This window comes from Mauremys mutica, chromosome 1 (assembly GCF_020497125.1).
Source record: "Mauremys mutica isolate MM-2020 ecotype Southern chromosome 1, ASM2049712v1, whole genome shotgun sequence".
Taxonomy (NCBI): Eukaryota; Metazoa; Chordata; order Testudines; family Geoemydidae; genus Mauremys; species Mauremys mutica.
Genome location: NC_059072.1, coordinates 28,708,574 through 28,760,290, shown reverse-complemented (window position 1 = coordinate 28,760,290; position 51,717 = coordinate 28,708,574). Strand labels below are relative to the sequence as shown.

At 40.4% G+C, this 51,717-nt stretch overlaps 1 protein-coding gene across 1 annotated transcript; it reads right to left on the bottom strand.

The window, feature by feature from the left end:
* Positions 1 to 3,174: 3,174 nt before the first annotated feature.
* Positions 3,175 to 43,607, bottom strand: PIK3CG (phosphatidylinositol-4,5-bisphosphate 3-kinase catalytic subunit gamma). The gene is made up of 11 exons (XM_044984963.1): positions 43,488 to 43,607; positions 40,270 to 42,279; positions 36,917 to 36,982; positions 36,583 to 36,808; positions 31,107 to 31,210; positions 20,997 to 21,143; positions 20,060 to 20,150; positions 17,234 to 17,364; positions 15,524 to 15,635; positions 13,198 to 13,355; positions 3,175 to 5,880 (listed from the first exon to the last, which is right to left on the bottom strand). Exons 2-11 carry the CDS (start codon positions 42,265 to 42,267, stop codon positions 5,599 to 5,601), a joined length of 3,315 nt encoding a protein of 1,104 aa, XP_044840898.1. The 5' UTR covers positions 42,268 to 42,279; positions 43,488 to 43,607; the 3' UTR covers positions 3,175 to 5,598.
* Between the last annotated feature and the right edge of the window lie 8,110 nt (positions 43,608 to 51,717).

The following is a 51,717-nucleotide window of genomic DNA, read 5'->3' as shown; positions in this document are numbered from 1 at the left end:
CTGACTGGCAGTAGCCATTGGCTGAGGCAAGGTGGGATTAGGGGTTTGGAGTCCCTGGGGAAGAGAGACCCTGAGAGTGAGGGATTACTGCCAGGGGGCAGCACCCCAGATAACAGGGCAACGGAGTCCAGGGAGGGACATAGGGGCCCAGCGGCTGTGGAACACTGGCCTGTAGAGGGTGCTCCAAGGCTGGAAAATGAGCTAATTCCCAGGACATCAGCAGGAGGTGCCACAGGGGTGAATCTCACAGCATTGTAGAGCCCCACAGAGTATTCCCCTCCACCACCATGAACCATTAAGTCTAGATGAAGGGATGGTGGCCTTAAGGATGTGGAAAATAATTGTTTACAAATTCATACTCTACAGAAATTAACTACACTGTATAGGATGTTTGTTATATATTGATACTGTATATTATGCTTATTACAAATAATGGGCTAGCTCTAACAACCCTTAACTCATGCAGGTGGTTCCATTAAAGTCAATATCTTTTCCTTGGTGAAATCATAGGAATGGAAAGGACCTCTTGAGGTCCCTTCGTCCGGTCCCCTGCACTCATGACAGGACTAAGTATTATCTAGACCAGGGGTCGACAACCTTTGGCATGTGGCCCATCAGGGTAATCTGAAGGCAAGCCATGAGACATTTTGTTTACCTTGATCATCCACAGGCATGGCCCTCTGCAGCTCCCAATAGCAGCAGTTTGCTGTTCCCAGCCAACGGGAGCTGCGGGAAGTGGGGGGCTGCAGGGACGTGATGTTCTAGGTGTCTGCAAACTGCTTAATTATTTGCTTCATTAGGTTTTCAGATACTGAAGTTAAGGTGACTGGTCTGTAATTCCCAGGGTTGTCCTTATTTCCCTTTTTATAGATTGGCACTATATTTGCCCTTTTCCAGTCTTCTGGAATTTCTCCGGTCTTCCATGACTTTTTGAAGATAATCGCTAATGGCCCATACCTCCTCAGTCAGCTCCTTGAGCATTCTAGGATGTATTTCATCAGGCCCCGCTGACTTTAAGACCTCTAACTTGTCTAAGTAACTTAACTTGTTCTTCTCCTATTTTAGCCTCTGATCCTATCTCATTTTCACTGGCATTCACTATGTTAGATGTCCAATGGCTACTAACCTTTTGATGAAAACTGAAACAAAAGTCACTTAGCACTTCTGCCACTTCCACCTTTTCTATTTTTGTTTTTTCTCCATCTAAAACAGCCCAGGAGAGGGCTGTGGCTGGAGGCAAGCAGCCCAGGCTGATTGGGGAAGCAGCCTCAGCTGTGGCCATGCCCCAATCAGGGCCCAGCTGGCCCTTATAAGAGGGTGGTGGGCTAGGAGCAGACAGTCTCTCTCCCTCCCCCTCGGGAGAGGGGGGCCTGGCTGCCTGGGACTTGAGAGAAGGTACCTGGAGTGGAGCAGGGCTAGGGGAAGGCCTAGTATAAGGCTGAAGAGGTACTGGGGTTGCAGGGGGCAGCCCAAGGGTAGGTGGAGGCAGCAGGTCCAAACCCCCCTTGCCTGTGATGAGTGGCTTATACACTGCAGTCTGCCTCAGTGAATGGGGGCTAGATGGGGACTGGGCAGTAGCCATATACTGAGGTGAGGTGGGGATTCCCCTTGGAGGGGAGACCCAGAAACTGTGGGGGTACTGCAAGGGGGCAGCCCCCAAGAGAAAGGAGCACCAGGGTCCAGGAGGGACACCAGCCTGCAGAGGGCGCTCCAAGGCTGTAGAGCGAATTCCCATACTGGACCAGGAGGAGGTGCCGCAGGGGTGAGTCACGCATTGTTACAGGGCGTATTCTGTCCTTGGTCTTACATTAGAAGCAAGAGGATTAGAATATATTTCATGATCACTTTCACTTAAGCTGCCTTCCACTTTCAAATTCTCAACCAGTTCTTCCCTATTTGTGAAAATCAAATCTAGAACAGCCTCTCCCCAGTAGCTTTCTCTACCTTCTGAAATAAAAAATTGTCTCCAACACATTCCAATAACTTGTTGGATAATCTGTGCCCTGCTGTATTTCTCCAACAGGTGTCTGTGTAGTTGAAGTCCCCCATCACCATCAAGTCCCATGTTTTGGATGTGTGTGTGGTTTTTTTTGTTTGTTTTTTTTGTTTTTTAAATAAAGAGAGCCTCATCTACTGCTTCTTCCTGGTGAAGTGGTCTGTAGCAAACCCCTACCATGACATGTTTTTAACCCCTTTTATCCTTACCCAGAGACTTTCAACAAGTCTGTCTCCTAGTTCTATCTCAACCTCAGTCCAAGTGTACACATTTTTAATATATAAGCAACACCTTCTCCCTTTCTTCCTTGCCTGTCCTTCCTGAGCAAACTGTACCCTTCTATACCAATATTCCAGTCATGTGTATAGTTGTGTTAACTAGCATTTCAAGTTCTTCCTGCTTATTCCCCATACTTCTCACATCAGTATACAGACATCTCAGATACTGATTTGATTTCCACCCTCTATGTTCTCTCTTGTCTCTCCCTTAATTCCTGCTATAATGGTCCCTCCTCCCCCATATAAGTCTGTGTATAACAAAGATCTGTGTTCCTGTATTATCATAGGCTTTGGCTAGCCTAAACAGATTTTTGTAAGGTTTCAGAATTCTTTTTACTAAATTCTAGCCTCAAATCCTGTTTTCATACTATATATTAATCGTAAGGTTTTTTTGTCAGCTTGTAGCACATAATAAACTGCTGATACATGCTTTAAACTTAGTAGTAGATTGTAAACTTCTCTCTCAGGGATAGATTGCTGTTAGGTCTTTATTTACATGAACAAGTTTGCTTATGAATGGCATTACCTGGCAAAATTGCAACCATTGTTTCAAATATTGCTGACTCCAGCGGTACTAATATTAACAGCAGAGAATTTAATTTAAAATCATAGCATAATTTAAATCAAGTTTGCTTTAAAGAACAGAACCAAGGTTTATAAAATCCCATTAGAAAATGGGGGTTTGCCCTCAGGGTGGATAATCACAAAACTGGAGTCTTCTTTTGTTTCATATCGACCAAGTCCCTAGAATTAGGAGGGTTGGGAGGGCTGTTTGAAGAGTTCTAGACTTAATAAAAATTTCCTCCAAGCTGGGCTTTGAATAGCATTTCTTCCAGAAGTTCCATACAAGTGTTTTGAATTATTGGAGAAACAGACTATTTTTGAAAAAGAAATCCTTTTATTTCATGATTTATCATCAGAGAATTCATTTCAGGACTATAGAGCACAAACCCAAGAATATCACATTAGACACAATACTAATCATTTTACACCTCAGCATGCTTTTAAAACCATTTTGCACAGCGTCATTATGTGACAGAATGGAAAATGATTTCATAACATGTAAGCATTTTGGATCTCCTCATCAAAATTTACCCTACACATCAAAAATACCTTGTGGAGAGCAACCAATTAAGCACCTACATTTAAAAACTAAAAATTCTGTTTCATAATTGAGATACCAACTAGAGTACATCTATTACGAATCCTTTAAGAGAACACTCAGTAGTTCTTGTTAAAATCTAAGCAACAGTGTGAAATGGATACAAACAATAACAAATTAGCAAATCCAGTTGATCATCTGGGTTTAATGAAAGAAGCAATTACATAGGCACAAGTGCAAATAGGCCATTCTGTAAGCTGTCTTCTCTCTTTGGTAAAATCAATTAATCAGCAGGGAGGGTATTAATAATTTAAGTCAGAAGCAAAATTCATGCTATAAACTGTTTTGCTTTTTCTTATATTAACAGGATCAATTAATTATTTTCAGATATCCTATTAGAGAAATAGTTAAATATACACCTAATATTTGCCCCCAGTATTTCCTTGTCTTTAGATTTAGTTTATACTTAAATTAAAAAAACAATTTAATTCCTTTCATAAATAGCTTGTCAATTATTTTTAAAATAACTTCAAAAATAAAACACTATAAATAGCAAAATATACACCATTTCAAAGATTACATTTTAGTTCCTGATTGGTATAACTTGAAAATATGTCTCTGAAGAATAAATAACCTTTGGGCTTCTTAAACATTTGGCAAAATGTCAATTGTTCTTAGAGAAGATTCTTTTGAGGAAAAAGGAAATTACTTGTATAAAGCTTTTAATGTATAGGCAGAATTCTAGTAATTGCACAAGAAAACTATATAAGCATCAAGATTCAATATAATATATTAGATGTTCATTTAAAAAAGGAACTTAAATGAAAATTGAAACACTTAAACTTAAAATTATCAGAGCAAACCCAGGAACTTTAAGGTAAAGGAGATGTTCTGTGGGTACTTCTGTGGAAGGGCCAATTAGGTCTTTGGTTTTATGGTTCAGGAAGCTACACCAATGGTAATGTAAGGTTCTTCCTAGTCCACAGTTTCTCAACCCCTGGGTCAGGACACAAAATTGGGTCACCAGAATGTTTCAAAGGGTTTTGTGGCAGCTTCTGTGGCTCTAGTCCCACAGGGCTGGCTGGGCTCATCTCCCACTTCCTAGCTTTGCAACCTCTGGGGGTCCTAGCACCACTCAGGTTTGGCCTAGCTGTCAACAGGACAGGAGTCCAAGTAGGCCAAATTTGAGTGAGTGACACTGCAACCTCATGAGCCAAATCACAACTCCACTCACACAAATTTAATCCAGTCAGGGAGGCGGGGCCACACCTGAGTGGCGCTGCAACCTTGGAGGTTGCAATGCCGAAAGCCAAGCCCAGCCAGGCCTACAGCACAGGATCTGCAGGAGCCACCACTGTGGGGTGAGTGCCGGGCAGGACCCCCTCCCCTATTCCCCCCCACCCCCAAGAGACAGGATCCGACTGAAACCATCCCAGGACCTCTATCCCCAGACTATTTACTGGGTCACGACAAGCCATAAACATTTACAAATGGGTCCTGAGCCACTTCTTTTTACCTTCAACTGTTTTTTTCCACGAATGTAGTTAATTCATCTTTCAGAGGTGGTAGGTAGGTTAATGGAAAAATTCTTCCGTTGACCTAGCTGTGGTTACACTGGCAGTTAGCATGAAACTATTCACAACACTGAGCAACGTAGCTAGGTCAATCTAATTTTTAAACTTGGACTCTCTTTCAGGCCTGGTCAAGGGGAGTTAAGGAAAGGATGAAGGAGAATGAGGGTGAAGAATGCTTGGTAATAAAGCCCTCCTGAAGAAGTATACATCCTGTAGAGGCACTTACAAATCAGAGTATTTAAAATAAATAAAAATCCTCCATCTCTTGAAGGGCCTGACAAGCATGCATAATTTAGGGGAAAGTCACAGGGCACCCATGTTTCAGTTCCCAGGCTCCACTCCCTGCTTTCCCTTTGTCTTCATTGTAGCTTTAGAAAAATGGGAAAATTGTAGGCCATATCAGCAAAGCTACTAACAAATAAAAAACAGTATTTGCAATGTCAGCAACTCCAGAAAATCTTTTTCTGTAAGAAACAGATTGACATTCTTGAAGTTCAGGGCAAAGCAGTTTGCCATTTTTAGAAGTCCTATTTAACCTGTTAGCAAATTAAAAGGCAACTTTGATAGTTCAATTACTAGTAAGCTATAAGTAAACATCCAGACTTGTTAACTTTCTAGTTATGCATAGTTACTCACTTTACAGACACATTAGGCAGAATGCTTTTCTACTCCTTGTTTGATTCCAAGCACAAGATGTAGAAACCAGTTAAACTGCACAGTCCAGCCTTTATCTCTGCAAACCTCAATCTGATCTAGGAAATGCTTTTTAGCATCTTCCTCATTTTTACCTACAGTTAGAGCATCCCGGATATATTCAATATCTTCTTTGCTGGTTAATTGGGGCATTCCGGTCATTAGCATCATGGAAAACAGAATGATCAGCAGGTTTGTGTGATGTCGAAGAGCAAGATAAGCCTTCACACAAATGTCCTGCACGAGAGAAGAAAGTTTTGTTGTTAACTAACTGAGCAGACTGAAACAAAAGGTTTTAGGAAGCTCATTTAGGAACTTGCTTAAAATTGATTTACACAGTACTAATCAACCATGTTAAATTGCTAACGCTTAATTTCCCTACTATTCATGTTAACAGAAACATTAAGCTAACTTCCCCATGGGTGGTGAGTTTTATGGGCCCATGGTGCCCAGGCACCAGGAATATTCCTGGTGCCCAGGTACTACAGGCCCAGGTCGAGCCCTGTCTGAAGCCGGGTCTCTCCCTTGGCCCCGCCTTCTTCCCTGGGCACTCTCACCCTGTGCATCCCTCGGGCCATTTAAAACAGCCCAGGGCCCCCACTCACCACCGGCAGGGCAGTGGAGCTGAGCAGCTGCCAGCCCACTCACTCCACATGGCTGCCAGCCCCTCCCTGCAGCCCCTGGGCGGGGTGGGTCTGTGTCCCGCCCCAAGTGCCCCTGCAGCCAATGGGAAGCTGCGGGGGCAGTGCTTGGGGGTAGCAGCACATGGAGACTCCCGCCTGCCCTGCCTAGGAGCCCCAGGTAAGTGCTGCACACACCCCACCCCTTCCCAGAGCCTGTACCCCCTTCCCCCACAACCCCTCCTGCCCCCAAATTCCCTCTCAGAGCCTGCACCACAGCCCTCCACACTCCCTTCCAGAGCCTGCACCCTTCCTGCACCCCCACCCCTTGCCCAAGCCCACAGCCTATATCTAAACTCCATCCCAGAGCCTGCACCCCTCCCAAAGCCCAACCTCTCACCCGTCCTGCATCCCAATCCCCTTCCCCAGCCCAGGGTCTGCACCCCAGACCACCTCTCCCAACCCAAACTCCTTCCCAGAGCCTTAGGCAAGTGGGGAGCGGAGTTTGGGGGGGGGGGCGGGTTCTGGGCACCACCAACATTTCTACAAACCTGCCACCCTTGAACTTCCCCATCCATTGCTCTGGATGCACTAGTAGCTATTGAGGCATGGGGCCGTGTTTTGTTGCAAAAACTAAAGGGCTTTTTGTAACAGCATTACATAAATTAATCAAACATAAGCTTTTTAGTGAAAAAGAGGATTTAAGTTTAATTTTCCTAATGTGTGGTGATTGCCAGTAACAATGAAAGAAACCTCATTAATTTACCATCTTTCTCTAAAATCAGTAGCATTTCCATTTATCATGGGAGAATCCAAACAAGCTCACTTTGTAATAAATTCAGCAGAACTTCTGGGGCAATATTTATTCTTTATATCTCTATACACTTTACAGAGATGATTACATGTTTAATGGAGAACACTGTTAAGGTTCATCTTGTTGATAGATAGCTATCATTTTCACCAGCTCTAGTTTTAAGTTACCCCATTTTTGCTGCAGGAGTGTGTGTGTGTGTGTGTGTGTGTGTGTACGTACACACACCTCTACCCCGATATAACGTGACCCAATATAACAGGAATTCAGATATAATGCGGTAAAGCAGCGCTCTAGGGGGGCGGGGCTGTGCACTCCAGTGGATCAAAGCAAGTTTGATATAACACGATTTCACCTATAACGCGGTAAGATTTTTTTTTTTTGGCTCCCGAGGGCAGCGTTATATCGGGGTAGAGGTGTGTATATATGTATATAGCTGACTGCCATACTGAGCTCACTGGAGTAAGAATATATTTTCTACTATCACTATTGCTTTATCACTTACCTATATACCTTATCTAATTACATTGGTACATCATTTAAAAACTTTAGAAAGGCAAACAGTTCTTATAGGTTGGTTAAATATACAATGAATCAGAAGATTATTTAATAGAAAGTGACTAATTAGTAAACACTTTCATTTTATTTAAATCTGTATCACATTTACTTTTAGAAATAGTTTTCTCAAAACCAATTGAGCGAAGTAATGCAATGAAGCTCCATATTCAAGAAAACACTAATGCTAGAGTTAAGACAGAGTATATTTCAATAGCTTAGAGGTAAAATCCTTCCAAGTAATAGTTATTAAAAAAAATCAAAACAAAACCAAGCAATAGAAAATAAAAAAAAAATCGAAGTTAAATTTTATGGTAACGTCTGTGCTTCCAAGTGTATGAATTATCTTTAAGATTAGACTTCCCACAAATTTCAAAATAAGTCAGTTTAAGTTCCTTAAGCAATCAAAGTATTTCCAGGTAACTTTCTCCAAAATCCTATCAATATCTTATTGGAGTGTGTTCATTTTAAATCAGGGTTAGTTTTTTTTGTTTTGCTTTTTGTTTTTGTTTTTTAAAGTCCTTTACTAAGAGACAGCATGATACCTCATCTTAACAAATAAACATTAACTATGGAGCCATGACCATTAAGGAGGAAATCCTGCTTTCATGCCCTGCATCCCTTGGAAAGAGTGATCCCAGCACAGCTGTAGGAGTGACAAGAGCCAAACAAGTTAGGAAGATGTTCCAGAAGAGGGTTTTTAAATAATTTCTCACCTCTCCCAAACCTCTCCATTTGCCTAAAATTTTCCAAATAAATTCTTCAGTCAAATCTAAGATCAGTTGGTTTAGTGCTGACAAAGTTAGGGGTATATTATGTTGATCAGAGTTGAGTTTATAATAGAAAACTCATTTCATCTGTAACTTTATGGGGATTAGTGTCTTTCTGTGACACCAGAAAGGAGGAAATTCTACGTTTGTATATTAATTTCAAACAAGGAAATTTTGGCACAAAAACTAATGTATATTTATTTCTCCTTGAAGGAGATGTGAGCACTTTTTATAGTTGTATCAGCTGATGGAATCAAAGAAATTTGGTTTCCAGGGAGACTATTTTCCCCTGGATGTTATATCTCAATATTGTTGGTGCCAGGGCAGAGGAACCATGGTGTCATAAAGAAACAGTTGCTTCATCAGGTCTCACATTTAGTCTAAGGACACTGAGATTTCTGAGAATCTGCAATGACTTACTAAAGCTAATTGTCTATGTATAATCTGAAGTGAGTTTTGAATTGGCACTCTCAAAGGATGCCGATATCTACTCTCTCAAGAGGCAGAGAGGTGAAAACCACATATGTATGCATCGACGACATGAAGAAGATTGCCTCAGGTACATGGCTATAGACAGACCTGAGGGTATCCTTGCAGGCACAGTAAAGCAAAATGATCTCTGAAGACAGAGACATCGTGCAAGAAAGAAAAAAATCCCCTTAAACACAACGAAAGGGACAAATGAGAGTTCTTAGAGCCAAAAGCTATGCTAGATATTAGCTAGAACAGTGGTCCCAAACTGTGGGGTGCACAGAGGAACATTGGGGGGGGGGTGAGCGTGGCAAAGCCCTGGCCAGCCCCCATGGGAAGCAGGGAGGGAGTGCCACCTAGCTCAGCTCCAGCTTCCAGCCACAGCTCCAGACCTGTCCCCCAGCTGTGGCCCCACCCTCAGCCCCTGGTGCCTGGTCACTGCTCTGGCATCCTTACCCCTGTCCATGCCACACACGCATGGCCACATGCCTGGCCCTGGCTCCTGACTGTGGCTCCAGGGGGTGGAGGGGTGGACAGAGGTAAGGGAGTGCTACATGAAAAGTTTGGGGATCACTGTTCTAGAAGTTTTGGCATCTTTCTAATGTACACTGTCCAAAGTCACCTGTACAAACCCACTCTTCCCAACACACAATTTCTTTTACAAATTAGTACTTTTAAATGAAGATGAGTTGTATTTTTCCCCTATCACTTTTTCCTAACAATCATCTACATGATTTGATAGCCACAGGGTATCTCTTGAGGAAGTTGTTCAGGCAATATTAGAAAAATAACACAGCATTATCAAGTCCGCAGGGCGAAGCAAAATACTAAGAGTGAAATATCTAAGCTAATAATAAAAACAAACACAAAAACAAAAAAAAAAACACCCAGCAGACAGAAGGCTCAAGATGCTAAAAATACAGGGTAAAACCAGAACATTTTTAAAGCTTCTGCAAATTAAAGGAGGACCAAACCTCTGATTCACAGAGAATTTTGTTTTAAGAAGTCCTCATATATGAAAAGGAGTTGCGAGATCCCAGCCAAAAAAGCTGGAAAAGAAAAATTCAGTACCACTGGCACACTCTTGGACATTAAGAACAAAGACAGAATTCTAAAGGCATTGAAGGCAGCCAGAAAATTCACCTACACGGGCACTAAAATATTCTTCTTCTCAGATCTGAGTTCTGCTCTTCTAAATTGAACTTTTGTGGTAAAGACACAGAAGCATCAATATTGCTTTCAGCAAAACAGAGTTTCAAGACACAGTTAATATCCTTTCACATCTTAACTCCACTAAATAACTATCAGAAAATGCAAAACTTAGGTTAAGCTCTGATAGAAATGACCAAGACAATATTTGTACCATGAGTCTTTGCTTGCTTTATACGTTTGCCATGCCATTGGTAACTTTGGAAATGTAATAGCTAGCTGCATGTTATGTTGCATTATTCTTTATCAAAGATACTATTTTTTTAAACTAACAGCTTCTTTAAGATCTGCCAAATGACCTGTGGTTATGGTCTTCAACAACTGTCAGAGGGGCAAAATCAGACGTTTTAAAGAGGAATAAGCACCAGAACAGTACACTACAGAAGATTTCTCTAAGAATAAAACTGCAATATGGCTGAACTTCAAATTAATATAAGGTACTCTTAAAAATTAATGACGGCTCAATAATGAACCTCTTCCATTAATACCTAGTAAGCAAAGTCAACAGTCACAACAAATGAAACACTTACTATGACAAAAGGTCATGATCACTAGCATTATTGAAATTTAAAAGATATTGCACATTTTTAAAAAACCGTATAAGTAAAAATACAGATTTAGTATAGGAAAGTCTCTTATTTGGTGTTCTCACCTTATTTTTAACTTTCTTTTTATTGTTTTGAAGACAACAAGCCATTTAAAACATTGACAGAACACAAATTTTGAGACAGTACTGTAATACTGCAGAACTGCAAATGCAGTTACATTTTTTTTGTTATTATAGAAACCTCTCTCTAAATCCTCCCTCTTGTACATTTTGAAAAGATAAATAATTGACCAGTTTATACTATCAGAATTGTAGTTCAAGAAAATATGAACGGGTTAACTACTTTTTATCTGGTTATTGGCACTAATGGAAATTAGACTGCCTATCTTACATGCAACAATGTCCGTATGATTTAGAGGTCTGCAATTTAGATTTGGGGGGGAAAGATTGTGATTTAAGGCCCACACCAGAATTCAGGTTTGTCTTCATTAGAGATTTTTGCAGTAGTGTAGCTTCCTAGATCCCAGGGAAAGTCACTGTCCCATGTGCCAGTTTACACTGGTTCAGTGCATCAGCACTGGGGAATTGCAGTACAGTGTAGCTACAATGTCTTCTCACAGTTCTCTTGGGGTATATTTTCTTGCTGTCTATCTAATCGCTGCTTCCAGACTGAACATGACCTACCAATTCACACTGGCATTTGAACCCCACATTAATGCATGGTTTACACAGCGTCTGCAATAGCACTTCTGCTCTGGTACACAGCTATGTTCGGTTCAAATCCTCCTTTGAAGGGGGGTTCAACTCTCCTATCTTCCAACAGCCAAGAAATGCCTAGCTTTATAAAGGGCTTTGCAATAGTTTGACTTTTAAACGTTCTATCACCTTACAAATATGGTGGATCTGCAGGTCACTTGAAATACTGCACTGCTAGAGCAATGAAATCCTTTCACACTATGATGATGCTGGAACTGCTTTTGATTCAAAATAAAGGCTCAAAACTAGCAGCGGGTTCTCACTTACTTTTAGAAGCACAGGTTGGAAAATGGCAGCTGCTTTGTGTTTAGAAATGGAAATTTTGTTCCAGAAAAGCTTATTTGAAGACGGAACAACACATATATGTTCAAATAGAGAAGATTTTACCCTGAAAATGCTCATTTTAAACATCTCAGAGCAGCAGCACTGGAAGCCATTATCTTATCTTTCTTAAGCCTACTAAATAGGTTTCTTCTGCAGGCCCTATAAAACACTACGAAGTCATGTGCTTAGCCATTTTGGAAGCCCTCATTGTTAAAGCGATAGCACTCCAGAGAAGGAAACACTATCCTACACTTAGGACATATGAAAAAAATACTAAAAAACCTACCATGGTTCAGGACAACTGGAAATTTCTATTCAGAAACAGAATTCCAGGACTGAAATAGGCATGCAGATCAGGAATGAGCTGCCCTGGCATAGCAGTTAAAAGTATGCACAGCACCTGCTCACACTATGGCTGATGCTAGCAAATTCCATTAGTCTTCTCTAATTTTATATATATTGAAACTTAATAATAAACATAAATAGTCTAGTGAAAATGATTCTATTAACTGGGTCTAACAGAATACACCCCTATATTCACACCCTAAACACTATTGTAATAATTTTTCCAAGACATGTCTTGTAAGGTATCATTTGAAATCTTGTAATGGTCAGTATCGTCCTGATAAAATGTGTGGCAACATTGTATGTAAAGTTATAAGATTGCCCTGTATGATGTTTTTAACATATGTTCCAAACCCCACAGCCCTGCCCAAACAGAAAGTTATTTTTTTGACTTTTATACTTGTACCCACTTAAAATCTCTTTGTAGTTCCTAAACTTGTTTTACTGTATCATCTAATCCAATGTGTTTAAACTTAAGTGCCTGAATAATTATTTGAGATAATAAAATGTCATATCATTCTGTTTAAAGAGTAACGGAGTTAAAATATTTTGTACTGTTCAGGAAAAGGCTGGGCAATACAGGACATACATTTCTGGGGGGAAATCTGGGACTGGGGATGTGTTGTGGTTACCTGGTAGTATAACCAAGGCTGGGGAGAGAGACAGTGTAACCCAGAGCGGTTGGCAGGCTGCAGTTACACACAGACACTCAGGGTGTGGTTTGCATGCACAAAGGCGGTTTGTGAGTGGCCCAGGTGGGAGCTGCTTCAGCAAGGCAGTGTAAGGCACCCAAGGTTGCAGGGCAGGGGTGATACAGCTGCTCATTAGTCTGGACTGTATCCTGGTATGTCATACTGGGTGATCCCATTCAAAACGTGAAATAGAGTAACAGGTCTTCCCATTCATTTCCATTGCAGGGTAATGCTGTGCCAAGCAGTGCCATATGTGCCTTTTGAATTCTAGTTCCCATAATCATATAGGTAATTTGAAAATTTAGTTGGGCCTAAAATAGCCCAGAATTTGATTTTGGTTCAGGACATTCCGTTAACAGGGAAGTCTTAAATTTTGAAGACTAAGGCACCAAATGCTAGTCTCAAAAAATAAAACATTGTTTAACTTATTTACATCAGAAGATTGACTCCTTACCTGAAATTTACTGAAATGCAGACTTGTCTTCTTTCCAGTAGTTCCCATGACAAAAAGAAAATCTGGTGTCAACACAAAAGGGACTCTTTCCTTATTAATTCCGAGGAAGCTTTTGTAATTCCCAAGAATATGGCCAAAGTCAATATGAAAGAGATTACCTTTATAAGAAAGAGAATTCAAGATTAGGCTGATAAGTAGCAGACAAATATTTCCACTGGCATCCATAATACTATGGATAGCAACCTTGTTAAGATTTATCTTATGTTAGTTTACTATAATATAACTCTGGTTTACTAGAACAGACTATTTGTTCTCCTTTTTATACATCATCATAGCCTCGCAGCAAAATATTTATTGTTCAAATTTATTTTTTTGCGTCCCTTAATAAGCAGGCAGAACTTCTATATCTTTATCTATTTCTCTTAGTGGCCTTGTTACTATTGGGACCTTATAACATATACATCACAAGTCACAGAATTAAAAAAAGCTGTACCATGAAAACTTGAAATCCATATCACCATATACCCTTGTGGAAAAGCCCCCATAAAATACAATAGAGATGAAACAAATATGGTTCCACAGAAATTACTCCTTTAGGATTTAATACATAATGCAACCCTTTCTGTAGTTATTTTTTAACCATCATATAGATATCTATAACAAAGATATTCTATAGTCACTAATTCCGCAGGATCTTTTCATAAAGGTATATAAATGCTTGAGTTCACTGGAAACCAAGCCATTTCACTAACAGCCTAATTCTGCTTTCTCTCATGGATTGGTAACTGGTTAAAAGATAGGAAACAGAGGGTAGGAATAAATGGTCAGTTTTCAGAATGGAGAGAGATAAATAGTGGTGTCCCCCAGGGATCTGTACTGGGCCCAGTCCTATTTAACATATTCATAAACAATCTGGAAAAAGGGGTAAACTGTGAGGTGGCAAAATTTGCAGATGATACAAAACTACTCAAGATAGTTAAGTCCCAGGAAGACTGCAAAGAGTTACAAAAGGATCTCACAAAACTGGGTGACTGGGCAACAAAATGGCAGATAAATGCAAAGTAATGCACATTGGAAAACATAATCCTAACTATACATATACAATGATGAGGTCTAAATAAGCTGTTACCACTCAATAAAGAGACGAGTCATTGTGGATAGTTCTTTGAGATCATCCACTCAATGTGCAGCACAGTCAAAAAAGTTAACAATGTTGGGAATCATCAAGAAAGGGATAGATAATAAGACAGAAAATATCATTTTGCCTCTATATAAATCCATGGTACACCCCCACCTTGAATACTATGTGCAGATGTGGTCGCCTAATCTCAAAAAAGATATATTGGAATTGAAAAAGGTTCAGAAAAGGGCAACAAAAATGATTAGGGGTATAGAACAGTTTCTGTATGAGGAGAGATTAATAAGACTGGGACTTTTCTGCTAAGGGGGGATATGATAGAGGTCTATAAAATCACGAGTGGCATAGAGAAAGTAAATAAGGCAGTGTTATTTACTCCTTCTCATAATACAAGAACAAGGGGCCACCAAATGAAATTAATAGCTATCAGGTTTAAAACAAACACAAGAAAGTATTTTTTCATGCAACACACTCTCAGCCTCTGGAACTCCTTGCCAAAGGGTGTTGTGAAGGCCAATACTATAACGGTGTTCAAAAGGGAGCTAGATGGACCTATCTTCCATGAATCTATCAATGGCTATTAGCCAAGATGTGCCGGAATGGTGTCCCTAGCCTCTGTTTGCCAGAAGCTGGGATTGGGTGACAGGGCATGGATCGCTTGATAATAACCTGTCTGTTCATTCCCTTTGGCGCACCTGCCATTGACCAGTCAGAGGAGAGGATACTTTGGTCTGACCCAGTATGGCCGTTCTTATGTTCTTATGCTCATTAAGCTCAACCAGAGTTGCATCCATGTTTCTGATGGTAGAATCAGGGGGCTAAAGTTGTTGATTTTGTTTTACTTTTTTGGAATTTGGGTTTTACATACATTTAAAAAATTATACAGGAAAAACAGATGAAATAAATGTCCATAAAGCTATACCAGTAGCACAGAATCTATGCACGTCAATAAAAATGTTACCAACCCTATTTATGTTACATGATTAAACATTTCCACCCTGACTTCCAGTCAGTGCAGTCTTACATGTCTGTGAGTCAGTTTAAATACTAATGTTAATAAATAAAAGGTACAGGGATATGATGAATAATGAGTAAAATGTAAATATCAATTAAATATCTGTTAAAACACACATCTAATAAAACATACCCAGTCCCTATTTTAAGTATGTAATTCATAAAAAACCTCACCTGATTCTGTAATCATAATGTTGTCATTGTGTCTGTCTCCTATTCCAAGTACAAAGGTTGCCACACAGTAACCAGAACAAGAATAAACAAATCTTTCCACTGCTGCCTGAAACTAATTAATAGCAAGAATAAAAGTAAGAAAATTCTATTGCTTATATCAGTGATTCTCAAACTATTTACCATTGTAGGCCACATATGTGGCCCACAATGTGTTATCTGGGCCGCAGGTCGAGAACCACAGTGCACCCCCTCAATCCTCCACAGAGAGCCCTCCACAGATGGGCCCAGTAGTGGAGTTCTGGGCAGGGACTCTGGACTGTGCCATGCGGGGCTGGGTTGCAGCCCTGATCTTCGACCTGGCTGGGTGGCAGTCCTGGACCACAGACCCCTGTTGTATGGGGCCAGGCGGCAGCCCTGGACTAGACCTCTGTTGTGTAGGGCCGGGGGGGCAGCTCTGACCCTGGATCCCCACTGTGTGGGGCTGGCAACTCCGACCGTGGAGCCTGTAGGGCCGGCTGGCAGGCCTGGACTCCAGACCCCTGCTATGTGGGACTGGGTGGCAGCCCCAGAGCCCGTACCCCGTGGGGCCGGCTGGCAGCCCCAGACCCCAGATCCTCGCTGGGCTGGGCAGCCTGGACCCTGCCATGCCAGAGAGCCGGGAAACCATACTCCAGCGCAGGGCCTGGTGACCTTTAGCACACAGCTGGGCTGCAGCTGTGTGCTAATTGGACCACATGTGGCCTGCAGCCGCAGGTTGAGAACCACTGGCTTATATAGAACACTTCACCTTCAAATCTCAGTATAGGCATTAAGAGCAGGATCCTACACTGCACTCAGCACCTTGAAGGATCAGGCCCTTATTAATTACTTACCATAACACATTTGTGAGCTACATTTATATTGTTATCCCACTTTTACAGAGGAAAAAATCATGCAGAGAGGTTAATGATTTGCCCAAAGCCACACAGCAAATCAGTGTGAAAGCCAGTAGCTCCCAGTCCTGTGCTTAACCTTAAGCCATGCTGCCTTTTACAGCCTTCCTAAGGGCTTGTCTACACTTACCTCTGGAGCAATCGATCCAGCGGGGGTCAATTTATCGTGTCTAGTGAAGACACGATAAGTCGACCGCCGAGCACTCTCCCGTCGACTCCGGTACTCCACCAGAGTGAGAAGCGTAGGCGGAGTTGACGGGGGAGCATCAGCAGTCGACCTACCGAAGTGAAGTAGTAAGTAGTGAAGTAAGTAGCTCTAAGTATGTCAACTTCAGCACCCTATTTTCGTAGCTGAAGTTGCGTAACTTTAGACTGACTTAGCTCCTTCCCCCCAGTGTAGACCAGGCCTAACAGTGCTTGCTTTAATCAGCTCGCCATGCATCACTTCCAAATACCATCAACAAAAGGGATAAAAAAGCACCTTGTTACTCAGGATTATGACTGTTAGCTTTCCTTTTGCCCTGTTACATGACACCTCATCATACACACCATAGTTCTTATTCTGCTACAACACACACTAATATTTATTTTTAAAGGAAAAACAAACTATGTTAATGACACCTGTGAACCAATTTAAAACAACAACAAAACAGAATAATTTACAAAGAGGATGCAAAGTGTGTGTTACAGAACACTTTTGGGACTTTCAATGGGACTTGTGCGCCTAAGTCACTTAGGTGCTTATGATAATCCAATTCAAAAGTGTCTAAGAATTCACCTTTTCTTCAATCACACATCTGTCTTTCAGCCACTGATTTAATATTTCATCCTTAAATGCACCTGTGTTGCCAACTGTACTTTGCTGAATTTTGGCAATTGTTGTAGCATCTTTCACAATTTCAATCATTCCTACAAAAGACAAGGAGGAAATAAGAATTTTATTTTCAAAAACACTTTAGTTTAGAACCAGTGCTGTCTGTGTATTATTTCATAGAACCACGAAGTCACAGAGTGAAGGTCTTATATTCTGTTGAGATATTTACATTAGGAGGTTGCACTGTCACAATTCAAAGTCACTATAGTACAAATATTGCAAATGTAATATCTCCATCCAGGTACTGAAAAACCTGAAAGATGGTTCTTTTTTATATTTGATGTTAATGGAATTTAGATCTGAGTAGTCTCCATATTGCTGGAACGTCAATCTGTGTGTTGGCTCACAAACAGTAGCTTCATATATATGTTGAATAAGATTGGGGAGAAGAATGAGATTTGGGGAAATCCGCAAGTGAATGCTCTGGCAGACCACCTGCCTATCATGACCCTCTGATTTTGGTCCAAGGGAATGTAACCTCTAGGAGACCTTGAAGTGGTGCACCAAAGAGTCACATATTGAAGAACACTAGTTTAACCTGAGAAAACATTCAGTAATGAGCTGAGACTGTCCCTTCATTTGACCAACAATATCCTTTTTTGTGGTACTGAGGGGTGCACAATTCTTAGATCCATCACATGGAAAAGGGAATAGAGGAAGTACAAAAGAATATAATTTTCTTGAAATAAAAAATTGGGAGCCTATTAAGAACCCATAAAAGAAGAAAGAGTAATGGCAGATTTTTCCCCCCTGCAATTCTATTTTTATGTAATTGGGTAGTTTTAAGATAAATTTATATGCAATAAAATTAAGTCTTATAGTTTCTGGAAAATAATACGTTTTCTAAAAAAAGGGTCTAATGGAGAGGCTGCAAAATTTGAAAACATTTTAACATTAACAGTTAATGTTAAAGTACATGTATCAAGTAATATTTTCACATATCATTCATGTTTAATTTCCTTTGATTTTCATTTTATATAATTTGAATAGTAATCTCTCTGATTTTAAAAACATAATATGTATTGAGAAAGAGAAATACCCTTTATATTGCAACATCCTGCATTTTAATAAGCATGAATTTGGGACTGCTGCATTGCTCAGAAATCACAAAGTTATGAATGCGTAATGCAGGTGACCTCAAAGCAATCTTGATTAAATCTCTCCACTGCAACATCACATATTCTCTATGCCACATATTTTTAGCTTTCAGAAAAATTACTTTAGAGATATTTTAGAGAATTCTTAATTTGAGCAGTACTGCCTATAAAGCAGTTTCTGTTGCAGGGGGAAGAGGAAAGTTTAAAAAAAAAAAAAGTGTATTGTGAAGAATGTGGGAAATACCTATATTATTTTTTGTGAATATTATGTGGACCTCTGGCGATTTGATTGCTATCATGCTGTCATCTGCTATGTGGATGCAACAAGTTAACTCAGTCCTGGGAAGTTCTGCATGTCTCCAGGAAACCAAAGTTAATTACTTTAGTCCTTGTCTATACTTAAAAAGGAATGCCAGTATAGCTATACTGACAAACCTGGTGGTGGAGATGCAGCTTGTACCATCAAAAGACTTCGTTTGCCAGCAAAGCTTAAACCTGTTTCCCAAATGGAATAAGCGACACCAGCGCAAAAGGTATAACTTTTTGTCTAAACTGGGATTTTTAGATGTGTCAGTTAGAGATGTGACTTCCCCCTCCCCCACACTCCTAACCAACATAGCTATGTTGGCAAAACTTTGAAGTGAAGATCAAGCTATGGCCATGTCTACACTAGGATCACTTTACCAGTATTGCTATATTGGTATAGCTATATTGGCAAAGCATTCTTTGTGTGGATGTAGGTATACCAGCGAAGCTGCATTTTTTGGTGGAATAGTAAAAAATCATCCTCACAAGTGAAACAAGCTATCCCAGTAAATGTGCAGTTTTTACCAAAAGCTTCACATTTTCCCCAAGGTGTTGGTAGGCTGACGAGTCACACCTCTTACCACTCCTGTGTGACATAGCTGTGCCGGCAGAAGTCACCAGTGTAGACCAAGCCTTAGACAGCTCCAGTCATCATTATTCAACAAATAATACTGGTGTCAAGGCCTTTGAGGTTTTGTCCCTGTCAAAGTTGGACACAACACTCCCTGGGCAATGGGGAGAGGGGGAACAGCGCGTGGACAGAAAGAACAAAGAAGTCTGTTTGGTTTTAAAAAGAGACACTCCCTGAAGCTCAGGGGAGACGGAGAAAAACAGGGTCTGTAGAAAAACAGACTGAAACCTGGCTCCTAGAAGAGTGAGGGTACCAAGGATACATCAGCCTACCAACATCTTGGGGAAAATGTGAAGCTTTTGGTAAAATAATATGTGTATGGGCTTCATATTGTTTTAACCCTTCTTTCTCTGATTGCTGTGTATCTATGGACAAATAAATAACACTTTGCTTTGAAGAAGCTGATTGGTGTCACTGCATTGTCATACTGATCACAGCTCCTGAGGGGAAGTGTATAGCAGGGGCCAAACCCAGTTTGGGTAAACACAGTGGTGATTTCACTCAGAGACATGCAAATGCTGGACCTACCAACTTGAAAGCAATGCTCAGGGAGGGACTGAGAGAGGGGTCAAAAGTAAGGCTCACCCTAGAGCCATGACTTACAGAGACATACAATATGAACTTTATGTACAATTTTTGTGATTTGTTACCACCATGATGTTCTGCAATCCACTGATCTCATCCAGTGTACTGTACCTATTTTATTTCCTGTAGAAATGCAACCATACGGCAACAAACACAGGTCCAAGGATTCTGCTTCCCAAATAGATTCCATAATTCGAAGAATCTAGTCATAAAAACAATATACATTTTTACAGCACTCCATCTTCAAAAGCACTTTATAAAACAATTAATTAACCCTATCCATAATCTTGTGAGACAAGTCAGTAGCATTATCCCATTTTACAGATGGATAGACTGAGACAGAAAGAATAAATGATCCATCTGAGGCCACAGAGTCAGTCAGTGGCAGAACTGGAGTTAGAACGTTATACTTCTTGGCTCTCAGTCCTATCCTCACATCATGTCTCTCTCCCTGATAAAACATACATATTTATTGTATGCCCTATTTTAACAGACAAGAACTGATCACATTATGAAACACCAACTTCTATGTAAATCCTCAAAAAATGCTAATATTGGTAAACTCGTCAATTGGAACACCATCATCAGATCAACCAGCAAGATCATACAGCAGAAGTGCAATCTGTCACTCTCTTTTACCTTTGTAAGTTTCCAAAAAAAATATGTTTTTCCTTTAGTGGGAAATGGATCATAATGGCCAAAATGACAGATTAATTTTGTAGGATAGTGAAAGTGTGAAATTTATTAAAGAAACTCAGAGTCTCAATTCTACCATCTAGCCAAACGCATGCAGGAGCACTAGGACAGGAGGAATGAGGTACAAAGGTGATATAAAGTACCAATAGGACATAAAAAAATGAGGCCCTAGTCCTGGTTGGGGCCTCTGAGCAGTACCATAATATGTTTTAATAAATAATAAGTTCATGTTCCAAGTGTACCATAAATACAATTTACATACATTTTTGACAGGAAAAGTTTTTTCCCCCCCCAAACACTACTTTATTCATGTGGCTCTCATACATATCACATAGCAGTTTAGCAATCATACCTGTAAAATAAGCATATCCTGGCGAAGGTCATCTCCATGTTTGAAGATAATGCCTATAGTTTCATTTGATAGGGCTGTGGGGTCTGCACATTTAAATTCAAGCCAAAGTGGCTTTTTCTTGGATGCCATTACTTTGCATTTTTCAATCTGTAAAAGATGAATTCATTTCTAAGCTTTTTACTCCTGTTGGCACAGCAGAGTCAATGCAGCTAACATAAAATTAGCTGCACATCCTACTGCTTTTCATGCATTATCAACACATTGTTTACAAAATTCCAATCAGTTATGCCCGTGGAAACAAATTTAAAGGTTGGGGGAGAAAGGTGTTATTCAGTTGCCAAAGAAGGCCTAATTTAGCTTACAGAACTTTTAATACTAGTGATGATGCATGAGCTGGAAAGAACCCAGCTTGACTCAGAGCACAGGCTAAATTTATAGAATTGGCCATTAAAAAACAAACAGCATCTTCTAAACTGTGAACCAAGAATATGAGATTCTGAAATCATAGGGAGACAATAAGTATGGAAACCCACAATAGCAGCTTTACTGTTACTTTGCAGAGTAGAAACATACATTTAATTACCCTCCCTCCCCCCAAAAAGACTCCTATTGACTTCATTGTGAGTGAACTGGGTCCTATGTCTCTGGATTCTGTTTGATTCTATTTTAAACATCAGTGAAACATGGTATTTTAAAAAGCATGAACAGACTTTGAGCAAGAAAATTACATCTTTGAGGGCATCTGAAGCTAGATCAATTGTAAGTACACATCTGTATCAAGTCTCTACAATATTAAGAATTATTAGTTGCTTTCTGCATTTTATTTTATTTCCAATTTATGGTAGAGAACACAGAAACATGTATTTGGACAGATCCTCAGCTGAGGTAAGTTAGTTTATAAGTCGTTGACATCAGTGGAGCTACATTGTGGATCTGGACGACAGTATTTACCGTATATAAAACAAAAACAAAAAATCTCCAAACAAACCACAACTCCCACCTCCAAAACCCACCCCTCAAAACATGTGTTGCTTACATTCTTACAGTCTGACAGCAGTAAGTAATTTAATGTAATTATGTATAAAATACGAAAATAAAAAAAAGAATGTTAATGCAATTTCAAGCTTGTGAAATCCAGCACTGAAACTCAGAAAACTTATTTACTGTTTTTCCAACAAAGTTAATTCAGACATATTGCATGTGTGGCATGTAACATATATTATTCCTGATTGCCTTCTTCAATGTAAACTTATATGCATATGTTAATGTTAGTATGTTTACACTGCACAAAGAAAACAGGAACTGCTACATACCGGTACATGCAAGATATGGATGAATTAATGTTGCAAGAGAAGACAATTTTTTGGATTATCCTGATTTTTAAGTGCTTGAATTCCCAAGCATAGCACTGCAGTAACACTTTCCCACCACCTCAGTAATTTCCTTTTTAGAAAATAAAATTTAAAAAATCCAGTTAGTTATTTTTATGGATAAAACATAAGCCTGGGAATTGGAAGTTTGTTCCTAGTTCTGCAACAGACTTTCAGCAAGTCACCCTCCTCATGCTTTAGTTTTCTCTGTAGGCCTGGCTTGACGTAAGTAACTTGCCTCGTTTTTTAGTGGGCATGACTAAGAAGGTGAATGGAAGGTTAAGATGTAAATAGGGGCTTACCAAGCAGTATGCTAGAGTCAGGATGTCTGTGCTAGCTAAGATAAGCAGGAATACAGTAACTCCTTGCTTAATGTTGTAGTTATGTTCCTGAAAAATGCTACTTTAAAGCGCTATGATGTTAAGCGAATCCAATTTCCCCATAAGAATTAATGTAAATTGAAGGGGTTAGGTTCCAGGGAAAAATTTTTTCCCCCAGACAGAAGACTCTCTCTTTCTCTATATATATACACACACACACACACACAGAGTAAGTTTTAAACAAACAATTAATAGTGTACACAGCAATTATGATTGTGAAGCTTGGTTAAGGTGGTGAAGTCAGAGGGTGGGATATTTCCCAGGGAATGCCTTACTGCTAAATGATGAACTAGCACTTGGCTGAGCCCTCGGCTGAGGGTTAACACATTGTTGTTAATGTAGTCTCACACTCTACAAGGCAGCAGGAATGGAGGGAGGAGACACAGCATGGCAAAGAGAGACAGAGACGTGTGAGAGACACACAGTGTGTGTGTGTGTGTGTGTGTGTGTGTGTGTGTGTGTGTGTGTGTGTGTGTGTGTGTGTGTGTGTGTGTGTGTGTGTGTGAGAGAGAGAGAGAGAGAGAGAGAGAGAGAGAGAGAGAGACCTGCATTGCCCCTTTAAGTATGCTCACCCCACTCATTTTTAAGTAGATCAGCAAATTGAGACAGCAGTTGCTGCCAGCAAGTTCCCTCCATCCTGAGCCCTGTTGTGTCCCCCCTGCCCCGGCTCTGTGGAGAGGTATAGGAGCGGTGGGGGGGGGACGACACCCTGACATTAGCACTTCTCTTCCACCCACCCCCCTTTGCACAGCAAGCAGGAGGCTTCGGGGAGAAGCTCCAAGGCAGAAGGTAGGAGCAGCATATGACAGTGGGGGGAGGGACAGCTCAACTGCTTGGCAATGGATAGCCTGCTGGGAGGCTGCGGCACAGGGAACTTAGGGGAGCTGATAGGGGGGCTGCCAGTCCACCCTGGTTCCAAGCCCCCAGCAGCTAGCTCCAATGGGCTGCTCTTTCAGCAAATAGTGGACAAAGCAGGCAATTGCCAAACAACGTTATAAGGGAGTATTGTGCAACTTTAAATGAGCATGTTCTCTAATTGATCAGCAACGTAACAACGAAATAACATTAACCGGGATGATAATAAGTGAGGGGTTACTGTATAAGGTAAAGTTTTGCTGTGTAACTTTGGATGTGTGGTATGCCCCATAATATACCCACCCCCTACTCTTGTCGTCAACATAGCTTTTCTGTATGCCATAGAAAGGAACCTGAGTGACGAGACTGTAGTCAAACTGAGTTCTTGGGGAACTGAGTGGAAAAGGTCTCAGGAGAACACCAATATAGCAGTTCAGTGACTCGGATTCCATTTGTCTGGAGCTGGTAATGTATAGTTTATTACATATGTAGCTTTACTTGCAAGGATCACAACCCAGAAGTTTAGCAATGGCATTGGAAGGGTTTAAATTTCAGGTTTCCAGGGCACTGGAGGAGTGGGTTAGATCTAAAGGTGGTCCCTATTGACTCCCCTAAATAAATGATAGGGGAGACTGGAACCAGGTAGAAAAGGAACTCCAATAAATAGTGTTAGACAAGAAATGCAACAAAAAGAAACAAAAAAACATGTTATTAAATTATTATACAGAAGTCTCTCCTAAAGAGAAATTAAGTAACATACAGGGAATAGAGGGAGCTATTTTGGATTCCTATAGAAAGGAATGCTTGGCAGAGCAGGCAAAGGTATGCTAAATGCTACTGAAACTTTAAAGAATAAGACCAATGGGAGATCATGAAGAGAACAGTAATTGTAGCTAAAGAATGAATGCAAACAATCACAAAGATAAGCTCATATTCAAGGAGAGAAATAGGCTGAGAAATGTCCCTTTGGGAGATAAGTAAGTGATTTAAGGAAAAAGTGAGGGATTAAAGGGAATATTTATGCAGATGTTAAAAATATTAGAGTGCTGAAAGGATTAAGCAGGCTGGTATAATAAAGGTATTGGGCGTAATACTCAGTAAGGGAAGAGAAAATGCTTGGTTTGATAACAAAATCTGGTTACAGCGGTACAACTTGGTCCAGTCTTCCCTGGTGGAACCCTGGTAGTCAAACAAATTACACAAGAGGAGGTCAGGTGGTGACAACTACCACCACTATGCTTTTGTCCCCAGGAATCTTTATAGTCATTATGAAGGAGAATGGCCATTGAATGGTCTGTAAATAATCAATTGTAAAGGACTCCTGTAGGCGAAGAGACACTCTGATTTGAATCATTGGACTATGGACAATTTAGTCAAAATCACTAAAAAGAAAAAAGGGGTTTCCATTTGAACTTAGCTGCCTACAAATGTACACATAGGGAATGTAGTCAGGGTACAGTTTGTAAAATATAATTAGAGCAAAACAAGTTGTGTTGATTAAAATACTTAAAAGAAATGCAAATATATTTGTGTAATTACATAAGGTTTTATGGACCTAAACAAACACTCCTGGTTTGTAAAATCCTACTTTGTACGTAAAAAATTAATTGGCTTTTAAAAGATTCCACTAAAAATCCATTTCAATCTTTCATTCAAAGTTGCAAAAGCGGACAGGCACTTTTGAGCAGCTGCCAAGGTTTGCTGGTAGTCTTTGCTAAATCCTTCCCCCTCAACCCCCCCGCTCAAGCCAAACACACGTAGCTTGTATCATTTGGCTTTGTTACCTCAATGTTTTTATGAAGTTCAACATTTTTTTAAATAAGGGCTAGAGGACATGGTTGCGGCTGTGGCAGGGATGACCAGAACCAAGGAAGTGAGAGACTCTGCATCCTGTTGTAATGAATCAGTAGCCGAAAGAGCTGCAGGGTGAGAATGAAAAATTAAAGAGACAGTACACCTCTGGAGCAACAGCAAAGGTGTGTATGGGATGGCAGGAGGCATTGTTAGAGGAGTAGCAGTGTTTTGAACACTGAGACTTAAGGTGGCTCTAGTAATCAGACAATCGCTTTCATAGGGGTACATGGAGACTTTTTATTTACAAAACAAACTTTGATGTGAAAATTAATATGGCTAACAAGATGTTATGGCAAATAATGGGTGAGAGATGCACTATGGAAGATTCCCATGGTACATGATGTGTGTTTCGTAAGAGAGATAAACAAATGTAAAGTCATGCTATTTAATTAAAACCATATAGAGGCTCCAAATAGGAGCCACAATAGGTTGTGTTTTCTTTTTGAGATGGCTGTGCACTTTGGAAGCAGAAATCAAACCAGCACCAAGAAAGATCGGTGAATGCAAGAAATGAATCTTAACCATTAACGCTTTTATCCAAAAGTTTTATTTAATTGTAGTGTAAAATAAATGTCATTAGGAAGTAAAAACCCATATGGAAGTGTTTTATAATGGAAAACTAAGCAATTATATAAAAGATTGAAATAGCCTAGATCTGAAACAAATCCAACTAATGGCTTAGGGTTAAATTAAGGCCATATTGCATAATAAATTTTAATTTATTAATGTGCCAAGTGTCATTGAATTTCACCAATCTGCAGTCACAGGGGTTTGGTCAAAAATGGTTTAAAACCATTGAAAGGACTTATGGACAAAAAAAGTAAACTTTTAAAATCATAGAACTTAAGATCAGAAGGGACCATTATGATCATCTAGTCTGACCTCCCGCATGATGCAGGCCACAAAAGCTGACCCACCCACTCCTGAAATAATTCTCTCCCTTGACTCAGATGTTGAAGTCCCCAAATCCTGATTTAAAGACTTCAAGTAGCAGATAATCCTCCAGCAAGCGACCCCTGCCCCATGCTGCGGAGGAAGGCGAAAAACCTCCAGGGCCACTGCCAATCTACCCTGGAGGAAAATTCCTTCCCGACCCCAAATATGGCGATCAGCTGAACCCCGAGCATGCGGGCAAGACTCTCCAGCCAGACACTCAGGAAAAAGACTTTCAATATCCCAACATTGACCCTCTGTACTGATTACCAGTGGTGGCACGTTATTGACCTATTGACTAAATCACGTTATCCTATCAAACCATTCCCTCCATAAACTTATCAAGCTTAATCTTAAAGCCAGAGAGGTCCTTCGCCCCCACTGTTTCCCTTGGTAGGCTGTTCCAGAATTTCACTCCCCCAATGGTTAGAAACCTTCGTCTAATTTCAAGCCTAAACTTCCCGACTGCCAATTTATATCCATTTGTTCTCGTGTCCACATTAGTCCACATTCCTCTCCCTCCCTGGTATTTATCCCTCTGACATATTTAAAGAGAGCAATCATATCTCCTCTCAACCTTCTTTTGGTTAAGGAAAACAAACCGAGCATAAGCCTACCAAGGTCAGGAAGCAACGAAACCTGGAGGGAGCCTGACATGGGAACTGAGCTTTTTGGGACTGGTATATCACTTTGAAACCAAGATGACATCATCAGTGACAAGCATTGCAGGCCCAGGCAGGCTGAGCCCCCCCAGCCAGGCATAGCCACACCCATGCTCCATCCCGAGGCCCCCTCCTGCTTCCTGCCGCTTCCCCCATGGCCCCAGCCCAGGCAGGCTGCTCCTCTCCCCCAAAGTGGGCTGGGACTAGGGCGGGCCCGCCTGTGGCCTGGGACTCAGGGCAGCTGGGGCCAGTGCTGAGGCTGGGGGTGGTCGGGGGGGTTGGCCTGAGGCTAGGGGTCGGTGGCCGCGGTGGGGGACTTGGGGCTCCGGTGTAAAAGGGGCGGGTCTCGGACACAAGGAGTGGGGCCAGAGGCTAGCATCCCCAAATGTGTGGCTCATGCATCACCAATGGTTGACATAGAGAGGCTGTGAGAACATGAACAAGCATATGAACAGAAGCTAGCAGCAGAAGTACTGCAACCATTACATGAGCAATGGTTTCAGCCAGAATTAGCATCTAGAGCAGGGGTAGGCAACCTATGGCACGAGTGCCGAAGGTGGCATGCAAGCTGATTTTCAGTGGCACTCATACTGCCCGCGTCCTGGCCACCAGTCCGGGGGGCTCTGCATTTTAATTTAATTTTAAATGAAGCTTCTTAAGCAGTTTAAAAACCTTATATAACTAAACTATTGTTGTATGTAAAGTAAATATTATAGACTTATAGAGACCTTCTAAAAACGTTAAAATGTATTACTGGCACACAAAACCTTAAATTAGAGTGAATAAATGATGATTCGGCACAGCACTTCTGAAAGGTTGCAGACCCCTGATCTAGAGTACTGTATTTTGAAAATCAACAAAGCAAAAAAATTGATAAATATTTTTTTACTATTTTATATGTATGATGTTGTAAAACATTTTTTATGTACAAGATAAAGTTAATTTCCGAACATGAAAGATAAAAGGCAAAAACAATGACATACTATATAAAGTAAAAGAGGCCTTAAGTGACAGAACAAAGAGGGTTGCCCTATTGTATCACCACAGAAATGTTAAAAATTTGGTACAAGGGATGTAATACTAATTGGTACAGGGTAAGAAATTTAACAAAGGTCCAATAACATGAAGTTAAATGTGAAAAGCACTACAACTCGTCTGGCATAGAAGAAGTTTTATTTTCCTTCCTCAAATTCTGTTGCAAGACAATGCAAAGTCCAGAAAGCTCCAGACTTGTACTGCTGCTTGCACCAGGATGGCATTTACATGCGCAGAGTAAGAGTTGCCAGCATGTGAGTTCTATCTGGGGGAATAGTCTTCAAATTGCGCAGTACAGTTGAGATGCTGGGATGTTGGTAAAGTAAAAACTGCCTATGTTGTTGATGACAAGTATTTTTTGGTGGCTTAACAGGACCACATCTGGTACGGACCCAGGGAATGTTATTTTAATTGGCCTATGTTCTGTTTGACACCTAAATTTCTCGTGGTGATAAATGGAAAGATTTTTTACATTTTGTACCAGTTTTTCATAATGTCATTAAAATAAAAGTTAAAATTACTGAAGGATGCTTTAAAGGCAGAGCAATCTTATAATGTGGGATTAGATCCTTCTGGGTTCTACCTGCGGAGGTGAAGTTGTATCCCCTGCTTCGTACTTTGAGCCTAATATTAATGGTGGTTCAAATTATTACAACTACTGTGGTTTTGGCGATGTGTTGCTGCTTGGTAAACTTGAAAAAAAGAGCACAGAAAGATGGAATAGGACACAAATGAAACAAATACTAACATAAAAAACAAGAAAATTAAAGGAGTGGAAATGTAGGCCTGGCTTGCCATAACCTGCCTCATTTCTTAGTGGGCATGATTGGGAAGATGAATGGAAGGTTAAGTTGTAAACATGGGCTTACCAAGCAGTATGCTGGAATCAGGTTGTCTGTGCTAGCTAAAATAAGCTGGAACACTCTGATGCTAGGGAAATGGACAAGATAAACGTGGAATGTAAAGATCAGGTTCTATATGAACAGCACATGGACAGAGCATGCTTATGCAAGGCTGGGATTAATGTGATTCAGTGCACCTTAAATATTCAAAATCAACTGGGCTTTATAGCTATGTGTGAAACTGCCAGTCTTAAATCTTAATTACTTTAAAAATACTGAACCAACTGACCTCAAACATTTGGGCTGAGACTAAATATTGAAAATTTCAGCCCAAAAAGGGTTTAAATATATGAGAAAATAGAAAAATGTGTTTGAATGGAAAGTGGAACTCACACTGGACTAAAGTAACCGCTATAATAAACATTTATTTGTTCACAGATTACTTTGAGTTTAGTGTCCAAGGAATAAAAGGAAGGGATAGTCTGTGAATAATTGTCTGTCTGCCTTTGATGTCACACCATTTGCACCTATAACTCTATTATTTCCCTTATCTAGGGAAGTGCTGGTAGAGTTGTGAGCTTCACAGTCTATAGGGAAAGTATCAAATGCTGTTGTGGCAGCAAAGTGTCTAAAAAAAAATAAATGTCATGTTGTCATCAAGCCAATTGTGACTTCTATCTACAGTATCTGAATAGCCCATCAACTGCTTAATTGATTCTATAGTCATACCACGTCAACCTCTTAATTTGGTAGACACGTCTCTGTGATCATGTTGCAGTGACCAGCATTTTCATTAACGAAGTATGAATGAAGAGACTTTTACACCACTGGCATTTTACACAAAATAGATTATGAGTCTGAATTAGTTATGTTAGAAGGAAGGTCCATACCATGATTGCTTTTATTGCATTTGGATAAATGTAACACTTCTGTGTATACAAAGCCCATCGGTGCCTTTCTTCCTACACTGTGCAATAGAATATTTTCTGTATCACCACCACATAAATTCTATCCTAAAATTCTTTGCAGAATTAAATGATACTTACAAAAATAAGGTAGTAACTCAAGGCAGAGAGAAAGGAAAAGGCAATGAAAAGAACTTTTAAGCTGAGATTTGAAATAAAACAGCAATTTGGTATATTGAAGAGATACAGAAAGGCTATTCTAAATGGCAGAGAATACTTTTGTATCAACAATGGCTCAACGATGTGGTGCAATGACTGCGCCATGGGCAGTCATACCTAGTGGTTGGAACAGAAATCAGGCTTAATGGTCAGAGCAGAGGGTAAAAATGAAAGATAACGTTAGGTATGAAGCTGAAGGTCAGAGCTAGAGACAAAGTCGGGTGCTAGGCCAGGGATCAGAGCTGAGGACAGTGTCAGGGATAAGGCAGAGCAGCAGGGGCCAAAGTAGAGCAGGACAGCAGGAAATGGGAGTAGACGGGGTCTGGGATGGGAGGACAGGAACAGGAAGGAATGCAGGGCTCAGGAGTCAGGTAATCCAGAGGTAGTCACAGCCAGCCAAGGATTCTGCTACTTGCTCGCACAACTTCCTGTTGTTACTTCCTGGTTTATGTTGTGCTCCTTAGCCAGTTGGGGGTCTGGATGTTTCCCCCAGTGTTTTGGGGCAGGGTGCTCTGCAAGCTAGACCTTCCTTGAACCTGTCCCTAGTTACTCAGGTGAGCTGCTGGGTGGAAGTCATGGTCTGAGTGCTGCCTGGGGACCCATGGACCCAGGTTTGAGGTCTGTGATCCGTCATACGTAAGGGGAGTAACTGGAGGACTAGACAGATACAAAGCAAGTGAAGTAGACTGGAATAAGTCTATAGACGTTTTTAGATACAAGAAAGCCAGATTCTAACTAGATCCTGAAATTAATGGGGAGCCAGAATTGCTGTTTGAGGATTAGTGTTTTGTCATCATGTTTCTTCCTGAATATTATGTAAGCAGCAGCCTTTTGCTTATACTTGCTTAAGGTGAGATCTAAGAATCAAAGACCACAGAAAAGATAGGGTTGTCAAAGTGAACTGAGGTAAAACTATAAATGAGGATATCTATGGCAGAAGTGAAGTCAAGACTTTTGGGTACATGATTTGAAGAGGCAGATATGTAAATCACACACATTTGCAGATAAGAGATTTTCAAACCATGAAGAATTTGTAAATAATAAAATATATTTACCACTAGTGCTCCTGCTCTCAGCCCAGGGTCATATGGAACTCTAAAGCTTTCCGGAAGTTTGCTGTTCTGCAGTTTTTCAAGCTTTTGTTTCAGCTGTGTGATAACTGTAATCGCAAAAAAATAAATCACCATTATTGGGTTCAAAAGTTAGAAGCAGAAAGTTACAGTTAATTAGACCTTTTAAGTCTCAGAATTTGGATGCAAGGCTCCTATTTTTAGCTACCTTTTTGAACTGCTTATGTCTAAGACCTTCTAGCAGGTTCTCCTGATTTGGAAATCCAAGGAGATTCTATAGGTAGGGATGCGCTATCTGGTTAAATGTCCTCGGGTGTCTAACTATAGAGAGCCAGTCACAGTGTTACCAACTTTCATTATGTTACCACTAGTCTTGTAGAATTTGGTGTTTTTCTTAAAGCTCCAACTCCTGGACTCAGGTGATTATATGAGAATCTCAGCTTTCATTTAAAAAACATTTCTAGCCCTCATTATTAACAAAAAAAACCCTGAAAACATGACCCCTAAAGGTTCAAAACTAGAAGACAAATACAATAACACAACTTTTTAAACAAATCTCATGATTTTTGGATGCTTAGTGTGAATAATACTGAAGCCATGAAGACTCTAGCCAGAGACATAGCCTCCCTAGAGCATAGTTCCCCCAACCACACCTGGCCACAGATTTGGACCTACAGCTATAGTGATGTTGGGCAGTGCTTTAGCTCCCTCTCTGTGACCACAAGGCTTTCCAGCAGCAGCCAGGCAGTTATAGCTAGAGCTCCAATCCTCACAAGCCAGGGTGCAAGGAATAGTTACAACTAAGGGCTAGCAGCTCAGTCAGAGTATCCCCCAAACTGATGGCAGGCAGCAGCAGATCCCTCACCCAGTACAGGGCAATGGCCAGCACCAGGAGTGAGCAACCGACCACAGCCCTCCATCCAGTCCAGGGCAAGAAGCAACCAGGGGCAGAGCCTCAAGGAGCCACCAGTTACCTAGAGCCAGCCAGGGGCAAAGCAATTACTATATTCTTAAGTATCAGAGGGGTAGCCGTGTTTGTCACTTTTTACAGATCCAGACTAAGAGTCCTGTGGCACCTTATAGACTAACAGAAGCATTGGAGTATGAGCTTTCGTGGGTGAATACCCACTTCGTCAGACGCATGAGAAGTGGGTATTCACCCACGAAAGCTCATGCTCCAATACTTCTGTTAGTCTGTAAGGTGCCACAGGCCTCTTTGTCGCTTCTTACTATATTCTTAAAGAATGTTCCATACTGCAGCTCTGTCAGTTCTAAATTCTAGCAAACAGAACATCTCCTTATTATGTAAATAAGGCACTGAATATTCATATATGTAGGAGATTCATTCATAGCCCCTCCAGATTTCTGATCCTTCAGTTTAAACAGGAATGGTTAATACTAACATTGTTCCACCTTAGATAGTCAGTCACAATCCCTCTCTGCAATATGCTGGGAAGTACTCTTCTTGTATATTAAACAAAGAAGACACCAATTTAAAAGAAAAAGAAAATAAGACAGGGATTTCTATATGCACAACTTCTAGCTATTCAAGTGCCCCCCATATTGATGGCACTATATAAATAATTATACCCTCAAAAAAAAATAGGAAAATTAGAAGGGAAACAAAGGACCACTGGAAAATGAAGAAGCTAGACACAGCATTTATGCACCTAGAATTTTTAAAATACTAACAAAGAAAATCTCAAAATCTTTGCTATAAAGTTCAGTGAATTAAGAGTCACCCAGGAATTAAAAACAAACGAAAAAACGGCATCTATCTTTGAGGCTTTTAGGAAAGAAGGGCCTAGAAAATACCAGATGACTAATGTGATACCTATTCTGGGTAAAATATCTGAGTGCAAGATAAAGGAGTCAATATGTGAACATTATAATTAGACACCTTTCTTTAAAGACAAACTAGGGTTTATTAAAATAGGCCTTCTCAAATAAATCTAATAGCTTTCTACAATGTAATTATTGATTTACTACACAAAGGTGCTCAGGATATAGCATGTCAATTTCGATAAGCTATCTGATCTAAAACCACATAATTAAGAAACTGAATACCAATTACTTAAAGCGATCACAGCAAAGGTTTGGAACTAGTTGCTTTAAAAAAAAGTATCTATAAATAATAAGATTTCCCAGCTGATCTAGTTTAAGAACTCAAAACTGGAACCTAGAGAGAGGAAACAATTGCACAGATGTCTATTTTGAAGATATTTAGGAAGCAATTATGCAGACCCGGGGATGAAAGCAGATAGTAAAACAAGTATAAGATTGAAGTGTGTTGCCCTTATAGAAAAAAAATTTCGATGTAAACATAGGGATTCTGACATGAAAAATAAGGGAAATATTACCCTATATAATCATGGTGATACTGCACCTGGAATACTGTGTACCTAAACTGAGGGGAGATAAAAAAAGGACTAAACAAAAGTACTGAGAAGGGTGAAAACAGAGATACAAGAATTAGGGGATAAGATTGAAAGACTGATAAGACTAGAAAAGTGAAGACCAAAGGGAGATGATGTGATCTAACACATTCAGACTGACAATATAAATAAAGGAAGTCAATGGAGATGGTGGGCAAAAGGCACAACAGACTGAAGTTAAAGGAAGAAAAAGTTTGGGAACAACGTAAGGAAACATTTCTTAACAAGTAAGCATAGCTAGGCAGTGACACATTTCCAAAGGCAACATATCCCATATTTTCAAAAACAAGTTAGATAAGTCATTAGTGGAACAGTCATGTGAGTAGGCCTGAAAAATGCTGAGCGGTCACACTTGGTCACCCAAGTACTCTGTTATATATTACACTATTTTTGTAGAGAGTGAAAGAGAAGAAAAAAAAATGACATAAGACAGACAACTTGTGGACATAAAGCTGATTGCTGTGACTGAAATTTCAGAATCTCTCTGAAATTTATATAGCTGCGGAAGCTTCAAGTTTCCTCTTAAAAAGTAGATATTCTGATCAAAGAAGTTTGGGGAAGCCTCCGTATGTGTTTTGTAAAATAATTAAAAGTAAATTTCTTCTAAAATATAGAAGTTTTTAACGGAGTTTGTCAGCATCACAACCAAATAAACACCATGTTGAACAGTGGGCATGACACAGGAGGGTTTGTCTAGGTTATTAAATACTATGGCCCCAATTTTACAGTCTTTAAAACAACAAAACTCCTCCTGAATTTAGGAATGCAGGATAAAAGTGAAAACATAGCAAGACCTGAAAAAATACCTGGGTCATCCAGGGTGAACACTGCATTTTTTCATGTCTACTCACATAACTGACTGGCTTATCTTGGAAACATCAATTTACACCATGGAATTAGTGGATGGTGAGTTGGACTGGGATTTCAAAGCTGATATTCACAATGGAAGGGAACTTGGAATTTACTTTTTAATTAACAACATCAGGATCTCTGGACTGAAGGAACACTTTCTAAGATTGATATGAGTTGCACTATTCACAATGGGTTTTCCAACTGCTGGAACCAGACATGTTACAAGCTCCTATTGGTGGTTGATACAGCATGGTAAATGCTGAAAAAGAACTGGTAAGATGTCACGGTGCAGGTATAGTAGTGAAAGGAATTCTCTCCTCTAGGAATGAAGAATCTGGAAAGTTGTCCAAAAAGCAGGAGGCAGAGTCAAAAATGAAGTAAACATTTATTTCGTTCTGGGAAAGAATGCTCCAAGACTTTTGAAATGAAGCCTCGCACTTACTACAATCCAAAACTCTGTTTAAGGACTTGTAGCTTGGAGCATAAACTGGTTTATGAGATATATTGAGAAAGTGGCTTAATGAAAAATATGACTTCACATTATGTATGCAAAATATACCATAAATCTGAAGAAAGGTGTCATCTTTTATAAAATCAATGAACTGAATTAAAAATCCATTCACTTTTAATTGAGATAAAAAAGTAAAGTTTCACTCAAATTTGTCCACTGTGCCTATCTCAGGTGCTACGCATGTAATAAAACATATACACAACTTTAATACAAATTGTAATTAAAACAGGGCACCTAACCAGGCTCATACACACTGATCATTTCTCTCTCTCTCAAAAATAAATAAATACATTGTGACAGACCCAGACTAGTGCGGTACAGGAGTCTGGTAGAGGGCAAATATACTGGTCACTGGATGAGTAGTTTTCTGTTCCCTGAGTGACCAGAGCAGGGGCTGCACTATAGTAATCAGGAACCTGCTAGAATCAATTAAGGCAGACAGGCTGATTAGATCACCTGCAGCCAATCAAGGCAGGCTAATCAGGGCACCTGGGTTTAAAAAGGAGCTCACTCCAGTCAGGCGAGGAGGAGCCAGAGGAGAGGAAGTGCGTGTGAGGAGCTGGGAGCAAGAGGCACCAGGAGTTGAGAGTGAGAGTGTGTACTGCTGGAGGACTAAGGAGTACAAGTGTTATCAGACACGAGGAGGAAGGTCCTGTGGTGAGGATAAAGAAGGTGTTTGGAGGAGGCCATGGGGAAGTAGCCCAGGGAGTTGTAGCTGTCATGCAGCTGTTACAGGAGGCACTATAGACAGCTGCAATCCACAGGGCCCTGGGCTGGAACCTGGAGTAGAGGGCGTGCCTGGGTTCCTTCCAACTCCTGATCAGACACAGGAGGAGTTGATCCAGACTATGGGGAAGATCACTGAGGTGAGCAGATCTCCCAATAAGCGCAGGACCCACCAAGGTAGAGGAGGAACTTTGTCACAACATGAAAAGAGAAAGTGAGACCTCCAGTAATTTTCCCAACCCCAAGCAACATCTCCCAAAAGCCTACCAGTCAGCTCCTTAATCAATCCCTACAATTAACCTTCCACTTCTCTAGGAAAAGTCTGCATAAACATCTGCAGCATCACCTGCAGGTCACACCACATCCCTGGCTCAGATGAAACAAGAAGGAAAATTAATTTCAGAGCCCAGGACCCCTCACTGAGAACACACTGCTTCCCGTTTATACCAGGAGAGGTGCATTAACTTGCACCTGCATCTGTGTTGCAGTAATACACAAAGGAGAGAGGAGTTAAGATTGTATAGTGTGGTGTCATCCTACCTCTTCATTTCATGGTAGCATGTGTCTTGTTTTTTCTTGTCACATTACATATGCCTTAGATTAGAAGAATATTAAGAGTACCTGAATTCTGCATTTCCTGGTTTTACAATGTTTGAGTTCTGGAAGGCACCCAGGAACACAGTGCACCATTGAGTGCCTCCAACCTTAACTCCGCATGAATGCAGTTTTCCACAAGTGAATATATTATTGGCTTCTTTGACACCCACAATTTATGTGGCTATTTAGAAGGATTAATTGTAATGCTCAGTGGCCAAGGTAGTAATTTACTCTTATGGACACTACAGAGAAACAGTACTGTTTGCTGCCTTGGTTTTAATACACATGGAGTGAAAAGACACATTACATAACAAATGAAGCAATACTTATGAATACATACCTTGAGAGGTGACATCGTACTTTTCAGCAGAAACTGATTTTATATCCATTGTGAGTTTATGCAGCAACTTAATTATCTGAACCTGTTTCATGAAATCATGTAGCATGGCTTTTCCACAGCCCCTAAGATAGGCTTCTAGGATCACAGCAAACCTCTGCTGGTAGTGCATGGACTGAGCAATCTCACTTCTTAAAAACCAAAACAAAAAGTGACCAATTCTTTTGTTCTAAAGGCAGAGAAAAGGCTAAAATTAATATACATGACATTCTCCTGTGAAACTGTCAATTTTAACAATGCCTGTAACTTTAATGTTACTTAATTTTGAAGTACTTACTCTCAAACCTCGTTTTAGTAGAAATCTGGCTAGTGCGCTGTCATGATAAGGTTCAAATTTCACAGCCTAAACGATGCATATAAAAATCAAAGAAATACATATTTTATTTAAAATATTTATAATACCTTGTTGCATTTTCTTACATGTGCAATTTACAGATGACATCAACAGAATAGAGCTCTGTCAAAGTAAAAATGTTATGGAAAAGCATAGGTCTTTAGAGAAAAAAAAGTTGGAAAAAACACTGATGTTTCTTTGTATGTGATTTGATCACTGCATTCTATGATTCTATGATAGTTTTTTTTTTGAGACATTATTATTGTGACAGATGATTAACAAACAAAAGCCACATGGAGAAGTAGCCATCCAGTCTAACTTCACACTCATGAATGTTGGTGCACTATAATGACAGTACTCAGAGATTCAGATGAGAGGGTGGCAAGAAAACAAAACATTCTAATATTGTTTTACATTAAATTATTGTGTATATTGTAATTTAATAAAAGTTTTAACCCAGAATTTTTCCCTTTGTTTTGAAAAGAAACTAAAAATACCTCAGTAGTGTATTCCTTCTTGAAATCATTGTAATGTTTATTGTCTTGAAACAAATTCTTTTAGAAAATGCACAAAGAATAATCTTAGCATCCTGCATTGTATGCACTTGTGTATCCACCAGCCTGCATATTAACTGAGCCCCTAATTTGGGTGCAAAAATGTGTTTAAAAATAAACAGACAATGACTTGTCCGTAACCTCTGCTGTCTTAAAGGAGAGTGTACAGAGTAGCAGTTATGTGAGAGATCAGACTAGATACCGTATTGTTCCGAGTATAGGCCGCTCCTGATTATAAGCCGCACCCTTAAAGTTTGGTGCTATTTTAAAAAAATTAAATTTTTAACTTTTTTTAACTTAAAGAAAATCTCAGCCGCGGCGGGGAATCAGAGCGCTCTGGGCTGCCCGCCGCGGCGGGGAGCCCAGAGCCCTTTAAATCCCAGCCGCGGCGGGGAAACAGAGCGCTCTGGGCGGCCCGCCGCGGCGGGGAGCCCAGAGCTCTTTCAATCCCAGCCGCGGCGGGGACTCAGAGCGCTCTGGGCTGCCCGCCGCGGCGGGGAGCCCAGAGCCCTTTAAATCCCAGCCGCGGCGGGCAGCCCAGAGCCCTCTGAGTCCCCGCCGCGGCTGGGATTTAAAGGGCTCTGGGCTCCCCGCCGCGGCGGGCAGCCCAGAGCCCTCGGAGTCCCCGCCGCGGCTGGGATTTAAAAGGCTCTGTGCTCCCCGCCGCGGCGGGCAGCCCAGAGCCCTCTGAGTCCCCGCCGCGGCTGGGATTTAAAAGGCTCTGGGCCCCCCGCCGCGGCGGGCAGCCCAGAGCCCTCTGAGTCCCCGCCGCGGCTGGGATTTAAAGGGCTCTGGGCTCCCCGCCGCGGCGGGCAGCCCAGAGCCCTCTGATTCCCCGCCGCGGCTGGGATTTAAAGGGCTCTGGGCTCCCCGCCGCGGCGGGCAGCCCAGAGCGCTCTGAGTCCCGGCCGCGGCTGGGATTTAAAAGGCTCTGGGCTCCCCGCCACGGCGGGCAGCCCAGAGCGCTCTGATTCCCCGCCGCGGCTGGGATTTAAAAGGCTCTGGGCTCCCCGCCGCCACGGGCAGCCCAGAGCGCTCTGATTCCTGGCCGCAGCTGGGATTTTAAGTATTTTTATTGTTTTTTTTTTTAAGTTCCTGATTATAGGCCGCACCCCTAATTTAAAGACTTAAATTAGGGGAAAAAAGTGCGGCCTATACTCGGGACAATACGGTAATCTTAGTGGTAACTTTTGGCCTTAAAATTTACAAACCTTGAATTGCATATGTCCTGTCTGGGGAGCCCAACCTCCAGATGGGTGAGTATATAGAGGCTTTGTCAGAAGCACTGCTCCTGCAAATTTGGAAGAGCCAACTTCACTTTCTTAGGAGTCAGCAACTACCTTTGAACCTGTGCGGCTTACAAGGTCCACAGGCTCCCTTGCCACAGAGGTGCCCAATCTTACTGCAGAATTTGCTCACAGGTTCCTTGATATTTAGTTGTGTCTGCTGCTCTGGAGTTTATAACCTTTACAGAGAAAGCTGCCAGGCATGGAAAGGTGCAGAATAGGACCAGAATAGCTGGATATGCATTTACACTAGAGAACTGCACTATTACAAATTTCATCTACAATCAATAATACCCTCAGTTCTGCAAGTTGCAATGGTGCAGTGTTCCCACCCCAAAGCAAACTATTGTGAAAGTGAAAGAAACTTCTCTTTTCAAACTCAGATCTCTGAAATGCTTTGTCGTGTAACTGATCTCAAGCTTTCAGCAACAACAGCTAGCAAGAGACCATATACTAGATATTTCAAGCAAATAGGATTGTAACTCACTTTCCATTAAAACCCTGATTTTGATCTTTCTAACTTTCTATGAATGAATAAATCTTAAGTATGGAGTCAGAACCATGGTTCCTTGCCATGCTTTTTATTTTGCTGTTTTATACTTTTTAAATTTTATGGAACAGTACAAGTACATGGAAGTACAAGATTGATAGTATTGCCAGATAAGATGTATGCACAGCAGCATGAAAGATTCTTCACACAACTCTGCAAGCAGACCCTAAGCACAACCCAAAACTTTTGTGTCAGGCCTTGTCTAAACCAGCATTTTCTTTAAATTTTTCATTGTTTCATTACCAACAGTGGCAGCAATAGCAGGAGCACTGGTACGGACTGGCCACTGGTGTTTCAATCACTTAGTGAGAAGCTGAATACAGATTATGTTGAAGACGTAACTTTATTAAATCCTGTGCATTACTCTGGCCATGTGGCTGTGTTGCTTCCAACCAAACTCTCCACATTCCCTGGTGTCCTGTCAATAAAAGTCCCTCAGGGTAGGGTGACCAGATAGCAAGTGTGAAAAATCAGGACAGGGGGTGGAGGGTAAGAGGCATCTATGTAAGAAAAAGCCCCAAATATCTGATCACCCTACCTCAGGGAAACATGGGCTCTCTGACTGCAGTTCCGCTGATCATTATACAACTGGTGCTTTAACTATCATGTGATCCAGACCTGATCTGAGCAGGATTAAAAAACCCAGTGTGGGTGGGTTTCCATCATTAGAGCTACACTGGTAGTAGGGTGACTGTGGGGAAATTTGAAGAAGACTGTTAATATAGACACAACGTGTGAATGGTAACAAAGGTAAATGAATTAAGGATATTATTAATTCCTTTTACTAGCAGTGTTTTGATTAACATTGGAGACTTCAAACAGTAGGGCATTCATAACACTGGAACATTTCAATGATCATGCAAATATTCAAGGAAACTAATGTTCAGGAATTCAAATATACCTTACCTGCACTAGTTGCAAAAGGTAATGCAGAACATCATCGTCTTCTAAGCTCTCCAGCTTTTGAACCGCCATTGCTCTTACGTTTTCATCCGAAAAGTTACAGTCCAAAAGTTGCATGGTTAGTCCAACATCCAAACTGCTATGATCCCAAGCTTCTCTTTTAGCCAACAACTGGTATGTTTTAGCCACTATTTCTTGCTGTCCCCACTTCACTGAGCTAAGCAGCTTAGGATATGCCTTGGGGTGCTTTATGCTTTCGTATCTAAAATGCCACAATAATTCTTTGTCCTCAGGAGTAAGTGGATTAAGTGGGTCAGTGTCTATGATTGCTTCAAGTTGTTTTCGAAGCTGGTTGGGCATTTCAGCTCTTGTCCTATCCCCTTGGGGATCAGATGTTATCCTATGTTTGGGCAAAGCTATTGGGTGGCAATATTTATCCAAAACAATAGAGATAGCCATTGAGTTTTCTTTATCAGGATTGGTTGCTGATGTAAGTTTGTCAGCATTGATGCTTCCCTGCTCTTCCCCCTTACCTGAAATCTTCCACATATGAAGCACGTACTCCCCACTACGTAACAGGGAACGGTGATCAATCAACAAAATATTTACATAATAGAGTAGCTGAGTTTTACATTTAGAATCGGAGTTGGGGGAATCATGTGACTGAAGGTTAACCTTTGTGGATAATGCCTGTGCTTTGCCACAATATATCTGTAGATTCAGTAGTGCTCCTTTAGGCAAATCTTTAATTTTAATATCAAATTCAACCCAAGTATTCCATAGAACCTCCTCAGTAAAAGGCTTAGATATGGTCCTTCTCTGTGAAAGAAGTTGTTGCCCATGTTGAATATTAGCCTCAACAAACACAGTAAGTTCAGTATTTCTTGGTAGCACTGGGATATCAATGCCAACTATCTTGACCCTGAATTTTCTATTACAGTCCCACAAAGAGATAGTGAACACCCTCTCATGATCTTTTCCATCTATTGTCAGCTGTTCATGATATCCTGTAACACCTGTGCAGTCATCCACCAAGGGCCATTCTTCTTTCTGAACCTCATCCTCCTTGGGGTCAGGAGGGTCATCTAGTACTAGGTGGATCTCTTCCCCATTTTTCAGGCACTGTCTTATCCAGTGAAAATCTTTGATTGGTGTCTCTCCTGTGATATACTCATCTCTGCCACAAATCCTGAGAACAAAATCCAGTTCACTGTGATCCTCAGGAATATCCATCAAAGATTTCTTCTTTGCCATTTTTGTGAAAAAGCTCTGAAGGATCATGTCTGGTGTGTCATCAATTGATACTTTAATTTTCTGGCTAGTTGTTCCTCTGTGTATGATTATAAAAATATTGTTATTAGTAATCTTTTTAAGCACATATTCTGGGAGTGGCTTAGATGTAATCCATGGATGCATTGAATACAATTTTGGATCTCTGCAGGCTACTTCAATCATTCGTGGTGTGACTAACCTGCGACGAGTAAATTCTAGCTCATCATCATGCACATTACTAACATCAGTGACATCATAGCCAATCAAATCATTAAGTTGCGTCTGAAATTCCTGAACCGCCTGTTCTGGTTTTTGCTTCTGGATCACAGAGATTTTGCCTACCTTTTTCTGTAACACTTTCCAATACAGTATGCAGTCCAACGTCTGTATTACTTGATGTTTGTCATAAATTTCATACCACTGCCCTTTCTTCTGATATTGAAGAATAAATTGATCTGGGGTGAATTTATGGTAAAAGTCTGTGGTTTGGCTCATCTCTATTGCACGCATCCAAATCTGTGCTTTCATTTGCTCAACAGTACAGTTGCCAGCTATTTCGAGTAACATTGTTTCCTGCACTTGTTTATTGCTTGTAGGCAGAATGAACTCAATGGATATCAGTTCCATTGAAGATAAATTACTTGCTGGACTGTGTGGCTTCATTCTTCTTCTCCTTCGTTTGGCTTCCTCTCTCATTACAACAGGCTGTTCATAATTCCCCAACTCCATGCCAGAAGAAATCTAGCAAAACATACAAATGTTTGATCACTTTCTCATTTAATTTCTGTTTGTGTACTTCTACAGACACATTAGCTCTTTTTGTTAAGTTTAACTACAGGCTTTAATCATAACCTTTACATATACAATATACATTCCAAAAGTTTCTGAATATAAAACTATTTTTGTTCAGGATGGCTTATTTGAATCAATCTATTAATTTTAAAACCATATATTAGGTACAGCAATAACTAATTAAAATTGTGCATTTATAGAACACTATCTACCCAAACACATTTTATGAATTGTGAACCTGATCGTGTGAGGGTCTCGGGGGCCTAAACTGCCAGACTTCAGTAGAAACTGTGATCTCTAGAAGCTTGACAATGTTTTTTTGCTCCGACTGATTTTCTCTTTTGTATTTGGCAAACATTGATTTTTTCCCCCTCCTGTATTTTGGATGATGCTGAAATTAACACAAATGGATTTTAATAATTAAAAGACATTTTGCTGTTAGTGAGCCAGTATCACAGAATGATGTCATAGTAAGCGCCGGAGAAAAATATGTTAATAGTAGCAGAGGAAATAAATATTGTTTCTATGTGGACCCCACCGAAAGCGAAACTGTTGATTATTTCCCCCCTCCATGATGAAACGTTAGGATATTTTTATTTTTAAAATCCCTTATATAATGTACATCTAAATTTTAGCCTAATATGATGAAAATGTTTGTAAGCCAATGACACTATAGTACATTTTATAGCAAGTGAAAATATCTAAAACAGACAAAATTAGAAAGAAATTTTAAGACAATCTTACTGATTTTAGGAAAGGAAAAATGTTATCGCTCACAATTAGTCTCTGTTCTACCATATCAAAGTAGAAGTTATTTAGAGAGTATTCAGCTGAGGAAAGCAAAGTTGACTGGATGTACTTACATTTGTTCCCCTTCAATCTCTCCTTCATAATTTATGTTAGATTGCTTAATTATTTCAACCTTTTTTTTTAGAAAAAAAAACCTTTTATACATAAAGCCTCCCTCTATTTGCTTACAAAAAGCCCCAGCAATCTCATCGTGTCCTTGTTAATAATAGAACAAAAGGTAAGAACATACAACAAAACTAATCTGAAACAACAGAACACACGGTGACTACAATTCGTTCTTAAAGTTTCGGAAAGCAAATAACTGTGGGCACCATATTTATAATTACCAAATCAAACTGAAACATTACCTGATTACAAAGCACAGGATGAGTCGCTGAATAAGACTCATTTGTTTAATTTTAAAGTATTTTTTTTTTAAATGAGGATCATTCACAAGAAAGTTGTTTGTTTAAGTTGTTCTGCTTTTCTTGCTCGCCTTCATATCCAGATGCAAAGGAAGTGCTGCACTTACCAGGAAGGAAGTTTTAACCAAGTTAATTATACATATGATTGCTCATTTTAAAAAAGTCAGAATGCTTTTCCTGTCAGAACAGAAAAAATATATTTACAGTACTGGCAACCACAAAAACCTGAACTTAATTTTAAAACTCATGGGTGAAAGAGATGTGCTAAAAATTACCCACTTAGATAAAAACATTAATAAAAATTAAAACCATGACATATGCATAAAACTAGCTGACTAGAAGAAATGTTCTGTATAAAGATGAACTATATTGGAAAGAGCCAAATTATAGATGCTTAGTACAAAAAAGAAAGTAAAAAAGGACAAATTAAACAAGACACAAGGCTCTAATGCTGCCCATATAGTAGGCCTTAGGACCTTTGACTAGACTGACTACCAGGGATTTCCCTACCCCCACCCCCTGAATTTCCCCAACATCCCGACAGTGGTCAGCTAGTTACACAGTGTTGCCAATTTAGTCACTGGTTGGAAATTTGAATTGAAATTGAAACATTAACAGCATATACAGTATATGATAAAATACTTGTACCTGAAAAAGTATAATAGGTTTGAAAAGTATGAACGAAGAGTAGCTCCTTCCCACAGCTGTTGTTTTCTTGACAATGTTGGCACATTCGTTTTGGCAATATTGGCCAACCTTATAATTTCAAATTATGATTTGTAAGCAAGGTCTGAATGAGATCTACCCTGACAGCCAGGGCAAGGGGAAGGCTTCAGGACCAGGCTGTATTTACATGAACTCAACTACTCTACCTAGGTATCCAGCCCACAGAGCTGTGTTGTCCAAGTGATCAATTTTGGCTGGTGTTGGGTTACAAATCACTTTAGTATTGAATGTGGGGATCATGAAATGTTGTTAACCTTATTGTATGAATAAAGGGCAGCAGAACTGTACTTAGCTTGCCCTGATTGAGGGGGTCACCCGCAGTGCTTAATTTTTGCCAGGGCTGAGCCCCGGCACCTCTAGGCTTGGCAGTTTAGGGCCCCGGTACCTCTAGACTTGCCACGTCGGTTATGAAAGTCAAAAACACCTCTTTCCTTACAGATCCCAGTGGAGGGGAGGGAGAGACAGGGGTTTTACTTGGTGGTGTGGGCTGTGCCTAAGGCTTTGGCTACACTTGCATTTCAAAGCGCTGCCGCGGCAGCGCTGCCGCGGCAGCGCTTTGAAGCGCTAAGTGTAATCAAAGCGCCAGCGCTGGGAGAAAACTCTCCCAGCGCTGTCCGTACTCCACTTCCCTGTGGGGAATAACGGACAGCGCTGGGAGCGCGGCTCCCAGCGCTGGGGCTTTGACTACACTGGCGCTTTGTAGCGCCGCAATTTGCAGCGCTGCAGAGGGTGTGTTTTCACACCCTGCTGCAGCGCTGCAAATTTGTAAGTGTAGCCAAGCCCTAAGACTCGCAGGCACTATTTGACCTGCCCCTCTCCCCTATTTAAAGATAGAGCTTATTAGGCTCCATAGAGAGTCTTTTGTTTTGTTAAGTGACCACTAGAGCTGAAATCACTGATAATCAGGTCTAAGTGCTTAGACCTGCTGCAGGACAGCATTTCTGTGGAAAAGACAGCCCAGCCTGCACTTGTTGTGAGGTTCTCCCACTGAGAGCTGAAATCACCGAGTGCTGGGTGGAACCTCAAGAGACCAACTCACAGAGGTCACAGTGGCAGGTGGCAGCCGAAGGTGATGTCACAGGGCCATCAGCGATGGAGTGGTGGAGTGAATGGTGGCACGACAAACAACAGCGGCCAGAGTGAGTGGCTAGAGGGAGTGATGAGCAGCTGGAGGAATGAGCAAGGTGCCTTCTCCCCTGCACCACCCTTCCACCCCCAAGGTGGGAGGTGAACTCATGCGAAAGCACCTCTGAACTCTTGGTCTTCACTGACCAAAGACAACAACTAGGAGTGGGGTGCGGTACAAAGAGAAGGGAGGGGCACGTTAACAGAACATTTCTTTGTTGGACTACGTTTTAGTGATTTTGCTCCAAAATGCTAGATTTGTGACTGAGAAATTTATATAAATATACATTTCCTAGTAGGCCAAGATTTTTGAAATGCATTGTTTGCCAAGGTCATTATCTCATATTCTTGCTATCTCGAGGGATCGTTATCTTGGGGAGTTTCTGTACTAAAGATTATTATAATTTTTACATAAGTACTAGGGCTGTTGATTAATCACAGTTAACTCACGTGATTAACTCAAAAAAATTAATCGTGATTAATCTCAGTTTTAATCATGCTGTTACACAATAGAATACCAATTAAAATTTATTAACTATTTTGGATGTTTTTCTACATTTTCATATATATTGTATTCTGTGTTGTAATTGCAATCAGAGTGTATATTATTTTTATTACAAATATTTGCACTGTAAAAATGACAAAGAAATAGTATTTTTCAATTCACCTCATATAAGTACTGTAATGCACTCTCCTTATCGTGAAAGTGCAACATAACTGCACTCAAAAACAAAACAACGTAAAACTTTAGAGGCTACAAGTCCACTCAGTCCTACTTCTTGTTCAGCCAATCGCTAGGACAAACAAGTTTGTTTACATTTACAGGAGATAATGCTGGCCTCTTCTTATTTACAATGTCACCTGAAAGTGAGAACAGGTGTTCGCATGGCACTTTTGTAGCCGTGGTATATAGACTGCATGACAAGTATTTACGTGCCAGATATGCTAAACATTCGTATGCCCCTTCATGCTTTGTCCACCATTCCAGAGGACATGCTTCCATAACTGATGACGCTCATTAAAAAAATAATGTGTTAATTAAATTTGTGACTGAACTTCTTGGAGGATAATTGTATGTCCCCTGCAATCTTTTACCCGCATTCTGCCATATATTTCATGTTATAGCAGTCTCAGACGATGACTCAGCACATGTTCATTTTAAGAACACTTTCACTGCAGATTTCACAAAACACAAAGAAGGTACCAGTGTGAGATTTCTAAAGATAGCTACAGCACTCAACCAAGGTTTAAGAATCTGAAGTGCCTTCCAAAATCTTAGAGAAACAACACATGGAGCATGCTTTCAGAAGTCTTAAAAGACCAACACTCCAATGGGGAAACTAGAGAACCTAAATCACCAAAAAAGAAAATCAGTCTTCTGCTGGAGGCAACTGACTCAGATAATTAAAATGAACATGCATCAGTCCACACTGCTTTGGATTGTTATTGAGCAGAACCATGTCCTCTGGAATGGTGGTTGAAGCATGAAGAGACATGTGAATCTTTAGTGCCTCTGGCACGTAAATATCTTGCGACACCGGCTACAACAATGCCATGAGAACGCCTGTTCTCACTTCCAGGTGACATTGTAAACAAGAAGTGGGCAGCATTATCTCCTGCAAATGTAAAGAAACTTGTTTGTCTGAGAGATTGGCTGAACAAGAAGTAGGACTGAGTGGACTTGAAGGCTCTAAAATTTTACATTGTTTTATTTTTGAATGCAGGTTTTTTTGTACATAATTCTAAATTTGTAAGTTCAACTTTCAGGGTAAAGAGATTGCACGACAGTACTTGTATTAAGTGAATTGAAAAATACTATTTCTTTTGTATTTTTACAGTGCAAATACTTGTAATCAAAAATAAATATAAAGTGAGCATGGTACACTTTGTATTCTGCATTGTAATTTAAATCAATATATTTGAAAATGTAGAAAACATCCAAAATATTTAAATAAATGGTATTCTATTATTAACAGTGTGATTAATCACGCGATTAATCACAATTAATTTTTTTTAATCGCGTGACAGCCCTAATAAGAATGGCTGTCTTGGGTCAGACCAATGGTCCATCTAACTCAGTATCCTGTCTTCCGATAGTGGCCAGTGCTAAGTGCTTCAAAGGAAATTAACAGAACAGGTCAATTATCAAGTGATCCATCCCCTGTCATCCACTCCTGATTTCTGGCAAGCAGAGGCTCTCAGAGCATGGTGTTGCATCCCTGTCCATCCTGGCTAATAGCCATTGATGGACATTTCCTCCATGAACTTATCTACTTCTTTTTTGAACCCTAGTGTAGTTTCGGCCTTCACAACATCTGGCAAAAAGTTCCACAGGTTGACTGTGTGTTGTGTGAAGAAGTACTTCCTTTTGTTTTAAACCTGCTGCCTATTAATTTCATTGGGTGACTCCTAGTTCTTGTGTTATATGAAGGAGCTTATTCACTTTCTCAACACCAGTCAAGATTTTATAGATCTCTATCATATCCCCTCTTAGTCCTCTTTTTTCCAAACTGAAACATCCCAGTCTTCTTAATCTCTCCTCATACGGAAACTGTTCCATACCCCTAATCATTTTAGTTGCCCTTCTCTATACCTTTTCCAACTCCAATATATTTTTTTTGAGATTGGGTGACCAGAATTGCATGCAGTATTCAAGATGTGAGCATATCATGGATTTATATAATAAAAATGGAGGAGCTTGGTTTGCCACAGTAATCAGCAAAGCCAATGCTGATAAACTATGTGAAAAGGCTGCAAAACACCAATCCTCTGGACTGCATTGACATGCAGGAAGCCAGCCATTGTCAAAGCCAATTTCAGAAATACTTAATGAGGCTGTTAAAAATGTTGGCAACACAACACAGTTTATTCAAACAAACATGGCTATCACACATACTTTCTCTTTAAGCAAGAGATAACATTGGCCTCAAGTTTGTAGTGTGTGGTAAGTGCATTGTCATTTGTTAATCCTGAAGTTGGACACTGGTTCTGACCAAGACCAGCAAATGCTCACTATCTTTCTGCAAAAAACTCAACTGACAGGTTAGAAGCATGCAGTGCAACTGTGAAAAACTCAGCAGTTGAAAAAGTGAAGAACTCTCACTGCATTCAGAAAATATGCATATATGGCTCATGAATGAACTGATGCAAATGGGTGTCAAGTATTAAGTCACTGCATACATTATCTTGAGGTCAGTGGTAGGCCAACAGATGAATTGCTAGATGTTCAGGTTATAGAAGACACATCTGCTGCATCTCTGACAACCCACATCTTAGGAAAGTTAAAAGCTTGTAAATTGAACCCCAAAGAGATGGCTGCTTACGCATTTGATGGAGCTGCAAACTTCTCTGGAAGACATAGTGAAGTACAAGCTTTGCTCAGAGAAAAGTGTAACTCTAAACTCTCCTATACACACCGCGGAGGCCATCTACTCCAACTAGCACTAATACGAGCTGCAGAATCTTCAAAAGGCATTTAAAAAGCTATAAATTTAATGTCTTCATTATACTCTTATTTCAGCAAAAGTCCAAAAGGACTGAGTGTCTTGGAAAATATAGAAGATACACAGGGACTGAAGTTCAAATTGGTCCAACCTGCGAAAACCCGCTGGCTTTCTCATGAGCGATCCTTGGCTGTTGTCTTAAATTACTGCAACCATTATTATTGGCTTTGGAATGTATCTACCGAGATGGGACGGATTTAAGTAGAGAGTAGTGAGATTGGTGGACTACTTTTGCTACTAAGTTCAGAGAAGACAATCGCCATTCTCTCTTGTAAGTCTACTGTTGAAATCACTTGGGTCATTAAACAATGCCATCCAGGCATCTGCTACAACAGTAGTAGATCTCAGTCCAGCAATGGAACCTACACTAGGATCCATCAGAGAGATACCCATTGAAAACGTACTGGAAGATGCACAGACTTCAGTTCAGAAGTTGACTAATTAGGGCACTTATATTGATTCTTTAAACGAAGAGGACAAGAAGTGTTTGTTAAGCCAGCTGAAAAAATAAAGTACACAGACTTGATTCTTACACATCTCTACAACAGCAACTTCTGGATTCTATCAACCTCTACGTTTTTACAGATGCCTGTCTATAAAACACCAACAGTTGAATGAAGTGAGGCACTACCTGCAATGGGGCTGCTATTTGATTAGGACAGATTTAGACAGAATAGAGAATATGAACACAGAGTGGAATATCATATGATGAATTAATATCATATGATGACTTCAACTTCTTCTTTATCATCACTAGTGGTTTGACCCAATCTCTGTGCTATGTTTCCTGGGATGAAAGAAGTAGGAATTCATCTCTTTCTACTCCCAGTCACAACCGAGGGCTCTTTTTCCTCATTGAATAGAATTTTGTGTTCTGAAAGAAGTTGCCTTCTGAGTGATCATGAGCATATCATGAAGGACTGGAAGTACAGGACACACAGGAAGCCACCAAAAAAGAATGCACTGCATTCAAGAAGTTCATTAACAGAGTTGTGCAAAATTACAACAAGAAACCAAGATGGATGTAGATGTAGTGCTTCATAGTAGGCTTCTGTAGCCAACTTTAATCTGTGTGATGATTTAAAAACATAAGTTAAATCTAATAAAATGGTTGTGAAACATTATTCAGTTTTTACTGTGGTGCCATACAGCCCACCTTAGCCCCAATGGTCTCACCCCTCATCGATCCTCTCTCTCGCTCTCTCACACACACACACACACACACACACACTCAGTATTTTTGAACACCCCCATTAATTTCAATTGCTGGGGAAAACACTGATGACTACAGTTTTTTAATGTGATCTCAATACAGATGCCATATGGAGCTGGCTTTCTTGAAAGACTAGATTGAGGTATCCATCTTATTTCCTGCTAATATATGTACTACAAATGATGACCAAGTGTATGGTTTTGGGATATCAATATTTCTGAGAGACTGTTGTAATACATGAACTTCTGATAATGTACTGTATTTACCATCTGCTACCTAACAGCTATACTTTTAATTATATATAATATGTATGAATGGTTAGAATATAAATCAATTATTTGTATTACATATATTTTTCATTTTCTGAATTTCAGCTTGAATGGTTAAAATTTGTCACAATTATAATTGGACAAATGAGTCAAAATGGGAAGCGTTAGGGAACCTTAACTGTAGGTATTGCTACTGCTCCATTTTATATATTATATATGATATATAATGTATAAACAAACACTTCCACACACATTGAAATCTACTGTGAATGATGGCCTGAGATTCAGGAAGAATTTGAAGGATGCACTTTCAACCCTAGATTTGTGCAGCCACTTATACCACAAGTTAAAGGAGCTATGAGATATGCACATCCTTCAGGTTGGAGTTAATGGAAAATGCCATAGGGGAAGGGGAATGTAAGAAAACAAAAATTAAAAATCAAAATGAAGGGACAGGAGAAATTTTAATCTTTTTCAGCATAGGACTTTATTAGTAACATGCTGGCTATTTTGGAGAACAGCAGGTAGAACTCATTCTGGAAAAATGGTGGCTGTGAGGAGGAGAGAAAAGTATACAACAGACAAATATAAAGGTGATCAAACTCCAGCAGTGTTTTCTTAGGGTATGTATACACTCAGAACACTACGGTGACACCGCTGTAGCGGTTTAGTGTGGACATTACCTATGCCAACAAGAGGGGTTCTCCCATTGGCATAAGTAATCCACCTCCCAAAGAAGCTGTAGCTAGGATGACAGAAGAATTCTTCTATTACCCTAGTGCTGTCTACACCAGGGGTTAGGTCGGTATAGCTATGTCTCTCACAGGTGAGAGATTTTTTACACTCCTGAGAGATATAACTATACCGATGTAAGTTCCTAGTGTAGACCAGCCCTTAGATATCCATGCCTATGCTAGGTCTAGAATATGGGGAGGGGGACTATAGCCGCATAGCTATGGTGCTATAGCTATGCTGGCATAACCTGTAGTGGTGACAGAGTTTACAGCAATGAAAGGGCTTTTTCTGTTGCTGTAGGAACACCACCTCCCCGAGCAATGGTAGCTACATCGACAGAAGCATTCTTCCATTGACCTAGTTGTGTCTACACCAAGAGTTAGTTCAGCATAACTACAGCATTCAGGGATGTGGATTTTTTACACCCTTGAGGGCTGTAGCTATGTCAGTCTGGGGCTTATCTACCCTTAAATACAGCAGAACAGCTGCAGTGCTGTCATGCTTCAGTGTGGACACTACCTACACCAGTGGTGGCCAACCTGGGGGCCCGCAGGGAGGTGTGGGCTGCTGCTTCCCGCAGCTTCCATTGGCTGGGAACGGCA

What these genes read in the sequence shown, in the direction of transcription:
- PIK3CG (XM_044984963.1), bottom strand. Translation starts at nt 42,267, where the DNA reads ATGGAGTTGGGGAATTATGAACAGCCTGTTGTAATGAGAGAGGAAGCC. An exon ending in TACTAAAACGAGGTTTGAGA is followed by an intron (nt 36,809 to 36,916) that starts GTAAGTACTTCA and finishes CTCTGCCTTTAG; the next exon opens with AACAAAAGAATTGGTCACTT. An exon ending in TGCATTTCAGTAAATTTCAG is followed by an intron (nt 5,881 to 13,197) that starts GTAAGGAGTCAA and finishes TCTCTCGTGCAG; the next exon opens with GACATTTGTGTGAAGGCTTA.